General features: G+C 55.5%; 2 protein-coding genes across 6 annotated transcripts in view; one reads left to right on the top strand and one right to left on the bottom strand.

Moving 5' to 3' along the window:
- Positions 1-10,424, top strand: part of Zdhhc7 (zDHHC palmitoyltransferase 7) — a 13,199-nt gene extending 2,775 nt beyond the window's left edge. For all 5 annotated transcript variants that reach the window (XM_090357191.1, XM_090357194.1, XM_090357193.1 and 2 more), the window contains 7 exons: positions 3,649-3,734; positions 5,215-5,547; positions 6,312-6,436; positions 7,713-7,809; positions 7,997-8,078; positions 8,546-8,676; positions 8,994-10,424. In XM_090357191.1, coding sequence (XP_090213317.1) covers positions 5,233-5,547; positions 6,312-6,436; positions 7,713-7,809; positions 7,997-8,078; positions 8,546-8,676; positions 8,994-9,170 — 927 coding nt within the window. In that variant the 5' untranslated portion in view covers positions 3,649-3,734; positions 5,215-5,232 and the 3' untranslated portion in view covers positions 9,171-10,424. The remainder of the gene's footprint in view (positions 1-3,648; positions 3,735-5,214; positions 5,548-6,311; positions 6,437-7,712; positions 7,810-7,996; positions 8,079-8,545; positions 8,677-8,993) is intronic.
- Positions 10,425-25,855: 15,431 nt separating this feature from the next.
- Positions 25,856-60,747, bottom strand: Crispld2 (cysteine rich secretory protein LCCL domain containing 2). Its single transcript, XM_090357196.1, has 15 exons — positions 60,660-60,747; positions 48,672-48,948; positions 47,377-47,495; positions 46,509-46,641; positions 46,202-46,317; positions 44,144-44,244; positions 39,689-39,823; positions 39,022-39,082; positions 37,728-37,794; positions 37,201-37,331; positions 36,124-36,167; positions 35,031-35,103; positions 33,798-33,873; positions 31,659-31,792; positions 25,856-26,516 (listed from the first exon to the last, which is right to left on the bottom strand). The coding sequence occupies exons 2-15, from the start codon at positions 48,900-48,902 to the stop codon at positions 26,462-26,464; spliced, it is 1,476 nt and encodes a 491-aa protein (XP_090213322.1). The 5' UTR covers positions 48,903-48,948; positions 60,660-60,747; the 3' UTR covers positions 25,856-26,461.
- Positions 60,748-60,948: the final 201 nt, after the last annotated feature.

Here is a 60,948-nt window from a genome sequence, read left to right on the forward strand (position 1 = left end):
ACTGTGCCTGCTGATGGGGTATGTATGCAGGTGGAAGAAGTCAGAGACTCTGGCACTTGGCTTTTGATCTCAGCAGCTATGTGGTTTATTGCGATTGGAGTAGGGGCATCATGATTTGGGGTTCTGCTTTGATTCCCACCTCTGGGGTGGCGCTGCTGAGGGACTCTTGGCTAGACCCACTAATAGGCTGTGAGGTTGGTAGTTTTCTGGTTTTAGTTTCCTTTTTGTGATGTGAGGTCATTTCTGGAGAGGATGAGTATGAAGGAGAAGGCAGGACCCCCAGGCCTCCCACGTTCAGAGCTCCTCACCACATGGCCTCCTTGCCCTGTCCTTTCTCTTTACTGCCTTGTGTCTGCACTGTCTTAGTGCTGCTTCACAGTGACCACAAACTTTGGTGTGAAAGCTGTTTCCCTTTCTAGAAAGGGACAACAAGGTGCTGTTGGCAGTACTGGTCATGTGCCTGCTGCTGTTGACACTTGGCTTAGTGTCCTAGTGTGTTTCTTAAACCTTTAAGAAATAGAAATCGTTTGTTCTTGGAGTCATTTAAGAAGAAAACAGTGGTTTCATGTGGCATACATTATTGGTAGAGTTTGGAAGGGCAAGATAAATATTTCATGATTGTGAGTTGATGGAGAGAACATTGAAGAACACATTAGATGATCTGAATTCTGCCAGAAGAATTCAGAAAGAGAGTGTTGGCTTGCTATAACTCTGGTCCTCTTCGTAGCAGTGGTGTCCAGGCACTGACTTGAATCAAAGGTGCTTGACTTTGACCACTCTATGACCACTTGAGTGTGAACAGTAAAGCAGTGAGAAGCTCAGCACGCACAGGAATGCCAGGCTCTGGGTCTTTTGTACTTGTGTCACGGTTTATGTGAAGTATTCTTTCTCTGTGGCCAGGGGGACTGAAGTTACTGATCAGCATAGTCTAACACAGGCCTTGATTGGATTGCAGCCAGGCTGCAGCTTCTGCAGTAACCACAGCTAGCAACTGCCTGCACTCAGCCTTTCATGGCTTGAGAAACAGTGAAATTTTATCTACACACACACACCCTCCTGTGTCTGCATCCGTACTCGTTTTTCTGGAGTAACTGTCTAGCAAGCGCTGTCTCTTGGCTTTCGTGCTCAGGGATAATGCTCTACCACTTGAGCCACAGCTCCACTCCAGGCTTTTTTAGTACTTACTTGGAGATAAGAGTCTTTCGGGCTTTCCTGCCCAGGCTGGCTTTCCACTGTGATCTTAGGAGCTCAGCCTCCTGAGTTGCTAGGATTATAGTCTTGAGACTCTGGCACACGGTTTAGTCTTACTAAGCATCTGTTTGAATCTGGCTACTGTATCTATGGCATGGAGGCCCACACTTGTCAACTCCAGCAGAGGCAGAAGGATTGAGTTTGAGATCAGCCTGGGAGACCTTGGCTTTGGGTTGTGGCGTTAGGTAGCCCTTGGTGCAAGGTGCTTGTTGAATGTCTGTGATCAGAATACCTGAGAACCGAGGAGGCAAGGTCTGAGGACATCACAGTGCATAGGGTGTGTGTGGGGGGAGGAGGTCTGCTGGACTTGGCACCTAAGGCAGGAGACTCGGCAGAATGTGTGGGATGGGAGCCACCATCAAATGTTTCATGTTGGAGGCTAGAGAGCTAGCCCCCCCCCCCCAGCCCCTCCGTGTCCCACTGCAGTCCTGTGTGTATGTGTGTGCATGCACATGTGTGTGTGTGTGTGTGTGTGTGTGTGTGTGTGTGTGTGTGTGTGTGTGTGTGTGTGTGTGTCGGGGCTCCTCGTTTTAGACACAGGCAACAAGAGGGCCTGTGAAATCAGGAAACGACTGGACTGCTGTGTGACTTCACTGCAGGTATCTTGACTTCTGGGTCAGCATCTAATGTTCTGGGTTTTGTTTTTGCTTTTGCTTTTGTTTTTTGGTTTTTTTTGCCGGTCCTGGGCTTGAGCTCAGGGCCTGAGCACTGTCCTTGGACTTTCTCAAGGCTAGAGCTCTACCACTTGAGCCTCAGCACCACTTCTGGCTTTTTTCTATGTATGTGGTACTGAGGAATCGAACCTGGGTCTTCATGCATGCTAGGCAAGCACTTTAACCACTAGGCCAAACTCCTGGCCCCTAATGTTCTGTTTTTATAACTGAACCTTGGATGATATTCACTGTGTGTTTTCTCCCAACCTGCCCTGGTCCTTTACTTCTCTTTCCTGGGATGATTCTCACTCGTGTCCAATTCTACTTCAGAATCTTACATCTACCAGTATTTTTTGGTTTTCAGTAGCTGGGAAGTGCTCATACCTCTTCTTGTCTGCTCCTGTGTCTGAGGATATTTTAGTTTTGCTGTGTTGAAGTGTTCTGCTCCATGCATTGTTCCTTCTCTGAATTCCTCGCCCCTGTCTCTGGGAGTTACTTGGTTTTATGCTCACTAGAAGGTAATCACAAAGCCATGCCTCTTAAGAGGTTGGCAGCTAGCTTCCTGTGAGTACATTAAACATGCATGTTAGGGAACGTCTATCCTGCTCCTAGTCCTGCTATCCCAACTCACAGTAGCTTGGAACAGAGCATTTAGACACTTAAGCCTCTAAAAAGGCGGGCTGGAACGACCATGCCAGCCCAGAGCTAGGAATTTACAGTTTTCTTACTGTGCTGCTAGAGTCAGAGATCTGCTCACTGCACCATTGCTCAGGATTTAGACGAATCGTTTCACTTTCTGCACCCCGCAGTGTGGTCTTACAGCAGTTAGGCTCTGCGGGAAGTCCAGATCTCCGGTGCTCCTGTCTCTGTTGCTGCTGGTCTGTGAAGGAGGAGCAGAGCTCTCAGGTTTCACTGAGCTGTGCTTTGTGAGTTTTTCTGGAACTGCTTGCTTTTTCCTCTTTAACACTGCACCCCCATGGTGCCAGTTGGGAAGCAAGCCCCCGTGGTACTGATGCAGCTTGGCTTCTGCCGTCCAATGGCCTCCGGCTCTTACTTTCCTCCCTAGGCTTTCCTACCAGTATTTGGAAGCTGGTCCTATGGGTAGTGTGGCCTCTGGTGGCCCTGCCTTAGGGAAGGAAACCTGGCTGCCACTGTCATGCTTGTTGGGGACCCCTCATGTCTCAAGGTCTTTGCCACCTCTGCTCTAGTGCTTCTAGAAGATTCCTGTATTGTCCATCTACAAGGGTTGTGTGAACCCCAGGGAGACGGGCTCTGGTGTCCTTGGTCCAGGTAGCCTCACTGGGTTCCAGTTGTTCCTTTTGCTGCCTCGCTCCCTCCTAGCAGCGCTGGCACTTCCAGTTCAGCTGGATTTGACCTGGGTCTTTCTTCAGGGATTGTGGCTTATAGGTTTGTATTGAATGTAGGGCTAAAAGAGTAGAAGGGTACAACAGACATGGCAGGGCTTGCCTGTGACTCAGCTCCAGGGGAGGCTGAAGCAGGAGGGTCGTCAAGTGCAGGAGTCTTAGGCCAGTCTGGGCAACGCAGCAAGAGCCTGTCCCAAATAAAAGCAGAACACCAGAACAAATAAGTGAATTTGTGGGGTTGTCACCCATTTGCGGATGATCAGAACATAGAAGGCAGTGGTGACACCGTGACCTTAGGGTGAGTGCCAGGTTGGCTGCATGCTTCCAGTGTCAAATAACAAAGCACGTCACGTCTCCAGTCAGCTCCTGATGCCTTTCAGGTCCTGTCTCGAAGGCCGGCATGCACCTTAAGATCCTCAAGAAAAGGCACAAAATGTTCAAGTGATGCTCAGTGCTGAACTGTGAGGTAAGAGCGTTGGTTTGTTTGCTGAGATGTGGTGGCCCAGGCGGATCTTGAACTCACGATTCCATGCTGGCATCACAACCCAGTGTATCACCATTCCTGGCCCAAGTGTGACTCCTGATGGATGAGTTTGATCCGTTTCCTTTCCCAGACAGACTAACTAGCAGGGCCCAGGGTAACAGCAGTGAGCGAGCGAGTGAGTGAGCCAGACTTGGCTCCATCTGCTCTGTCTGCCCACATCCACGCCTTGGCGGGCCTCCCTTCCTATTACAGCACTTTTTAAACCCACACCCTGTGCACCAGTGCCCATCTTGGGTCCCGGAGGAGCCCAGACCCCCTCTAGGGGTTTATTGCAGGCAGGGTGGAGCTGTGAAGAGGTAGCTGTCCCGGGGTCTCAGGAGGCGTCTCGGGGGCTGTTGAGCACTGGCTCCAGGAGCCCTGCAGGCTGTCATTTGGAGGCTGCTCCTGAGGAAGGAGGTCTCTGCAGGATGCTCGCTTACAGAGAGAAGATGACTAGAGGACACCTAGAGGTATCCTTCTAGCTGCCAGCTGCACACATGACTGGTGGAGGTCTGCCTGAATGCTCTCCATCCTTGCGGCTTCTCTTATGTTACTTAGAAGTTTGGAGCTATTTCTGCCTGGCCAGGGAGTGAGGCTGTTGCGGCTGTGCTAGTCAGTGCTTCTGTGTTGAGAAGGGGTCTGGAGAAGCACTCAGTGGGCTGCCTCCTCTCCACATCCTCCCTGTGTTGTGATTGCCAGATTTGAGAAACTGCCGCTGGCCATTTGAAGTGCAGGCCTCCATCATCCCTTCACGTGTCTCACGCCCTGCCTGCATCGTCAGGCTCAGCTCCTGGTCTGAAAGTCAGCTTTGTCCGCAACACACCCCTTGGTATTTGCTCTTGTCTTGAGACGCCAAGTCAGAGAGGACTCTGACTCCCCTGGCTTTATTTGCCATCAGTGTTCCCGCCCTGGGTAAACATGATAAGAGAAAGTCACGCCTTTCCACACAGGCAGTCCACACAGTCTGTGGGGGTGGGGGGTGTCCTCTACTGCCTCTGGCAGTCTGATGCCAGCCACGTTAAAGACATGAAGGGCATGTCCAGACACGGGTGTACCTGCGGCTGGAGAGGTGCGGGCAGTGGCAGGCAGCACCCATCACACGCATAGTAAAAGCAGCTCCAGGTGAGACAGGGCTCCCTGCCCCTTCCTGTGTCCAGCCTGCATGAGGTACACCAGCCAGAGCAGAGCGGGTGGGTGGGGGGCTGTGGATGTGCGTGCAGTATCTCTGTAACCGTCTTTGTGTGTGGCAGGATGACCAGATGGCCAGTAAGACAGAGATGGGACCATTTGGCTGTGAGCTAGTTCAGTGTTCTTGTTCTAAAGCCTTCTGCTGACTTTATAAAGTGACCAGCAGTGCTGTGACCGCTGTGGGAGGCGGCTGTGTTCCCGTGTGCCTGAACCCACGCCGCCCTTCCTTCCACAGGGGTTTGCATCCGGCATCATGCAGCCACCGGGACGCCGGCTGCGGGACGTGGAGCACCACCCTCTGCTGACCGATGACAATTATGACTCGGCGTCCTCCTCCTCCTCCTCCGAGGCTGATGTGGTGGACAGGGTGTGGTTTATCCGTGACGGCTGTGGCATGGTCTGTGCCGTCATGACGTGGCTTTTGGTCGTCTATGCAGACTTTGTGGTGACATTTGTCATGCTGCTGCCCTCCAAAGACTTCTGGTACTCGGTGGTGAACGGGGTGGTTTTTAACTGCTTGGCAGTCCTCGCGCTGTCGTCACACCTGAGGACCATGCTCACTGACCCCGTGAGTATTCGAGCCCCCTGTGCCTGCGTCTGTCTGCCGTCCAGCTGTCCAGGCCGGGCTCATAGCTTCTCCATGTCCACTGCAGGAAGACATGGCTTACACAGAGCGGCTCTGTGGCACAGAGCTGCTGTGGTACAGAGGGCAGCCTCGTGCCATGTGGAGACATCCCCACTCAAGAGGCAGGCAGAGACCTCACTCAAGGTCTGGCTTGCTCTCGCCCTCACTCATGCCACTTGGGAGGATGCCTTGGGGCGCTTGAGGTCATTTTTTGGGGCATCTCTGTCCCCTCCTTCCAAAACCTTCCCCCAGGTCCTGCCCCTGCTTCTCCCCTGGCCGCACCCCCAGGTCTTCTTCATTGACCTGCTCTGTCCCCAGCCTCTGCTCCCCCAGTGCTCACGGCAGCCCAGCCCCTCCAGCACGTGGGCCCCTCTGTCAGGCTGGGGTCTGAACCCTGTTGCTGGGCTTGCGAGCACACTGGGTAAGGCTGGCAGAGCCCTGTGTGACATGGCCCTGACATCACGAGATAAAGTGCCTTTAGGTCATGGGGTTTGCTGCTTTCCACCACTGCGACAGGACGTGCCTAGGGTGCCCTTTCCACGGCGGGGAGGGTGGCTGGGGAAGGCCGGCCAAGGGTGTTGAGTGCATGTGGACGTCATTTACTCTGACGCTTCCGGCCCGAGCCTGTCGTGGCTGGCTTTCCATACTGTGCAGTAAGAGATGGCCATGTCACTAGCTGTATTAACCTTCCTTTCTCCCCTGCGCAGGGGGCCGTCCCCAAGGGCAACGCTACCAAGGAGCACATGGAGAGCCTGCGGCTGAAGCCCGGCGAGGTCATCTACAAGTGCCCCAAGTGCTGCTGCATCAAGCCTGAGCGTGCCCACCACTGCAGGTGAGCCCTGCCGCGCGCCCTCCACCACCCACGCGAGGGAAGGGGCGTGGCGCCAGCCCGTGTGTGGCCGACACTGGCTGTTTCAAGGAGAAGCCACGTCCAGTTCAAGTAGATGCTGGCACTCAGAAGACCTCCCTGTGCCCTCCCATGGTTTTTGTGTAGTGTGTCCACTCCCCTACTCTGCTGCCCCTTGCAGGACACTGACCAGCTGACAACCTGTGTGCTCGTTGTGCAGTTAGCTGGCATAAGCCCGTGTCCACCCTCAGTGGGGCTGCCCCAGCAGGGGTGTCCAGCTGAGCCTAGTTAGCTGAGAGCCTATTTGAATCCCGTGTGAGGAGTTTGTGGAACACAGGATCCAGTATAAGAAGGGGCCATTCTTGGCCTGAGCTGCGCGGTACAGAATCTCAGAATCAGGATGAGCTGGGTGGTTGGATTATTTAAAGGTGCCAAACATTTCTTTCCATGAATTCATTTCTTTTTTTTTTTTTTTTTTGGTTGGTTGTGGGACTTGAACTGTGGGCCTGGGCGCTGTCCCTGAGCTCTTCAGCTCAAGGCTACCTCCTTGAGCCACTGCACCACTTTTGGTTTTCTAGTGGTTCATTGGAGAGAAGAGTCTCATGGACTTAGTGCCTGCACTGGCTTTGAACCACGGTCCTCAAATCCCAGTCGTGTGAGTAGCTAGGATGGCAGGCGTGGGCCACTGCTCCTGAATTCATTTCTTACATTTGCAGGCAGGGGCTCCCTGTGGCCAGGCTGGCCTCAGGCTAGAGGTCTTCCTTTTTCTGCCTTCCAAGTGATTACGCCACATGCCACCAGAAGTAGCTCTTTCTGTGCATTTAAAACCTCAGGTTTTGTGTTCCTCAAATGGCAGACGTACTGCGTATCAATGGGTGTGCCCACCCAGTTTGCTGCAAGAGTCTGAAACTTGGGCCCGGAGTTTGGCCTAGTGGTTAAAGTGCTTGCCTAGCATGCACGAAGACCTGGGTTCGATTCCTTGGTACCACATACATACAAAAAAGCCGGAAGTGGTGCTGAGGCTCAAGTGGTAGAGCTCTAGCCTTGAGAAAGTCCAAGGACAGTGCTCAGGCCCTGAGCTCAAGCCCAGGACTGGCAAAAAAAAAAAAAAAAAAAAAAAGAGTCTGAAACTTGTGCCTTGTTAGTCTATGGACTTCCTTGGGGAGGAAGGACGTTTGTCATTGGTGTATGTGTGTGTGTACAAGATGTGTCCTGGCCTTGCCCCAGAGCATCCATGCCCACTGCAGACTCTCCCTTTCAGTATTTGTAAGAGATGTATCCGGAAAATGGACCATCACTGCCCCTGGGTGAACAACTGCGTGGGAGAGAAGAACCAGAGGTTTTTCGTGCTCTTCACTGTGAGTAGAGCGCGTCTGCAGGATTAGAGTGGAGCATCCACTAGAGCCTGGCTGGAGTGGCGCCCTGGGTCCTGAGGCCAAGGCTGCGGCCCATTTGCCCACAGCGCATTGTCCAGCAGCCTCCACTGTGGAGCAGAGGGCGGGGCAGCGGGAAGGGGGGCATGTGCTGACCCCCTCTGCCCCGCAGATGTACATCGCCCTGTCCTCAGTCCACGCGCTCATCCTCTGTGGGCTCCAGTTCATCTCCTGCGTCCGTGGGCAGTGGACTGGTAAGTGCGTGCTGCACGGGTGGGGGCTTCAGGGAGAGTTGGGGGTCTCGTCTTTTAAAGAAACATGTGTGGTTCAGCGGCACCCCGCCATTGTGCTTCTGCACAGAAGCTGTACAGTTGCTCTTCACACAGTGTGACGAAGCGTAGTGTACAGGCTTCGGAAACTAGAGGGAAATTACTGTCGCCCCTGCCAGCCATGTCTGTCTCCTGCCTCGCTGACCTGACCTGACCCTGGGCTGCTGAAATTCAGTGACCCGGGCGGGGCTGGGGGCTGCCATGTAGGGCCCTGACTCTGGGGTGGGTGTGGCGAGTGTGGCAGTGTCAGACTGTGGGGAAGAGGGAGCGGCGGCCTCGCCACCCGTCACTCACTGAGAGCGAGGAGCCCACCTACCAGGAGCGTCTTCTGTGACGCTGCCTGTGGGCTCTCAGGGCTGACCCACAGTCACCCCAACCTGCTCTGTCCACAGAGTGCAGTGACTTCTCACCTCCCATCACGGTGGTCCTGTTGGTCTTCCTGTGCCTCGAGGGTCTCCTGTTCTTCACGTTCACGGCAGTCATGCTCGGCACCCAGATCCACTCCATATGCAACGACGAGACGGTAGGGCTGGCTTGCGCCGTCGGGGGTCCAGGGGAGGGCCCCGGGCCCACAACCCCCACCTGCCGCTCCCTCCCTCCCTCAGCGCCTGTTCCGGGTCTTGCTGGACTGAGGGTCGGCCTGCCCACCCCCAGGCAGCTCGGTGAGCTGGGGGCCAGCCCTTCCCCAGGCTGCAGCTGGAGCAGGCATTCGCCTATGAAATGCCGGGGTCCTGGCAGTCCCACCAGGCCCACCCACCAGGCCAGCTCTGACGCTGGGGGCCTGAGCCGCAGCCAGGGCCTCCTGGAACTGCTGCCCACTCGGTCCTTTCTTGTGTCCAGGAGATCGAGAGGCTGAAGAGTGAGAAGCCCACGTGGGAGCGGAGGCTGCGATGGGAGGGGATGAAGTCCGTTTTTGGGGGTCCTCCCTCTCTCCTCTGGATGAATCCCTTCGTCGGCTTCCGCTTCAGGCGACTGCACCTCAGGCCCAGGAGAGGAGGCCCTGAGTTCTCAGTGTGAATCTCTGGCTGTCAGGACTCAATCGCGGACATTTGTGGTCACTAGTCTGCAGCAGTGGTGGTGGCCTTGCCCATGTCGGGACCCGCACCAGGTAGAGCTGCCCAGCTGCTGTGGGCTGCAGACGGTTCCACGGACCAGGACCTGTCCCTAGGGCAGGCTGTCCCCTTCCTGCACAGCTGGGTTGTCAGGGGGCTGTAGGGAGCTGCACGGGCCAGGAAACCCCTGTACCATGCTGCTCTTCTCGATCCAAGACGGCAGGCGGTGTGGCGGATCTGACCCTGTCACCAGCACGCCCTGACCGGAGGGGGCATTTCCACAGAGACCTGGCGGGCTCTGGCTCTGCACTGAACAGCAAGTTTGTGTGTGCGCCCATCTGTGTGTGTCTGTGTGTGTATGCATGTGTGTCAAAATCGGCAGTGTTGACGCGATGTGACACTTACTGGCTGTGTACAGCAAACAAGCTATTTTTCAGACACCGCCGTTTCAGGGAAGAGGGGCGGGCTGGTGGCCCCGGGGGCTTCTGTGAATGTATTGCGTATGGAGAGCCGGATCCAAAGAGCAGTCATTCCCGCGAGGCCTCTGCAGCCTCGTGTTTTCGTTTTACTTTCAGATCCAGAGCACGCAAGGGCCTGAGCTTGTGCTTGCTCCGCCCACATTAGCAGCGTAAGCAGTGTGTAAGCTGCAGCCCCTCTAGGCACATGCACTGCACTGGTGGCTTTGGTTTTTGTGTTTGTTTTTCTACTCACAGCACAGGCGATACAACTGGACCCTTGGTGCGAGCTTGACATCATGCCAGGAAGCGAACAGCTCCCTCTGTGGGGCTTGCCTTAATGTGCCACTGTCCCTTTGCTGCTGACCGCGGGGAGGCGCTGTACCGCCCCCGAGTGCAGCTGCGTTCCCGCCTGGGGACCAGCTGCCTTTCTGTCCACTGTGTGTCAGCCTTGGTCATGCTGAGCTGACCACCTGCGTGGCAAGCCTGCGGGAAGGGAGTCCCTGCAGAGGGGACAGCCACAGGTCAGCGCAGGCTCACCAGGCCTGCGGGCTGCCGAGATTGGGTCCAGTAGTCGCTGCTCACCGTGTCTGGCTCGGACACTCGTGGGAGGCTTTTCGTATGTACAACATGTTCAATCAAAGTCACTATCAAAGCGGTTGACACCGCGAGACTTGGCGAATCAAGTATACTTGACTTTCAACCTCTCCTTTCAATGTAACTTTTATATGAAATAAAATAACCAATGGACAGTTCTCAAACCATTTCTCACTGTGGAGTTCAGTGTGGGGTCTTCCTGGATGGCCTTGGGGTTCAGTGTAGGGTCTCCAGGTGTCCCAGCCCCTCTGGTCAGATCTCCAGGACCACTTCTGCCCTGACAAGTAACGTCAGCGTTCAAGTGCCATTTGTGATTTCCCCACAGTCTGTCTTGGCTTTCCCCTAAGTGGCTCAGACTTTTTTTGGGGGTGGGGGTGTCTTGGGGCTTGAACTCAGCCTGGGCGCTGTCCCTGAGCTCCTCAGCTCAAGGCTACTGCCCTACTCTTGAGCAAGCCCCACTTCCTGTTTTCTAGAGGTTAATTGGAGGTAAGATTCTCAGGTCCTTTCTACCCAGGCTGGCTTTGAACCTCGATCCTTAGATCTCAGCCTCCTGAGTAGCTAGGAGTACAGGCGTGAGCCACTGCGCCTGCCCAGACTCATTTTTAAGTAGATATGAATCATTTAGACCTCTCCCTCAATGGCTTGAGGTGAGGTTCCAGTAGCGGACAAATGTCTAGCAAGTGCAGGTCCTCAGCTGTCACTGGGCCCATCCCCATTCTGGCACAGCATCCTTCACTCCCAGAAAGGTATGCAGCTCCACCGGTGGAGGCAGCAAGAGCCACTGGCTCAGAGCTGGACTTGGGGCCCCTGAGCTGTGAGGGGCAGGGCGCTGAGCTGTGAGGGGCGGGGCTCCTGTGGAGCCTGTGTGCACCAGTGCCCTCCTCCTGCAGTGGCCGTTGTTCAGGTAGCACCCTGAAGCATTGGTAGCATCCATCCTCATGTTTCCTCAGCTGGCTCACTCCTGGGCACTGCCAGCTGTCCCCAGATGCTTGGTTCAACTCCTGGTTCCTGAGTCCTCTGGCCCCGGGTGGTGTGGAGAAGAGCATGTCACCTGACTTGACATGGCTGTCTGCAAGGCTACCCAAGGACACTTCCTCCGATTGGCTGTGTGAACCGGATTCCAGGTGGGGTGTAGCTGTGGAGAATGTTCTGGACCACACCTGTGGTCTCAGCCTCCCCACTTCCTTCCTCACTGATTGTACCCAGGGAGTGGCAGGCAAGCCAGGCCAGGCCTCGCTTCATCTCCTTGTTGGACCTGCCTTTCTCACGGCAGACCCCTGGGCCCCGACCCCCAGAAGCTGCTCTGGGCCAGATTTTGTCCCTGGTTTTCCTTTGACCCCTGGGCTTTCTGCTCCCCACTCCCCCAGTTGAGTGTTCTCGGGCTGTCTTGTTAGTGTCCTGGAGTGTGACACTGGCAGAACCATGGGAGGGAGGGACACCCTGAAGATTCCAGAACCTTCCAGAGTAAACTGCTCTCATTTGTGGCCTTGCCTCCTCATCCAGGAACCTTGTCAAGGTGTAGTGGATATGGGGATGCAGCCACAAACATTTCCCATTATGCCCTGCAGTTTGGTAACAGAAGTGTGCCTCCCCCCGCCCCCCCCCCCCACTATAACCTGTCCTCAGGTGAGAACTTCACACACCACAGCTGCTGCACATTGAAAACCTCCATCCTGGTCTACTATGGAACACAAAAAGGGTTCTGCTACGTCGTAGATGGGGAAACTGAGGCTCGGTGCCACTCAGGGCCCATGGGGAGCTAACCACAATCGTGTGCAGCATGATCAGCCATGCAGGCAGCTGGCGGTGTGATGCCCCTGCCCACCATCTTACCTGATTCTGTGCAGGTAGCGCGGTGAGGACTGGGAGCTGATGGGCTCACACACCTTGATGGCCACCTTCCTGGGCAGGCTGGGTTCAGGGCCCAGGAACCCTAGGAGATAACGAGGTGCAGTGTCAACAGTGACCACCGGAGGGCTCCTGGAGCCCACAAATGCCACAGGCTCTCAGGATGCTATGTGTCCATTTGGACCAGAGTTCCGGGTGGGTTTTGTTTCCGTTTTTGTCTTTATGCCAGTCCTGGGGCTTGAACTCAGGGCCTGGGCAATGTCTCAGCACTTCTTTTGCTTAAGACTAGCACTCTCCCTCTTGAGCCACTGATCCACTTGGTTTGTTTGGGTGTTTCATTCGAGATAAGACTCTCAGGGACTTTCCTGCCCAGGCTGGATGCCCAGATTCTTGCCTCCTGAGTGGCTAGGATTATAGGCATGAGCCAGCAGCGCCCAGCCAAACTGAAGATTTATTAATCACTGGTCACAGGAAGGGCTGTGACCTCAGTTGACAGCAGCGTCTGCCATCACAGATACATCATGGCAGAGCTGCAGCAGTAGAGGACACATCTAGTGGGCAGCCTGGGAGGAGAAGGAAAGAGCCCTTGGGAGTCCATCCAGGCCCCAGCTGTGGTGCTTGCAAGGCCCTGGGGCAGCATAGGGCCAGTGGTGAGTGGCCAAGGGGGCTGGTCAGCCTGTCTGGTCTGTGCCCAGGTGAGGGTCAGCATCGACCGCACGGGACCAGCGCTCTGGGAGTGGCCTGGGAGGCCAGCCTGGCCCATGGCGAAGGTGTGGTAGATGCTGAGCTCTGTGTGGACTATGGGGTCCCCGTCCCTCCCTAGGGCGGGGCTGGGACTGCAGAGATGTCCCCAGACAAAGCAGCTCTACTGTCATACATGCGCTGAGCTCAGCAGGCTAGAGAGGACCCTGGGCCCGCTCTCCAGGGGTGGGTTGTTGTTGTTGTTGTTGTTTTCTCCTGCCAGGAGCAGTCTGGATACTGATGATGTCATTCAAATACACACAAAATTGTCAACAGACATGTGCCCCCGTCTCACACCAAGCTGTTTTGAGGGCCTGAGGCCTACCCCTGCTACAGCACTGTACCCACACTTGAGCCTTTCAACTTGGGCTTCTTATCACAAGTGGCATGGGTAACCCAGAATTTGTGAGGAAGAAAGGAGGTTCTGGTTCCCCAACCCTTCAGAACCAGAGGTTGCTGGCTTAGCAAAGCCACACCTGAAGCCACACCCTGGTGGTCACGTTTCTAATCCCAGCCACTCAGGAGTCTGAGATCTGAGGATCACAGTTTGAGGCTGACCCAAGCAGAAAAGTCCATAAAATGTATCACCAGTCACCATCTAAAATCTGGAAATGGAGCCATGGCTCAGGTGATAGAGCACCGGGCCGCCCTGAGTTGAAGCCCTCTAAGGTCCAGGACCAGCATGCACAGATGGGCACTCACAGTCTGGGGTCAACATTCACCACTGAGTCACCAGCAGGGCCTGGGCCCCTCTGTGCTGAGGCCCACAGTTGGCCCTCATGACGCCGGCCTGCAGCTGCAGTGGGAGGAGCCTCCAACCTGCCCCTCTCGTCTCAGCTGGGCTCTTCCTCTCTAAAAGTGGCCCCTCTCATGGAGGAGGGGCTGGATTTCAGGTTTTAAAAAGTCCAGTCCATCTATGACAAATCCCATCAGGGTGAACACTTAGGGCTCCCCCGGTGAGGGCTCCTGTGGGAGCAGGGGCTGCAGCCTGACCCTCTGCCCTCTGGGTGGGGACCAGTCTGCTCTGGGCCGTGTGCAGTGCCCAGCCTGAGGCACATAGCAATCAAGGTGACATGAGACCAACCAGGGGCCCTGCTGCCAGGACCCTACATGGAAACCCCAGCCAGTACTCATCAAGATGGCACTGAGCAGGAGAGTTGTCCCTCCATCCGAGGAAGATTTGACAATAATAGATAATAAAGATCATACTGGTTCTGGGGCTTGGACTCAGAGCTTCATGTCTTGCTTGTTTGTTTTTGCTCAAGGCTAACCCTCTACTTCTTGAGCCACATCTGCAGCTTTCCTCTGGTTAATTGGAGATAAAGAATCTTACAGCCTGGGCTGGCTGGCTTCGAACCTCAGTCCTCAGATCTCAGCCTCTTTAAATTTTTTTTCCCTGGGGCCGGGAGTTTGGCCTAGTGGTAAAGTGCTTGCCTAGCATGCATGAAGACCGGGGTTCAATTCCTCGGTACCACATGCATAGAAAAAAGCCAGAAGTGGTGCTGAGGCTCAAGTGGTAGAGCTCTAGCCTTGAGAAAGTCCAAGGACAGTGGTCAGGCCCTGAGCTCAAGCCCAGGACTGGCAAAAAAAAAAAAAAAAATTTCCCTTTTCTTTCTTTTTCTCTTTTTTGTGGGTCATGGGGCTTGAATCTGGGCCTGGACACTGAGCTCTTCAGCTCAAGGCTACTGCCCTACCCCTGGAGCCACATCACCACTTCCACTTCTGGTTTTCTGGTAGTTACTTGGAGATACGAGCCTCATGGGCTTTTGTGCCCAGGCTGGCTTTGAGGATCTGAGGATTGTGGAATCTTCAGATCTCAGCCTCCTGAGTGGCTAGGATTACAGGCGGGAGCCACCACACCCGACCAGGTCTCAACCTCCTGAGTAGCTGGATTACAGGCGTGAGCCACTGGTGTCCCCAAAATTTACTTATTTTTTGAGACAAGACCTTGCTGTGTAGCCGGCTGTGTGCGACTCTCCTCCCGCCCCAGCTCCCGGCGCTGGGACGCCCCGTTGCTGTGCCCATGGCAGCCGCAGGCCCCTCATCTGTAAGCAGGTGAGGCTCAGGTGGCGTCCGTCTGGGTCCCACCCTCATGTTGGTTCATGTCCAGGAAACTCGGCTTCCTTCCTGTCTATTTATGGGGCCCCCATCACCGGGAGAGCGGGGTACCCGGAGCATGCTCATGAGTGAGCTTTCTGTGGGTGCCTGGGTCTTCAGACTGCGGCCTTTATCCTCTTCTCCTCCTAGCCCGCGCTCTCTGAGCACAGCTGGGACAGGCCCGCATGCTCACAGACTCCATGAGGCCCACGTGGGCTGTGGACGTGGGAAGGCCTGGCTGGGGGGAGGCCGTCTGGCTACAGGTGCATGGGATTGAGGTCCCAGAAGGCGGCTGGCAGACTGGCCTTTGGCAGCCCAACACGGTCGCGTCCATGTCATTTTTCATCTTCCTGCTCTTTCTGACTCCTCAAAGGGGCCTTGTCGAACCAAGGAAGCCGGGCTTCCCTGAACTCCCTCCTAGGACATTTCCACAGCCCCTGCGCCCTCTGCTTTCCCCACCAGCCTGCCTGAAACGCCCAGCTTCTAGAGCTCTGGCCCTCCCAGGGGTCTGTTGTTGCCGGGGCTGGAGTATTTTCATTCCCTTCTGTTATGTCCTATGGTACCGGTGGCGGAGCCTCAGGCAGGACGACCAGCTTAGGAACCTTTGAGTGAGCCGGGGGGCCTGGGGGGGGGCAGTGAATCCACCCAGCACACCACTCCAGCCCGATTCTTAGGGCCTCCTCTGCTGCCTTCGAGGACCTTCACCAGCCCGGGAAGCACCCTGGGTGTGAACACAGCCACGCATGGCTCACCTGACCTCACTCATCCACGCTCCAACTCTTCTTCCCTCGTGCCCAGGGCAGTTGCTGGTGCCGGGAGAAGCGTGTGCTGCATGCTTCAAAACCAGGTGTGGGCAGCTGGCATCCTCTCAGCCTCTTCACACGGGTGGGAGGAGGAGCCGGGGAGGAGCGGGCCTGGCCACGCCCACCCGGCCAGTCAGTGCCAGGCTGGGGTTGGGTCTAGATCCAAGTCCTCTCCTGCTGCTGGTGAGGTGGGCGAGAGAGAGAGAAGTGTTGAGGGAGGTGTTTGCTTGGAAGCTGCTTTGAAGAAAAGCCCAGAGACTGGCGGTGGCGCCATGTGTGGTGTCTACAGCTTCGAGTAAAGCCCGATCTGCATGGAAGAGGAGGAGGAGGAGGAGGAGGAGGAGGAGGAGGCGGCTGCCGCCGGGCTCCTGGTGTCCCTGTGGTGACTGGCTTATCTCCTTCTGGAAGGTTAGGAGTAGCCAGCATGCCTCTGTTTCCAGGCCATCTGTCTGTCTGAAGTGAACCACATACGTGTGTGGGTAGGGTGTGAGAGCTGCGTCCTCCAGGAAGGTGGGGCCGGTGGCAGCACCGGAGAAAGCCCGTGGGGTAGACCTGTAGCTGCCTGGAGGAAGGGCCCAGCACAGGCCATCATGGAGACTGGGCTCCAGTACCGGCCTTGCTGGGAGTCTGGCCCTGTGTCTGTGTCTGTCCAGCATCCACAGAAGATGTTTCCAGGCCTTGGAAAGGAAGCTGGGGCCAGATGCAGGCCTACTCTGACTTTGACTCATGGCTGCCTGTGTGTAAGCAACTGTGCTCTCCACCCATAGCTGTCAGACAGCAGCCACCTCCCGCCATGGCCGCCAGAGGGCGCTGTCCAAACCGCAGCCACCTCCCCCCATGGCCACCAGCAACCCCACTGCCCTCTGGAATCCCTTAGGGTAAACTCGGATAAAAGGCAAGACCTGTCTGCAGGAAATGGCTAGCCTAGGAACAGGCTCCACCACCCTCAGGCTCCGTCACCCCCAGCTTCCTCCAGCCCCAGCCCCAGCCCCAGCTTGGGTCCAGGTGGGCACATGGATGGCATAGGACAGATGTGGCCTTGAGGAGTCACGCTGAGGGGTCTGGATGGTGGCTGCAGGGGTCTCCACTGAAGCCCAGGTGACCCCACTGGAGGACATTGTGGCCCAGAGTCACCTCCTCTGGCCTCCTGGAGTCAACCACTGGGCAGGCTCCGCAGAAGCCAGACAGCAGCTGATGCCTCCAGGCCAGGCCCCCAGGTCCGGGACCCTGAGTGACTGGCAGGGTCCTGAGTGCTGTCACCGAGGACCCAGGGTGCCCCAGGACCCCGCACCCCCGCCACCAGGAGGGGACCCAGGCCCCTGAACATCAGGAAAGGATCCATCCTGCAGTTTGTTCCCGTCACGAAGCCAACATCTGTTTTCAAGCTGGCCTGAACCTAGGGCACATCTGGATCCAGTCACCAGTTTCTCAATCTCCGCTGTGTTCTGGGGGGGGGGGGGCCGGTCGGCCCAGCCAGGCTGAGCCGGGGAAACCCATGCCTGCACCACGGCCAGGCCCAGGCGGGGCTGTGTGAAATGTCACGTGGACGGCCAGCCCAGGGGTCACGGGAGACTGAGGCTGGACCTGAGGAGAACTCGGGAGACTGTCATGGGCAGGGTGCTTGGCAGTTCCCCGGGGCCCAGTCTCCCTAGACCTGGACCTGCCCCTTCTCCTGCCAGGCCCTCCCTGTGTATCACCTCTTTCCAGGTCCCCTGCCGGCTCCCCTGCCCCAGGACGCCTCTGTCCCCCGCATGCCCTGAAACCTTCCTGTCTCCACCAACCGGGTCAGAGCCTCCCGACCCGGATTCCCCCTGTAGGAGCTCATGTGACCCGGGGCCTCCTCCTCCAGGCCCTCCAGGGCCAGCCGTCCATCCTGGCCACCACAGCAGGTCCCCACGTGCCCTGTCAGGCGCACCCCCACCCAGCCTGTGTCTCTGGGCACGTCCCAGGAGGGGCCCGCGCTGTCTCTCTGCTCTGGCCCTGCATGGCCCTACCTGCCAGGTTGACAGGGCCCGTGGCCTCTCCGCAGTGGGGTCCCGACAGCCCCGAGCCAGCCCAGCATGGTGATGGTGCTTGGCTCGGTGGTGAGTCAGGCAGAGCTTGGCAGGCACTGAGTCGGCATCTCGGGAAACTAGGCCTGGAAAATGTGTGCAAGAAAAAAAGAATCCTGAAACAAACAAGTATGCGAAAGTGAAGAAAGAGGGTTTCAAGAGCCTGGAACCAATTTGGGGGCCGACCCAGCTGCCCACATGGATTCATTTCAGCTTCCCAAGCGTTATTCTATATGATGTCTTTCCTGCTAGAGCGTGGAGAGCTGTGTGTGAGCCTCGTTACTCAGCAAAGGCTCTGGGGATACCCCCCAGCCCCCCGCAAAAACAACAACAAAAAAACCCAGCATAGGCTGAGACATCAACAACTGGTTTTGATTTGGAAAAACAAAAGCCACCAGAACACAGAAGAGTAAAGTCCAGCAGATTCCAGAAGCTGCCCCAGACATTCCTGGATGGCTCTGCCCTCTGAGAGATCTAGGTTTGAGGTGTGCGGCGTCTCCTCTGCTCAGTTGCTCAACCTCTCTGGGCCGTGTTTCCACTGCTGAGCTTACCTCCCAGGGACGTCATGAGCCTTGGCTGGGTTGAAAACCCTTACAAATGGCGGCATGGATTTGTCCTGGGAAACGGAGACAGCTGCAAGTCAGGATCCGCTCCTTCACCTGACAAGTCAGGTCAGACTGCCAACACACTGCGAGAGAATCGTGACTCGGCCAACCTTCGGATGCGAGCATGGCTGATTGGACAGGGCCCAGAGGAAGAGGCCGGGACACAGAGGACAGGGCATGAGTATGGAGGAGGAAGAGGCCAGGGCACGGAGGAGGACAGGGCACAGAAGAGGAGGGCTCCATGCACTCAAGGGCTTGGCCAGTTAAAGGTAAGAAATGAAGATGAGGAAATGGAGCTGTGGCTCAAGTGGTAGCACCAGCTGTGAAAAAAAAAGCCAAGCAGGCCGAGCAAGGTGGCTCACGCCTGTCATCCTAGCTACTCAGGAGGCTGAGATCTGAGGATCGTGGTTCAAAGCCAGGCCGGGCACTAAAGTCTGTGAGACTCTTTATCACCAATTAACCACTTGAAAACCAGAAGTGGCGCTGTGGCTCAAAGGGTAAGGTGGTAGCCTTGAGCTACAGCTCGGGGACAGCACCCAGGCCCAGAGTTCAAGCCCCACAACCAACAAAGAAAGAAAGAAAGAAAAAAAGAAAGAAAGAAAGAAAGAAAGAAAGAAAGAAAGAAAGAAAAGAAGGAAGGAAGGAAGGAAGGAAGGAAGGAAAGAAAGAAAGAAAGAAAGAAAGAAAGAAAGAAAAGAAGGAAGGAAGGAAGGAAAGAAAGAAAGAAAGAAAGAAAGAGTGAGCCAAGCAGGAGGGCGAGGCCTGAGTTCAAGCCCCAAGGCTGCCAAATAAATAAATGATTTGATTAAAGAAATAAGAGTCAGGAGCACAGGGGTGGAGGACAAGGCCCCAAGTTCAAATCCCAGTACTGCTAAAGAAATAATGAAGGAAGGAAGGAGAGAAAATGACATTCTACGTTAGCGGGAAGAAAAACAGATTGCAAATCTCACAGCTAATCTTCCTGTGTGGTCGGAGCAGAAGAAAGTTTCCATCCGGTTTATGAAGTTAGAGGAAAAGCACTCTGCATCAAAGACGGTTTCTGGAAGTCGTGCTTGCCCGTCGGGCGGAGCAGAGGCCGCTGGCCCGGGCTGCGCTGGGGCGCATGGGGGCTGTGAGTGTAGGGGTGGGGAGGGCGTGCACACTCAGGGCCGGACCCCCATCCAGAGGCCTTCTCCACAGGCCCTGGCACGAGAGGCTGGGGAAGCCAGGCACTGGCCCACACCAGGCCGGTGGCACATGACCTCTGCCCCGGCCAGGTCTGAGCTCAGAGTCGGCACTGCACAGCCTGCAGTGTCCAGACACAGGCTGGGCGTCCGGGGGTCAGGGGCTGAGGTCAGCATGGACAGAGCCACGCCAGGCCAATGTCAGCAACCCGGCCAGGCTAGAAGTCAGGCCCACAGGGTTCCCCAGATGCCAGGCTGGCCGCCTGGCCCAGAGCCCTGAGCAGTCACCGGGGTGGGAGGGGGCAGGGAAGCTGGGGTGACCCCCAGCGGGGACTGAGCTGGGTCAGGCTGGGCACACAGGCCTCCTTGGCACGGGGGCAGCTTGGCAGGCTGTGCTTCACACTCTGCCCCCAGACTCAGGGGTTTGGGGGGATGTGGTGGTGGATGACCGAGGCTTCTGTGTCTCTTCTGAAGCCCCGGCAGAGGTTGTGGGAAACACACCTGTTTCGTGGCTTTGAGCACTTGGGACAGAGTCCTTTCCTGAGGGATGCGCTGAGGATCTGCCAGCAATTTGCCGCTGGAAGGGAGGCAGAGGCCGTCAGAGGTCATGGATTCTGGCAAATAGCATAAGTCTGAGAGTTGCAGTTAGGGTAGAGTGAGCGGCAGGCACCCCTCCTTTGGGGACTTCACCTCCAGCGCAGAGTGGCTGTCTGGGCTCCTAATGTTATGCCTGCACCCTGGGTAGGGAGGAGGGCAGGGCTAAGGGGCCAGGCTTTCCCTCTTTCCTACCCTCCATTTCTTCTTTCATCCTTTTCTGCTTCTCCCATTCTCTCTCCCTCTCTCTCTCTCCCTCCCTCTCTTTCCCTCTCTCTTCCTCTCCCTCCCTCCCTCCCTTCTTCCTTCCTTTCTTCCTCCCTTCCTTCCTTCTTCCCCTTACTTTTAGGTCCAGGGAGAAGGCCAGCCCTGGCTCAGGGCTTGGTGCCTGTCTCACCTGGCATGAGGAAGCTGCTGCCAGATCCCAGGTCAGAGAGGACCCCAGGCCAGACCAGAGGGAGGAGGGGAGAATGCAGGAGCGGGCCCAGTGGGCCTGGGGGCTCTGACTGCACAGTGGTTCCTGAGTCTGCTGTGATATGCCAGGCCTGGAGCCGGTCTGAAGTCCCAGGCAAGGCTGCTGTTGACCCTGGGCCCACTTTGAGCCCAGGGTCAACACAGAGGTGCCCACAGGTGGGGTCTGTCAGAAGTCTTCATGCATAGAGGCAGAACTTTTGTCTCTATGTGGGCAGAACAGTCTGCAATAACGACGGTGGCTGCTCTCCCGGATGCCATGGGCCTGGGGAGGGGGCAGGGACGAGGAGGAGCAAGAGGAGGGGGAAGAGGAGGAGGAGGAGGAAGAGGGGGGGGAGGGGAAGAGGAGGAAGAAAAGGAGGATGGGGAGGAAGAGAGGAGGAGGAGGAATAAGAGCAAGAGGAGAAGGAAGAGAAGGAGGAGGGAGAGGAGGTTAAGGAGGTCACACAGGATGGCACACTGCCGTGCTTCCCCTGCCCACTCCCCTGGCATCTGGCTCCCTGGCACTCTGTGCCCCCCGCGGGGGCGGGGCCTGTACTGTCTTGCAGGGCGGAGCCTCAGGTGTGGACTCAACCCCAGGTCAGGGCGCTCAGACTTCTCTCTTGAACATTCGACCTTATTCAGTAAGTTCAAGTCCTCGATTGTCATTTATTAGGAGACTAGCACTTGGGGCCTGCGTCCCTGAAGGACAGAGGCTCTGCACTGGCCGTGCAGGAGCAGAGCAGCAGGCAGAGCAGCGGTTTGCTGGCCCGGGCCTGGCCTTGCCCCCTGCTGCGCAGTGCCCCTCTGCCTACCTGGAGGGCGTTATGCCTCTGCACTGTCTGCCAGACACGAACTGCTGACTGCAGCTTGTGCCACACCCCGAGCCCATCGCAGCCCCCCAGAGCACACAGAGCCCCGCCATTCCACACCATTCACCCGTGACAGAGGCACAGGGCATCTGCCTTCAAAACTGGGTGTCAGGTATAGGGCACGAGTGGCCAGCTGGCTCCAAGACCTGGACCCTCGGTGAGATGGTGTGTCTACCAGGTCTGGGGCCCCTGGCTCCCTGCATGAGCCTGTCAGGCTGGCCTGGCCACCAGGACTGTGTCCAAGCCAGGAGGGCAGGACAGGCTGACGGTCCTGGCACTGGGGCCACCCACACGCTGGCCCCCAGGCCGATGTACAGCTGTGTGCACGATGGCCCCGCTGTCCTGGGTCACACAGACCCCGCTGTGCCCTCTGCCCTCTGCTGGAAGGTGCTGGGCTGGGGGAGGGCTTGCCCCCAGCTGCTGTGACTCTTCCACGTCCAGGCACACGGCCAGGACTGACATCTCCGGAGCAGCTGGTGGGGTCGGCCGCAGGACCATCTGGAACTTTCCAGGCCTAAGGGAACACTTACATAACTGGTTCCTAGGCGTGCTGGGATGATGGCTTCCTTGAGGGGCCAAGGACCGGTGGAGTGTGCCACGCTGGCATGGTGGCCAGTCCACGCAGCAATACGTGGCTGGCTCAGTCCTTAGGATCATGGGGCGGTGCCACCCATGTATTGTTGAGGGACTATGAGCACGGGTGTTAGGATTCTGAACTCACACACAGGTGGAGATAAAGTCAGAAGTCTGTCCGAGAGGCCCCGGGGAGGGCCAGATGGGAAGTGGGTGCATTCTCCGGGCTCCCCAAGGTCCCGGGCTCTGCAGTGACCAGTTGACACTCTGGAAAATTCCCCGGGATCCAATCTCTAAAGGAAGACACACGGTTTTCTTGGCTGTGAGTAAAGACGCCTGGCTTTCCAGTGTGGTCTCTCATTAGGGTTTTCACAATGGAGCGGGAATGTGGGAGGGGCCTGGGGGAAGCGGTGAGCCGGTTCTGGGATGGGGAGGGGGGGCCCTTTGGTCTTTTTCCTGCGTGCTGTTAAGCACGGATGTGAGTGCACTGCAAACATGGAGAGGTGCCCACAGCCACCCTCCCCACAGCAAAGGAACTGGTGCCGCTCCAACTCAGAGGCCACCCAGCGGGGCTCAGTCCTCCTCCTGGCGCAAGTTCTGAGGATGAGAGGTTCCCAGAGGTGCACACAGCCCGCGCACGGGCTGGAGCCCCCGCAGCCAGGCACCTTCAGCGAGGCTGGATGCAAACGAGAAGGCCTCCTCAAGGTCAACTTAGTCCCAGGTTGACATAGCCAGATGTCAGGTGTCTGTGTATGCACATGTGTGTGCTGGGGCTTGAACTCAGCACTCTCCACTCTCACTTGACTTTTCACTCCAAGTTGGCACTCTACCCCTTGAACCACAGCTTCACTTCTGGCTGTTTGCTGGTTCACTGGAGAGAAGTCTCATGGACCTTTCTGGCCTGGGCCGGCTCTGAATCTTGATCCTCAGCTCTCAGCCTCCGGAATAGCTAGTATTATACGCGCAAGCATCTAGCACCTAGCACTTTCTCTCTTTCTCTCCTTTTCTATTTTTTTTTCTTTTTTTGAGACAAAGTCTTGTTGTGTAGCCAAGCTCGTCTCAAACTTGCAATCCTCCTGCCTCAGATTCTGGAGTGCTAGGATTACAGGCATGTGCCAACACACCTGGCTCTCAGTGCTTTGGCAAATATACAAATTAGTCTCAGGGAAGCCGCAAGTCCTGAAACCAGGTATGTGCTTATTACAAGAGCTGCCACGTGCCCATGCCGACGATGCCTGGCACAGGTGAACCCCCATGCTACCTGGCTGTGTCGTGACCGAGGCTGGTGACAGGCAGTGGAACTGTGCCCACGGCCAGCATGAGGGAGACTGCACCCATCCACGTGGCAGCAGCTGGCCCTCACAGAGGGTGCTGCCCATCAGAGCCAGGCCAGGGTTGGCAGAGGGGGCTGGCTTCTGTATTCCTGGCTCCTGGCTGGAGGCCACCAGCAGTTCACTGGGCCAAGATGAGAGAGGAATGGGCAAACGTTTCCAAACCCTGGCTTTGCAACACACATTTTTTTTTAAAGGACCTGAAAGATTTTTCCAGAAACACCATAGCAGTCTATGGCCGGTTTGGGTTTGTCATGAATAACTGGAGGGTCAACACAGAAAACAAACCCAACCTCGCAAAAGGGGCCAGTCCCAAAGGATTTGAATTCAGGGCCTTGTACCTGTTAAGTAGGTGCTCTATCACCTGAGCCACCTCACTTCTGATTTCTTTGGTAATTGATCAGAAATACTCTCATGGGCTTTTCTGTCTGGGTTGGCTTCCAACTGCAGTCCTCAGATCTCAGCCTCCTCAGTAGCTGGGATTACAGGTGTGAGTCACCTGGTACCCAGCTGAGAATTTCTAACATGGCCGATTCAGAGACCATAGCCACCCTGTGAGCACGTCTGGGAGACAAGGTACTGGAAGCCTATGTGGTTTTGTTGAGTCCTGGCTGGTTTGGGCAGTGAACGAAGCTCTCACAGGGTGACATGGGCCCTGGGGCTCTTCCCTGCACCTTGGCAGAGCACATCCATGGAACTTGTGCTTATCTGATAAGGTCCCTCCTGCCGGTCATTATTGCGACCTGCTGCACCCACAGCCTCCCAGGAACAGAGATGGTGCCAAACGGCTGAGATCCCACGAGAAGGTTTAAAATGTTTATTTTACAGATTGTGCGGGCTTGCCCATAGAGATATATTATAGAGACATTTTAGCAATCAAATCAGTGTGATTGAAACAACAGCCAGCAGCGTGGCCCCTGTTCACGCCAGGCACAAAGAACATTTACAACAAACTTTTGTACATCGGAAACAGTAAAACACATCATTTTTCATAGAAAAAAGCAAACACACAAACCACAGGCCAAGTGGGCCTACAGCTAATCAAAAAACCAGATCACCATTGGGCAAAAACCTGAAGCAAACCCAAAACTTTGTATGTGGCTGACTTAGGTGTCACCTTTTGAAACACAGGTTACATTCTGACAACACTGGAGAGGTGGCAGACAGAGTTAGATGTCCTCCCTGGGTAAGAAGGGCTAGAATTAGTAGCTTTCTAAAGACAAATGGTTCCAGTTCCAAACGGTTCATGAGGACGGGGTGAGGCCACTGGTCCCATTAGAGGGGCCAGCTGGAGTCCACTGTGGAACTTGAAATACTGAAAAGGATAGCTCTCACTCACTCTGGAGGCTTCCATTTGACCGTGGCCACGCTTCCAGAAGCCAGAGCACTGCATGTGCCTGGCTCAAGGCTCACTTGCTAGAACCCCAGGAAAGGGGCATTCACACTGCTATCCCCACCGTGCCCCTGCGTGCTGCAGCCTTCTCCCAGATGTTCACCGCTAGCTAGGTGCCCAGGAACAGGCTGCTGTGGCAAGGGTGACGAGCCACGGCAGGAGTGACAGCAGCCCGCAAGGCACAAAGCAGAAAAAACCCTGTTGGTTTTGACAGTGGAGCTAAGACCTAAATTTTTACACCCTCCCTAAAAACGTTGTGTTAACCTTGGGATCCTGCATGCATTAAAGAGGTTGTCCAAGTAGACCTGGCCCCAGAGTTCCAGGGCCCCGGGTTGAGGTCTTGGCCCAGCCCAGCTGGGTTTTCTTCCTTTCTTCTAAGTATTTTCCTCAGAAATGTTCTGTTGGAGAGCGGGCTGCCACCTGAAAGTGGGGTTCATGGAGTGGTGTCTCGGCTGGCCTGCAGGGAGGCAGAATTCCACATCTGGGGAGAAATGCTGTTTGCCAAGGGTGTTTACACCAGTGACAGAAGCCTGAGCTAGCTGCTCGCCTGGAAGCCTGGCAAGCGCTGGCAAGGGCAGAGTCCCCAAAACACAACAAGGGAAGCTCCCAGTGTGTTGCTGTCCCTCATAGCCAGCACGGCCCGGGTTTGTGGTTTCATAGCCACCCAGGGAGCCTCTAACCTCCATGAGGAATGTACCCAGAAATCCAGCTACAATCTAGGTCACTCAAGGCAGGGGCTGTGTGCCCTGAACCTTCACTTCCCCACAGCAGCAGCCAAGCGGCTGTTCTGGCGTTGCTTCCTGACCCCTCAGCGGAGCCATCAGAAACCAGGGGCCCCAGAAAAGATGGGATAGGAGACACACACTTGCAAAACCAAGTCTGGAGGCCAATGCATGACGTTGGAGCCAGCGGGGACAGGCAGGAGACACAAGAGGGAAGGGCTTGAGACCAAAAGTCACTGCAGAAAAGGATAGGCCACAAGAATGAAGCGGGGACAGAGACAAGATAACCCAGCACTGCTGTGTAAGAACTTGCTGCACACGGCCGCTGCCAGGCGGTCGCAACTTGGCTCCAGGGCGGAGCCTGAGGCCTCAACCCCGATCAGACCCATTTGTCTGACCAGCAAACATTAAACCTATGCTTCTCCATTGGAAGGGACGGACTGTGACTCTTTATTATTTTTTAAATAACGACCTTCTCTTCCACTTCTGTGCCTGTTCCCTGCACCTCTCCCACCCCTACACTACTCACACCCTGTCTTCTTAGGGCTTAGAGTCCTTCCCCTCCCCCACAAGAGAACACATAAGATCCTCACCATAACGGTCCTGGGCCAGGCCTGGGGTGTGGCTGGAGTGGTAGTGAGACAACTTAGCAAGCTCGAGGCCCCAGGTTCGAATCCCAATTGTCACCAAAGTAAAAGAACTGGGCCAGATCCCTAAAGGATAGGGGCACCGGAAGGGGACCCAGTCCTGGCAGGCCTGGCCCTGCGTTGACCATCCAGCAAAGACCCCATGGGCGCCGTTTCACAGGCCAAGGGTGTGACATCAGACACCATTGAAAGGAAGTTTCCTGGCCCTCCATGTTCCCGCCCTACCCCCAATGACAAAGTGAAGAGAGAAAGCAAAACCCTGAAGCCCCATCCGGCACATGGATGGCGCCCTTGTCCCGACGCCGAGCCTCTGCTCACTGCCTGACTGCAAAGATCCGAAAGGCCTTTCCATCCCCAGGTTCACTCAAGCTGCAAGAGAAAGGAAAGCAGTTACCAGGGGCTGCGGGCAGGGTATCACCTGGTGCCCACGGTCCCTGGCTGGCCGGGAAGGAGCCTGGCTGGCCGTGAGTCACACAGCCCAGCTGCCAACACTCACAGCCCCAGCCCGTCAGCCTCGTTCTGAATCTGGGTCAGGACCATTAAGTTGTTTTCTTTGAACTCCAGGTTTGCTGACTCTGGTCTGTCCACCTGGACTCAGGCTCTAAGACGGGGGCTTGCTAGCGGCCACTGCCTGGGCAGCAGTCATAGATGGTCACAGGACAGTGAGCAATGAGCCTTAGGCCATGCTTTGAATGTATCCTGTCATCTCCCTGCCGTGTGGCCCAGGAAATTGAGGCACTGAACTAGGGTCACACGGTCAAAACCACCCTCTCAGGCTAGGAATGGATTCCTGCATCTACCCAGGCTTTTCAAACAGCTTTATGAGCTGAGTAAGGCAGCCTATGCCTGCAATCCAAGCTACTAAAGGCAGAGATCAGGAGCCTCCATTTGACACACGCACACACATGCACACATATGCACACACATGCACACACATCCTCTGTCAGACACACAGTTTGCAAATGCTTTCCCAGGGTCGCCTGGCTCTTTGATTTTTTTTTTTTTTTTTGGTTGGTTCTGGGGCTTGAACTCTGTGCCTGGGTGCTATCCCTTAGCTCTTCAGCTCAAGGCTATTGCTCTACGCTTGGAGCCACAGTATCACTTCCAGGTTTTTAGTAGTTAATCGGAGATAAGAATCTCATGGACTTCAGTGCCCTGGCTGGCTTTGAACTGTGATCCTCAGATCTCAGCCTCCTGAGTAGCTAGGATTACAGGCGTGAGCCACCACCTGGTTGGCTTCTTGTTTTCTTAATACTGTCTTTTCAAGTTCAAAAGTCTTAAGCCATGATGAAATCTGCCCCATCCATTTTTCTCAGTTGTAGATGATACTTTGGGCATTATAGTTAAGAAACTGTTGAATTCAAGGATTATAACTCAAGATCACAGAGGCTTTGTTTCCCTCAAAGTATATTACAATTTTTATCCCTGACATGCTGACCTTTGTGTGTGTGTGTGTGGCAGAAGACCAGCTCCAGAGTTTGGGAGGTAAAGGTACAGACAGGTTCAGGTCTGCCTAAAATTCAAACGAGCCCCCTTTATCCACTGTGGGGCATCGGCATATTTCCACAACATAGCTCTTGTGAACTGTGCTGTAAAGCAGGTGCTCTGCTGCCTCCTGGCCTGCAGACTCTTGGCTAACTCCTGTGTGTGGTGTGCTGGATCCAAGAGGGTAGGTAGTAGCTCTGTGTTCCGCTTTGGTCTTTTTGAGGGCTCTCCACACTGACTTCCATAGCGGTTACATTAGGGTTGATTCAAGGGTGTCCATCCTTTGGCCCTGTCTGTCCAACACAGGGGCTGCACGCACTCCACTGTGCTTTCTGCTTATTACTGTGTTAGAACTTGTTCCATCTCCATATATAGAGAACGCCCTGTGAGGGAAGGGGCGACATCACCCGAAAAGGAGCATACTCGTTACCTGACATAGTAACTGTAATTCCTCTGTATGTCACCTTCATAATAGCAAAACAAAATGAAGAAGAAGAAGAAGAAGAAGAAGAAGAAGAAGAAGAAGAAGAAGAAGAAGAGGAGGAGGAGGAGGAAGAGGAAGAGGAAGAGAAGAAGAGGAAGAAGAAGAGGAAGAAGAAGAGGAAGAAGAGGCAAGGGCCGGGAGTTTGGCCTGGTGGTAGAGCACTTGCCTAGCATACATGAAGAGCCAGGTTTGATTCCTTGGTACCACGTACATAGAAAAAAAGCTGGAAGTGGTGCTGTGGCTCAAGTGGTAGATCTTTAACCGTGAGAAAGTCTAAGGACAAGGCTCAGGCCCTGAGTTCAAGCCCAGGACTGGCAAAAAAACAAAAAAACTAAGAGACAGCACTCAGGATCTAAGTTCAAGCCACTAACCAGTGTGCATATGCATATGCACACACACACGCACACATATGCACACACATGGAAAGTGGCAACATCAGTGGGGGTGGGGAAAGGGAAATGGGGACCAAGACATGAGAAAGGGTATCAATGTATATGAAGTAATGTACCTTCTATCTGGTGAATATAACGTAACCCTTCTATTAATTACAATAAAAATATATGAAAAAAAGAAAGTGGCAACATTAAAAAAAAGAAAAAGCAACCTAATGCATACAGATGTATTCCTGATGTTGATTGGCAGTTGCCAAAATGTGCCCCCCACCAAGTAAGGTTTAAAGTAAGTGACAGCTCCAGGAACATGAACAAGGCCCCGTTTGACCCATGTGCAAGCCACAGAGTGTGCCCAGCTCTCTGCTCCCGCCGGCCAGTGCAGCAGCTTGCGCTTTGCTTACTTTGAGTGAGTTCAAGTGCAGATAGACAGCCCGGCCATAATTTATCAGCACGATTTCCCTCAGAATGAGACTCCAGGCTGAATGGTCCTCAGGACGGGGCTCGGTTGATCCCCAGCCTGCTGGGAGCAGCTGCTCAGACTCTTGCTTGCTCCCCACACCAGCCTGGAGCTCCTGGCTACCCTGGGATTGAACCCTGGAAACCAGCATTGGATGGGGCTCTGGGAGAGGAAGCTGTGGCTGAGAAGCCAAGAGCTACACACAGCAGAACCCCGGCCACCTGTGGCCAGAGACTCTGCCTGGCCAAGAGATGGAAGGAAACCGAGGGCCTGGATCGCTTGGCTCCTATTGGCTTCTGGAAAGCTCTCCTTTGGCCCTTCCTTGGGTTCTATAGCTGTGAGATCTCCCTGGGTTCTCTGCCTAGACAATCAGCCCAGGAGCAGCACAGGGTCGCAGCTACACTGGGGAAATGATGCGGAGGGGATATACATGCAAGGGCAGCCGTCCTCACATCCAGCACCACTGGCCCAGACCAGGCAGCCACTCTCCCATCTGGACTGTGTGATGCTTTTAATTTAGTACAATGTTTTCCTTTTTACTATCTCTTAAAGTTCACAGGAAAAGGAAAGACGTGGAGGAGGGGATAAGGAAATGAGGAGGAGGATGGGGAGAAGGGAGGAGCCCCAGGCCAGGACAGGGGGCCAGCTGGGGCTCTGCCAGGCCCTGGGAAGCACCACCCTCTGGGGCTGGAGGGCCAGGCTGGCCTCGCTCCCTCCTTCTCGGGGAGGAAGAGTTTGCTGCCATCTGGCTCCTGCTAACAGTGTGGGCAGGGAGAGGACAGCTGGCTCCGGAGCAGCATCCTGTCCATCCCCAAAGGCCATGTGATGAGGGTGACCTGGTCATCCTGGGAGGCCACATGCTGGCAGCTGGCCACGGGAGCCCAGAGTTAAGTACACAGCAGCGAACCAGCCCTCACCACCCTGGCTTTGTCAAGTGTGAGTCCATCCTATTGTTAGAAAACACTGCTACAGGGGCTGAGAGCGTGGCCTAGTGGTAGAGTGCTTGCCTAGCATGCACGAAGACCCGGGTTCGATTCCTCTGTACCACATACATAGAAAAAAAAGCTCGAAGTGGTGCTGAGGCTCAAGTGGTAGAGCGCTGGCCTCGAGAAAACCCAAGGACAGTGCTCAGGCCCTGAGCTCAAGCCCAGGACTGGCAAACAATGACAACAAAGCATTGCTCCATCTGTGTTATGTATCTCTCCACAGGACCTCTGGGTGATGTAGGGGGGAGTTCTCTGTGTCTCTGTGCTCTGGGTGTGTGTACACACACACACACACACACACACACACACACAAAGTCTGCCTTATCTTAAAGGGACACAGAGCTCAGCCTGACCAGCCGTCTTGTCTCCTGCCCATGAAACCAGTGAGATTTTCCTTCATTAAGCTTTTCCCAAGCAGTGCACACAGCCCTAGGTGGCCCTGGTACTCGAGGGCCTCACACATGGGGCGTGGGGGGGCGGGGGGGAGGTGCTGGGCTCCCAGCCACTGGAGGTGGCCAGGGCAGGCCCAGGGAGCCAGAAAGTGGCAGCCTTCTGGGACCTGGCCACATGAGATTCTAAAAAAGAGACTTCAAGTATATAATCCTGTGCTATGGAGGGGGCCATAGTGTCCCCCAATTCCTCTGCCAAATCCTGCCTGCCTCCCCCAGTCCCAAGCCATCTGTGTTTGCGATAGGTCAGTGGAGGAGGAGGCTGGGGTCGGGGAAGTTATCTATGACCATGTGAGCACACAGGGAGAAACGCTCTGCAGAGAAAGGGAGGGGGAGAGAGGGAAAGAGAGACAGAAATAGAGAGAGACAGACAGAGAGACAGAGATGAGGAAAGAGAGGGACAGAGGGAGAGGGAGAGAGAGACTGAGGAGGGGAAGAGGAAAGGGGGAGGAGGGGAGGGAGAGGGGTTGTGGAAGAGGGGCCTGCTTTACACCAACCTTGGGTCAGAGCCCCAGAGCCATGGGTCACTCAGTCTGTGGCACCTGGTCACAGCAGTCTGAGCTGACTAGCACAGTCCAGCCCCAGCAGGATCCTCGGGGTGGGGGGCGGGGGTGTGACCACCCTCCCCCTTTATGTCTGTGAGGCTGCACTGAGGGCCAACCAGGAGTCTCAGGGGAAGCCCTGGGCAGAGACACAGGCCTCTGACTCTGACCTCACTGCCTTCTGCCATCAGTGGGCGCGAGAAGGAGGGTATGTAAAGAAAGCAGCCTGACCCTGAGCTAGGGTGGCCCTTGCTGAGGAACATTCTGGAAAGGCATGCCAAGGCCTCAGAGGCCAGCCGGGGACCAGAAGCATCACTCGGGAGAAAACAGAGTGCTTGTGCCGCCATACTCGTCATGGTGAGGTTAGTTCCCCACGGGTGGAGCGGTTCCACTAGCTTTATGGGAAAAATGCATCTGCATGCACATTCACACACACACACCCATGCAGAGGACAGAGCAGAAAAAAGGACCAGGAGGCTACACACTAAAAAACAAAAACAACAAAATAATAATAAATCGGGGCTCCTTCCCTGGCAGTGGGCAGCCATGGTTACTCTTGCTCTTTGGGCTTATGTAATGTCCCTACACGTTCTAAATTATCTACGGAAACATGCACTGGTAATAAGGAAGACAAGGAGACAGAACTCAGTCGGCTCCTGGCGAGAGTGACAGCAGGACTTCCCCAGGCCCCGTGGCCCGTGTGCAGTGTGGCCTACCTTTCTGACTGCAGGCCGTTCCGGAGTGAGCCGGTATAGCTGGCCTTGCCGTCCACTGGCATCACGTCCACATAGCCGCCCTGCTCGTCACGGATCACGCCTGCATGCACGGCCGCCTTGCAGATGCTGGAGCTCTGAAACCCAGGGGGCACAGTCAGCGTCCATCCCCACGGAGCTCTGCCCAGCTCCACCGTGACACCGCGTCACTTAACAGATCACTTCGGAGTCCTGCCATGTGCCAGACATGCTGTCTCCCCACGGAGTGAGTGCAGGAGAGGAGCCATCAGTCCCTCGTCCGCTGCCCGGTCTCCCGAGGGCAGCCTGGAACCAGCCCTGGGTCCTCCAATCTGAGGAGAAGCTAGGGCTCGAAGCAGCTGGCACCCAGCCACAGCTAGGTCAATTAGCCAGAAAGCCCACTGACAAAGGACAAATGCCAGTCAACACAGGGGTCTGTCACCTCCAACCCACAGTGCTCAAATGCTGTCCCCAACCCCAGCATCCTCCTCACCTGGGGACATCCTCTCCCCAGCACAGTGGGACAGCTTATTGAAATACCAGGTGAGGCAAGGGGAAACAGGTGAGGACACTGAGAGTCATGGGGGAAGGGGAGGCTACCCAGCATTCCACACTGGAAAATGTGCCGGCCAGCAAGGTCAGGCTTCCTGACCCAGCTCTGTTCTCTGGGCCATGCCCAAATGCTGCAAGGCCAGAGGCTGCAGTGCCAGGACAGCACCTCTGCGAGCCAGCATCTGTGGTACTCTGAGGCCCTTCTCTCCCAAAATAAACCTCTTAGCTAAACAGACATTTTCCAAAAAGCATCACCATTTCCCAGAATCAAGAGTGACCTAGAAACTGAGGCCAGTGAAGAGAGCTGTCTTCCTTCTCCCCACTGCTCGCTCTTTCTCTCTGCTCTTTCACCTTCATCTTTGTGTTTCTTTCCTTGGTTTTCTTCCCTTTTGAAGAGACGTTAGCATTGACTGTATGGTGTCTTGTGTATTCATTCAACAAACAATTGGACTAAGCAAGTATCATGTGTCAAATTATGTCCAAAAACTCAGAACCCTAGTGAATGCACTGCAAACCACTTGCAGGTTCTCAGCTACTCACCTGCCCCTGGCGGTGTAACTGTAAGGTGAGCTTGTGCAAGGCTGTCTGACTTTGCTGTGTGGTTTGAGGCAGGCGATTCTAAGCCTTGTTTCCCTCCTAAGAGAAAGCACCCTAGAGAGGGTATTTTCTTAACTATAAACTTAGGATAAAAAGTAACTTTGTATTATTATTTTTTTTTTGGCCAGTCCTGGGGCTTGAACGCAGGACCTGGGTACTGTCCTTGGACACTTTTTGCTCAAGGCTAACACTCTACCACTTGAGCCGCAGCACCACTTCTGTCTTTTTCTTAGTATGTGGTACCAAGGAATCGAACCCAGGGCCTAAGGCATACTAGCTGAGCACTCTACCACTAGGCTATGCTCCCGGCCACTTGATATTATTTCTACCAAGCTCTTGTGTTTCTCTTTTTGCTTTCTATGTTTAGCAGCTATGTTGTTTGTTGCTCACAGACATAACTTCTAGATCTTCTTCATGTGTGTTCTTGAATAAGGAATTGCTTTGTCCCTCCCAATATGCTTCAATTCTACTTAATTAGCAAGTACTCTTGCCCATCCTTTCTCTCTCTCTCTCTCTCTCTCTCTCTCTCTTTTTTTGCATTTGACTGGAATCACTTTACCCATCCTTTTATTTTCAAATCACTTTAAAACTCACAATCTCTGCCTTTTAATTGTAATATCTGGGGCAAACATTTCATGTAACAACTAATAGCCGTCCTTTCACGCCCTCATAAAAGTCTAAACACCGAGAGCTCACTTGCTATTGCATAGCTTTCAAGAAGGAGAAAAAAAAAAGCCTCATAAAGAAAAAAGATGAGGGGGGAAAAAAGCTTAGTCACAAAGGCGGTCCTGGCCTCTCAGCCCCATGTGACTGCTGGTCTGGGGAGTCTGGGGAAATGGGAGGCAGGTGGAGGTGTGGTGGTAGGGACCAGGAGTCCACATCCCTGCACGGGCAGACCCAGGGCCACAGAGACCCCGGTGAGAGCCTGGGGTCAGGCCTCATGGGACCCGAGGGGCACCCGGGCTCTGTACTCACGTCTGCGTAGATGTTGGTTCCAAACACAGAGGCCCACTGGGGTGGCTGGTCCCGACAGCCGGCAGGACAGTGAATTCTGGAAAGAAAGCAGTATTTATGCGATGGGAATGAAGCAACAAAAGATGACTGGACATCCTGAGCTGATTCTTTCCATTTGAATTTTGTGCTGTAATTTTTGTCATTTCTAGATGAAAGACAAATGTATCCTTTAAGAAAGATCACACACACACACACACACACACACACACACACACACACACACACACACACACACACTAGAAGACATGCCAATGCGAGGGGGGAAAAAAGGTAATAAAATACCTAAGAGAGACAAGTGTACATCATGGCAGGGTGTTGGTAGTGTAAACACACTGGGGTACGGTATGCAGATTGTAATCCGCACACTTTGTGAAGGTCCCTCAGCGGAGGGATGGGGGGCTTCACTTCAGTGACTCATGGAATACTCCCAGAAAGGGGTGCTGATAACCTGGGGTGGGGAGAGCTGGGTCACTGCTGCCTGGAGTGTCTGGAACTGGGTGGAACCTGGGGTGGCTGGCAAGCTTCTAACCAGGAAAAAGCCAAGCGTTACTTAAGAAAAGGGCTTTTGTGTTTATCTAGAGCACTCGACCACAGGCTGGGGTCCAGGGACCAAGAAACCAAAATGGCACCCGGAAGCCATCTGGCCCGGACACAGGCAGGGAAAGGAGGTGTGTTTGTATAGACCTCTCTTGAAAAAAAAAAAAAAAAACCCTCAAATTTTCCTACTTCTGCTAGAGTAACAGGTCAGAAACTTACATTTTGGGCCCTTGTACTCTGTCAAGTTTTTCTTTGTATTTTTCCAAAATCATTTTCTTCTACTAAAATCCAAGGGGACAAATGACAAGTAGCTCCCAGAGATCTAGAAGGGTCTCTGGAGGAGAAGGACACAGGTGGGGTTGGGTGGGCAGGCTCATCCTATGATTCAGGGACCTGACAGGGGTGCTGCCATGCTCTTGGTACATTCACAGGGTTGGGGGCTTAGGACGCCATACCCACCAAGGTGCCAAGGGAATTTGTTTTTAATGCCTCTAACCAACTTTCTTGGGGGAAGGCCAGAGGGTCCCTGACTTTGAGTTCAACGTGACAGACCTCCAGGTATAACCCTCATACCAGATGCCAAGGAGCTCTGAGATAAGGTGACACCCCTGGCCCATAAGACAAGAGACCCCGTGGCCAGCCGTCCCTCCACCTTACCGTGGGCAGTGGGTGGTTGGCTTCTCAAATGGGCAGAGCTGAGCGACTGTGGTATGGCAGTCCAGGGCCTGCTCTGGGAACAGGAGCACAGAGGGACATGTCAGGCCACAGCCAGCCTGTAAAGTGCTGTGGCCCGGGCATGGCCACCTTGTTTCTCAGGGACCCACAGTGCTGTCTGTGTCTGCTGTGCTTCTGGTTTTGCAGCCAGGCCCCAGCCCATGGCGGGTGGCTGTGACTCAGCAGGCAGATAGGCAGCTAAGGGGTCCCCTAGTCCAGTCGAGAACCCTCCAGCTCCTCCCTCCTGCCCTATTACTCCCACTGGGACAGCATCAACACTCTTGTCCCCAGAGCCTGGCCTTGTCTGGTCCAGGGCTAGACTTTTTCTTTTTCTACAAATTTTTCTTTGAGAGAGCACCTGACTGTGTGGCCCAGGCTGCAGAGAACTCTCCATTCTTCTGCTCTGCTCTCCTAAGTTGCTAGGATGACAGGCCTGAACTCATTTCTTGTGCACCTGGCAAGTTTTCCTTACTTCCAGGTGGGCCCTAGAGTCTATATCAAGACAGCCAACCCTGCTGGGTGGCAGAGGACAGCCACAGGGGATGTGTAAAACAATGGGCGTGGCTATATCCCAATAAAAACAGGTGTTGGGCAGATCTGGGTCCGCAGGCTCCGATCTGTCACGAGGGCAGCGGGGGAATTCTCTAGCTACCCGACAAAGGGACCGGCTTTCGTAGCCCTAGTACAGTTTAGGTTAAGTGAACGCTTTTAAAACATTTTTGAAGATGTTTCTCTGTATTTTTAAGTTAACTTAAAAAATATTTTTAATTAAAGGGGGGGAGTCATTACTCTGCATGTTGATGAGGGCACACTCTCTCCTGTGCACCAACCCCACCCTGCCACAGGACTGGAAAAGGCTGAGAGGCCAGGCCAGAGGCCAGGCACAGTGGCTCACACCTGTAACCTCAGCTACTCAGAAAGACTGCGGTTTCAGGTCAGCCTGGGATCGGATTTACAAGATCCCATTTCAACAGAAGAAAAGCGCTCATCTGGTGGGAAGTGTAAATTCAATGGACGCAAGGGCCCGCCGGCTCACCTTTCACCTTTGAGACGGTGAATGAACTGGAAGGCTTGTATTTGCTGGAAGGGAAGACATGAGGTCAGTGCATCAGGATTTCCCCTACAGAAGCACACATCCAGACTCCCACCTCCCTTCTCCAGCAAAGGAGCCTGACAGTTCTTAGAATATTCTAGAACAAGGATCCTTAACTTCTTCAACCAAGGTCTCCCCCACAGCCCAGTGAAGTCCACAGACCCCTCTTAGAACTAGAGCTTCAGATACATCAAGTGTCTGCCAAGGAAAGCAGTGGTTATTGGTGTCATTTCAGAAGGAGTTTGGACTCTGGCTAGAGCTGGGCTGCTTGATGTATGCCTGGAATGCTGGAATCCGGAGCTGGCTCTTGTAGCTTCCTTCGTTTCAGGTTATGGCAGCAGGGACCCGTTCCCAAATGTCTGTGGCAGTCAGTCCCAGGTCTCAGGACAAGGAGTTGCTGCTCACAGGGACAGGGCTCCCTGGCACAAAGGACATGTCCTGCCCGCAAACCTGGGCCTTTGGCACCAAGGTCCACACACTCCACCAAGCACGCCACTGCCTGGCTGCCTCTGCAGCCTGGGGCTGGTACCCCTGGAAAGGCCTTGCCTCCACGTCAACTGCCCTTCTGTGTTTCGGTTACCCTTGCGGCTCACGAAGACAAGATGGAGGAGGGTCAGGCCATCACTTGTGGCCAGCTAAGACCTTCCCACGGGGGATTAGTCATTGTTTTGCAATTTCCAAGTGACTCATGCTATCTCGTAATCACTGCTGAGTTGGTCCTGAGCCTTCCTGGATGCAGACCCAGGACGGGGGACCCCCTGGAATTTCCCTGGATGCCTGTACCAAGGGGAAGCCCACCAGCCCTCAACTGTGGTGACCGGGGGCCCCCTCCCCTGTGCAGAGATCCTGGCCACGGGGGCAACATTCCAATGCCCAGCGATGGTCACTGGGTTCCGTGGCCAGCCTGCTGTCCTGGAGTGGACAGGCTGGGGGTCAGCCCAGAGTCTGGCCTCCTTCCCCATGCTTCAGTGACATGGTTTTAAACAGGAAGGGGCACTGGAGGAACCCCAGAACCGCTACCTCAGGGAGTCCACGCCGTTCTTCTGGGACTTCACGAAGAAGGGGACCATCCCGTTCCTGGTGATATCTACCAGGCCCCCTCGGTCGTCCAGGATACCGTGGTGGAGGGCGGCCCGGCAGATGCTGGAGGCCTGCGGGTGGGACAGGGGGCAACTTTGCTCTGAACGAATCCTCATCAGAGACACCCAGATTCCTGTGCTCAACCACTGACCGCCAACCGAAGCCCGCCCTGCCTCCAGCTGTCACCTCCCTGTCTAGCCACCTCCTGGTTCCCAGCTGCTTATCTTTCTGGACTACTAAGAAGAGCCACAAACAGCCCTTTCTCCCCACCCGCTGGAGCGTGTAACCCACACCCAGGAGGTCGGCACCAGGATGGCTCCGGTTCCTGCCAGTGACTCTCCTGCTGGAAGCCCCAGGCTCTGGTCAGGGCCACACGCCAGCTCTGGCCTCGTGCGAGAGCCATCAACCTCCTTTGAAAATACACCCACGCTCCACGGGAGCCACGGAAAGAAACACAGCACACGTACGCTTTCGTAAAACAGGGATCCAAACACCTTCGCCTTGTTCCTGAGACAGCCTGCTGGGCACTGGTACCTGCAAGGAGAAATCAAAGCTGCTCAGACATAAGCACCTTGCTCACATCTCACAACGATTTGACCCTTGCTTTCTTTGTTCCTTCAGTTGCACCATGACTCGGGTTAGAAGCGCTTCTGTCTGCAATGGAGAGTCCAGCCCTATCGATTCACCCGGGCACTGACTTCCATTCACATTCCCACACACGTGATCGGTGGAGTCGGTCTGCGTGTTCTCAAGTCTGGTGTAGAACAATCCACAGGAAAGAGGGGGGTAACCTCCAGCCCCACAGACAAGACACACTCTCCCTCCACGAGTCCACACTGCATGCCTTTCCAGAGCAGAACCTGGCCCAGTGAAAGCTGACCTTCAGGAAAGGCGTTGGACTCTCAGTGGACCGTGCTACAACCCAGGCAAAAAAAAGCCATAGTCACCCTGCACGCAGGGGCCAGGGCGTAACTGCGGAAATCGAAGGAGCCCGCAGCTGACAGACATAGCCAGCTTGTGGTTCTTGCACATCAGCCACTAAAATGAAGGGCTTGTGTGGCTGGCACCTGCGGCTCATGCCTGTAATGCCAGCTACCCAGGAGATAAGATCTGGGGATTACAGTTTGATGCCAGCCTGGATAAGAAAGTCTGTGAGACTCTTATCTCTAAAATAACCAGCAAAAAGCTGTTAGTGGAGGTGTGGCTCAAGTGAAAAAGCCTTGAATGACAAGGCTAAGGGGTGTGACCCTGTCTCTACCAGGCAGGGGACACTTAGCTGGCAAGTGTGCCCCGTGCAGAGCTGGGCCGACCCTGCGGGGTGCAGCTCTCAACTTGCCAGGTGGTCTAATCCCTGAGGCACGCTGTTCAGTGTCTGGAGGCATTTCTGATTGTCCTACTGAGTGCTCACTGCAGGGACATAGTAGTGGCACAGAAGTGGCACTGGTCAGCACCCCCAGGTCACAAGACTTGTCTGGGCTGTGTGGCGGCAATGGCAGCCAGCCGAGAAGGCCTGCCCTGGGTCCACAGCAGTGGACTGTCTTGGGGTGGCTGTCAGAGGGACCCAGGGTGCCAGGTCAGCCTAAGTTGTGACCTAGAGCCCGCTCTGGTGGCTTTGGGCCCACCCTGGCACCCCTTGGCACTAGAAGTCTGGCGTGTTCCCTCCCGGCTCCATGCAGCTTGGTTTGGGTGGGGTTACGCTAAGTCAGGCGTGGCCAGCACTGCGGCAGGTGCCCTGCGGGTGCAGAAAAGGTGACCCCTCACCTGTTGCACGTGGACCCTCTGCACTTATCCTTCATCTTGGTGTCACAGCGGATGGCCTGGGCTAGGGGAGAGATGAGGCAATAAATGTCTGTCACAGTAAGAAACCAGGAGGCTGCCCCACTCCCAGGGGGCATTCTGGAATGTTCTGGAACTCATGCCGTGACCAGAACAAAGACCTTCAGGACTATCCTGAGGTGGATGAGATCACCCTCACTGCCTGCGCAGTGCGTAGTGGTGGACAGGCTTGTGGCCTGTCCTGGAGGTGGATGGGATGCAATGCATGTGTGTCTTCTCCCCAAGAGGCCAGTGAGCCCTGCCTGGAGGTGCCCAACTTCTGCCTAGGACCCCTTTGAAAGGACACAGAAAACGTCTAACTTTAAAATACCTGCCTGGGGAAAATGCCACCAAAAAGCCACAAGTAGATCTGTGGCTCAAGTGGTAGAGAACCAGCCTTTAGTGCCCGGGTGCTGAGTTCAAGTCCCAGGACTGACACAACTGCATGCACACACATGCTCACACACACAGACACACACACTAGATCATTTTCAGGTAACAACCTATGGATTGAACCTGGCCGGTACCACTGTCAACCTGAAGGCTTTCAGCCCCAGCTCCCTGCTTTCCCGGGTGGCTCAGGGGCGCGGGGGGGCAGGGGACACTGACTCACTCATGTAGCTGATAGTGGGGGTCTTCTTTGGTTTTGTGGGCCTCATCACTCTGGGCTGGATCCGGTCTGGTTTGGGCGCGGGAGCCGTCTCCACCTCGTTCATCTCGTCTGTCTCAGGTTTTTGCTTGGCAGGCTCTTCAGTGACAGGAGAGGATGACGGGGGGGGGGGGGGGGGAAGGGCGGGGTTCAACCAAAATGCGCTTTAGAGAAAGCAATCTGAACACCAAACTTGGTTGAGGTTTGGTTTCTCATAGAGCTGCCACATTGGCGAGGAGGTGGAGCGCTCTGGCACCATAGAGCGAGCCAGGCAGATGCAGCACCTGAGTTAGGAAGGCGTTGCTCTCTCGCCTCCATCTCCCCCCATCCAAGCACGCACTGTAGCTACAACCGAGGCCCCATACTTTAAGGCATCTAAAGTAAGGGAATAAATTATACCAAGGAAGCATCCATCCACACATGTTCAACATGAAAGAAACCATAGGGCTGGGGTGTGGCTTGGATGGGAGACTGCCTGCCTAGCAAGCATGACGCCCTGAGTTCAAATCCCAGTACCACCAAAAGAGAAGAAAAAGAAGAGGACAGAGAGGAGGAGGAGAAGGGAGCGGAAAGGGTAAAGGAAGGGGAGAAGACGAAGGAGGAAGGGAAGGGTAACCATGAATTCCAGTCTAAGCTGAGAGCCTGAGAGCTGTCTCTGTGCGCTCTGTGGCCTCATTACATAGGAGCTGAAGGGAGCCCCAGCTGGGCCCTGCCTTACTGTAGCTGCACCTCACCCTCCACAGAGCTCTGTACAAATCTAAAATGTTCCAAACCTGTAAGGGTGCATCACTACATCACCACCCTCTTCCCCCAGCCCTCCCGCTACCACAAGAGAAAAGCCAAATTTAAAAAAAACCCCTAAGCACAGCCTCAACACTGACTCACACCTGGAATCCTAGCTACTCAAGATGCTGAGATCTGAGGGTCATGGTGCAAAGCCAGCCTGGGCAGGAAGCCCCTGAGACTCATATCTCCAATTAACCATTAAAATCCGGTAGCTGGGAGTTTGGCCTAGTGGTAGAGTGCTTGCCTAGCACGCACGAAGACCTGGGTTCGATTCCTCGGTACTGCATACCTACAAAAAAGCCAGCAGTGGTGCTGAGGCTCAAGTGGTAGAACTCTAGCCTTGAGAAAGTCCAGCTCAGGCCCTAAGCTCATGCCCAGGACTGGCAAAACAACAACAACAACAAAATCAGAAGTAGAGTTGTGGCTTAAGTGGTAGAGTGCTAGCCTTGAGCAAAGAAGTTTAGGAACAGTGCCTAGACCCTAAGTTCAAGCCCTAGGACTGGCTGGTGCATGCATACACACACACACACACACACACACACACACACACACACACACACACACACACACACACACACACACACACACACACACACACACACACACACACACACACACACACACACACACACATCCAAGCATGGTTTGACTGAATGTGTTCTGACTTCATACCATTGTAAAATCAAAGACTGATAAGATTGAAAGGGGGTGGGGTATCAGCCTCAACCTCTCACTCTTCTTCCTCTGTCTTCTGCGTGGCTGGTACCACAAGAGTGCATCACCATGCCAGCCTGTTAAGATGGAGTCTCCATAACTTTTTGCCTGGTCTGGTCTTGAACTACATTCCTTTCAATCTCTGCCTTCTGAGTAAACTGGGATTGAAGACCTGAGCACTGAGCTGGCCTGTGTAGGTCTCTCTGTGTTTGAGAGTTAAGCCCCATGTTTTATTAGGTTCCATTGACCTTCATCCACTTGCTAAACAATGTGCTCTTGTCACTTAGGGGCAGCTGGGCGTCCGTGTGTGCACAGCAAAAGGTGCAGGAATGGAGGCTATCCAGGCTGGGATTCTGCTTTTTTCCCACCACCCCACCCCAGGCTAGCCCTGTGCCAAGAGGAGAAAGGACAGGGGAGCTCAGGTGAAAGAGGAGGCCCTGTCCTCAGAGCCAGGGCAGTTCCTGCTGCCAGCCAGCCCACACCAATGCCCAGTCGCCTGCCACAGAGAATTCTGTCACCTAAAGCAAACAAGCAGATAAATAAAAACCCACCTAGCAAAAAGCTTCCAAGGGAAACCTAAAAGCCCTATTTGTAGCAAGATCAAGAAATAAAAACAGCTGGTGGACCCTCCAGGAAGACAGAGCTGTCTGGCCCTGGACCTCCCGCACCCGCTCTATCATCAAGCCCAGCTCGCAGAGAAGCTGCCCACCGTCCCCGCTGGCCTAGGGCTCTCCCATGGCCTCATCACAGCCGTATATAGCCCTGAAAGTGTCTGAGGGCTGCATTTCAGAGCAGGCAGATAGTTCCAGCCCTGGCCGGGGTGTGTCGGGTGTGGGGGGAAGCAGGCCTGGCACCTCCTAGTTTCCATCCTCTGCCCCAGCCAGTTCACCTCAAGGTTGTAGGAGCAGCACTGCTCCGTGCTGGGGGGTCCTAGGGTCCAGAGCATTCTTTATGTCACTGTGAAGAGATCCCCGGCTGTGTAACTGGTGACAAGGCTCAGATGTCATGTTTACAACCTCTCCAGCTTGGTCTTCCCTAGCATCCTCTCAGGGAACATGATTGGCCCATGTCACAGGCAAGGAGACTGAGGCTCGGAGACCACAGTGGCTAGCTGGACCTCGCTGGACAGGGAGCAGTCCCTCAGTCCTGTGTGTCACCCATACAGAGGTGACAGAGGTGACAGAGGCAGGAGGAGCCTCTCTCTTCCCCTTAAATCCCTCAGCCTCCTGATGGGTCACAGCCTTCCAGCCCCACCACAGCGCACTCACTCAGCAGCTTGGCTTGGGGGTGGCTTTCTGCATGATTGGCTAAAAAAAACCCCACACCTGCCAAGGGAGAGTGGACGTCTTCCACTCAAGAGAAAGAAAGAAAAGGGGTGTCGCTGGCCATATAAACCAGCCTCTAAGGTTCCTGGGTGTGTGCTCTTGGAAAGGGGTCCTCTGTGGAAACTGGGGTGTGTTTATTCTCAAATATGCAGAACGCACCTGCCACGTGCCCTGAAGGCCCGGGAGCCAGGCCACAGTTGTAGCAAGAGCATAAGGCTTGTGAGGAGTTTGGGGGGGTCATGAGAATGTGGGGGCCGATTTCTGTCTGCTATGGAGTCAGGCAGGCCTTGGGGGAGGGGTGACAGCTGAGCGGCACCCCAGGAAGAGCTGCTGCAGAAGACATATGGCCTGGGAACTGGGCAAGTCATCAGAGCAGACAGACCCATTCCCCTGGGTATGTGGGTTGTCCCCGCCTGGACCCCAAGCCCCTCAGCAAGCCCCCCACCATGGGCAGTCAGCCATGAACCACTAAAGACTGGTGGTACTATACCTGGCTCACCCAGAACAAAAATGTTTAAATTTTAAGCCCACGTGTGGCCATTTCATCCACGGAGACATCAAAACATCAAGTCAGGCCTCTGCACAGCCTCACGCCTGTAATGCCAACTACTCAGGAGACTGAGATCTCAGGATCCCGGTTCAAAGTCAGCCTGGACAGGAATGTCTGTGAGAATCACTTCTAAGCAACCACCACGAAGTTGGAAGTGGAACTGTGCCTCAAGTGGTGGAGCACTAACCTTCAGTGAAAAAGCTTCAAGACACACCCAGGCCCCGAGTTCAAGACCCGGGGCTGACTCAAAAACAAATACCAAGCCATGCCAATAGATGTCTTTTCCTTAGTGCTTCACCCAGGGCTGTCCAGGTGACCCCCTGGAGGAGGATACTAGAGGAAGGTGCCCTCTACCCACTGCCCTGCAAGCTGCATCGGTCAGCTCTGGGCTGCCAATGGAACCACGAGGAGCACAAATCCCAAGCTCAGACTCGGCAGCTCCAGCTGCTTCTGTCCTGTCCGGGTCACGACCTGCAGGCCACGGAGGAGGATATCGACTCCCAGCATAAGAATGGCTGTAGGCACGGGGAACACGTGCTAGCTACCAGAGCAGAAAACATGGAAGCTGCCTGAACAGCCAAGAATGGTGAAGTAGGCAGGATGTGGGGTACACCCTGCCCTCCACCACAGAATGTACCTCGGCTTCACACCTGCTCACATCCGCTGGGAGAGCCACAGCCAGAGCTGCAGCAGGGTTGGGAGGGCAGCAAGGTGCACACAGAGGCGAGGGCAGAGGATGGGGGACAAGACAAGTTCTGGGAAGGACTGAGTCCCTGTGGTCAGTGTGTGTGTGTGTGTGTGTGCATGCGTGCACATGCACACAGCCTCCTGCTGTCATTTGCTGTGAATTTCTTGTTCTGTCTTCTGTGTTAGGCATGGTCTGTGTTCAAGGCCATGAGTCTGGCCAGAGCACTGATTGGGGCGTCCCTGGGCACCAGAGCCTCCAGGGACCAGGGTGAGCACTTGGCGGGGACAGGATCTGTTTCCAGATCCCCCATGATGGTGGCTCAGCGAGGGCCCACCTGGGCGGGAGGCCTGACCTACCTCCGTAGCACAGGTTGTTCCTGCAGCCTCCACCAAAGCTGGGCGGACACTCCGAGCAGGGCCGACCGGTCTTGTAGGGTGCTTCTCCGATCCAGTTCCCCCTGAGAACAGACCGGACAGGCAGTCAGCACAGCCACCCCCAGGACCCAAACCCAGTCCCAGCTGGCAGGGGAAGAAGGCATGCACAGGGCTCAGTGATGACACAGCTGTCCCAGATACTGGATGTACAGCGCCAGGGCATCCAGTGATCTTGTGCTGAGATGTCACCTGGTGCCTCATCCTGGCCTGTCAGCCCTGAGACAGGAGCAGACACCAGACCAGGGCCCCATCCTCTACCCAGAGAAGCTGTGCAGCAGGCAGCAGCCAGGCCTGCCTGAGCCGTGGGTTCAATCACCTGTCCTGAACAGACTTTGCATACAAAGGAGATAAGAACCTCAGTATTCAAGGCCTTACTCTGTGTCTGCTGGAGTCTGGACAGCCAGGCAGCAGTCTCCAGGAGGACCCCACATGCAGCAGGACAAGGTCAGAGGTCATGAGAGTGAAGTCCTGGTCCCTTAAGATGAGCCTCAAGAAGACCACACTAGAGAAGGCAGCCATCTGCAAGCCAGTCCCCCCCACCCCGGGCCTGACCCTGGCTGGCCATGGGACGGTCAGCCAGGTCATCCCTGAGCACACAGGCCTGCCAACCACAGGTCATGCCATTTCCAACAAGTGAGAGGGGGACTGTGCTAAGGAAGGTCAGGCTTGGTTTCTGGCAGGTCTGCTTGTCTTTGTTCCCCAAGCCAGGCACCAGTGTCTCACGCTGCAATCCTAGCTACTTGAGAAGCTGAGACTGGAAGAATCATGGTTGCAAACCAGCCTGGGCAGGAAATTTGCAAGACCCCTTCTCAAAGGAGAGCTGGACCTGGTGGGGTATGCCTGCGATGCCAAGCTACAAGGGGGTGCCTCGTGGGGTGTGCTGTGCCCAGGCACTCAGCTGGGCAGTGAAAGGCTATCTCAAAATAGTCAGCAGAGCACAGGGCTGGAGGTGTGCGGCCTAGCCATTGGAGGCCCCGAGTTCAAACCCCAGTACCTCACAAAGCCAATAATATGCCCCACTCCCCACTCAGCACTCGCCCCAAATTCCCATGAGTCAGGCCCTGCACAGCCCAGGGTCTCCCCCAGCGATGACAGCGAGGCACATTGTCCCTCTGAGGGCTGACAGTGACTGTCCCCAGTCCCCCCATCAGCCACACCTGACAGTTCCTGCAGAGCGTCTCCCTCTTCCTGCCCCAGAGCCTCCCTGCAGCCCACCTCCCACCACTCCTGACTCAGGCCAAACTGATGAGCTCATCCCTGCCTCCCTCTGTCACCAGGCCCTCTGGGCAGCGCCCTGGGCTGGGCTGGCAGCCAGGCCTGTGGCCAGCACGAAAGCCACAGGCTGCAAGCAGGGCAAGCAGCCTGCCAAGGGCCAGCACACATGCATGCAACATGCCATCAGGGGCTGAGTGGTAGGACAGACGGTGCACGGATGGCACAGGGGTCTGGAGGCTCTGCAGGCCCCCCTTAACGGGGCACAGAGAGACACTGAGACACAGGGTCCAGTCCGAGTACGTGGTCCCTGGGGTGCTGTCTGTAGAATGTTTTCAGGGAAAATATCAACATGCCACCAAGGCAGACCCTGCTGGCTGCCCACACAACAGGATGACTAAGAACCAATCTCACTGGGGAAGCCAGCCTATGATCCGTCGCCATCTGGCCCATGACAAGGAGAAAAGTACACTGGGCTTGAACCTGCTAAGTAGGCAGCCCGTTCCTCCCATGCTGTTTCTTCCTACTTGGGAAGACAGGATGGTGGTGCTCTGCAGCCACTTTGGATCCATGAGGAAAGAATGGGACAGTGGAAAGCAAGAAAAGGCCTAGGCAAGAAAAGGCTTGAGGGCTGTGGACACTGAAGAGCTACCCACTGCTTAGAGGCGTCATGGCCCCTTGTCATGTGAGATAACCTACAGGTTTCCTCTTGAGGCCTGTTTTAGTCCTATGGCACATCTCCACACAGCCATGGCAACTTGGTCTTACTTTGGAGAGTAATTGCAGACGAGGTAGACGGCGTTCTCCCACACGTCGCCCCAGACGTTGATGGTCCGGCAGGTGTTCACAGCGCAGCCAATCTTGTTGGTGGTGGCCCAGACTATCTGAAAAAACAGGATGGTCCACGCCAGGCTGAAGGGCGAGGGCTCCATCTCCTTGGCGCCCCCTGACAGAGCACACACAAGCATGCCATGCACAAGGGCAAAAGCACCAGACGTGTGAGATCCCACATAAGCCTCTGGGCCTACAGCAGCAAGGTGGTGAGAGGGTTGCGGGGGGTGGTGGCCCCAGGTACCTGTGTATAGTGGGTGCACATGGCGCCCGAGCAGCGTTCCGGGCACCAGGGGTTGCACTCGTGTGGGTAGGGGTAGGTGTAGTCCTTCACCTCGTCATACCAGGACTGCACGTGGAAGCTAGGAGAGCGGTACCTGAGAGACAAACCTCAGTCACAGCCTGCCGGGCAGCTGGTGGAGGCGGGCCTGCTGCCAACCCCGGGGCAGGCTGGGCTGCCACGGCGCCCAGGAGGCGGGACACCTGAGCTGGCCTCGGAGGTCCCTTGACTGCTCCTGATGAGTTTCCTCTCCTGGGCGCCAGGGACACACAGCCCAGACCGGGAAGCATGGACCTCAGACACCCACCGATACCCTGTGTGCACAGTGCTGGGCTCCACATCTTGGCCCACCAGTGGGACTGGTCGAGTGACCGTGGAGGGACCAGGTGATCCGCAACGCCATTAGAGGTGTCACAACTGCTGCTGGACCCAGAGCTGTGGTTGGCGGGACGGGGCCCTGGCCTCTCATCCTGGGCCAGCTGGGGGCACAGGGTCCATCAGGACTGCCTGCCCATGCCATAATGTCCACTCCTGAAGACTGAGGACGACACCTACCCAATGGCAGCGGGGTCCCCAGGGGCTGAGGGGCGGGGAAAGCAGAGCCCAGTCCATGCTCAGCAGAGAAGCCGAGCCAGAAGGGACGGGCAGGCCCCACACCAAGTACCCAGAAGAAACCAACCCGAGCCCAGCTCGGCCCTTCTCACATGGTTCCTTTCTTGATTTCTTTTGGACTCCCTCTCCTCCCCCTCCCCCAGCCCCACCGTGGCTTCACCCCAGCAACCCCCGGGCCCACCCCACGCGGGCAGGGCCTGCCCTCATGCAGGGCACGCACCTGCCCCAGTGCACAGCCAGGTTCTGTCCAATGGACACGAGCAGGCTGGACGGCCCGTGCTCCCAGATGCACTCCTGGGCCCAGGCCGCCGCCGATCTCTCCAACTCTTCATCCCAGGTCTGCAGGGGAGGAGAACGGGCAGCAGGGTCAGGACAAGGGAGGCCAGGCCCAGGGGCACCTGGGGAAAGCCACCACCTCCACCCTGCTGGGTTGCTCCAGCAGCGGCCAGGCCCAGCGTGGGGTCGGGGCTCCTGCTCTGGGCCTGGGTGTGTGAGCGGGGGAGGGCAGGGAAGAGCCTTCATCCTAATCCTTTGCTGACACACTTATGCCCATTTTACAGAAGTGAACATCAAGGCTCAGAGAAGCAAGGCCATGTCAATGGGGTCGCGGACACCCCAGCTCCCTCCGCACCTGCCAGGGCTGCGGAGCCAGGCTCCCTGGAGGTGCACCTGCGGCACACAGGCCATTCTCCAGCTGTCCTGGGAGCATGCATCCCATTCTCAGTTCCCTCAACAAACCCCGGACGTGTGGCTTTTCCAGTGTCGGAGATGAAAACCAAACCAGACCCTGGGGCTCGGGAAGGGTTAGCAACTCACCCGAGGCTGCCAGCTAAGACGTTAGACCTGCAATGACCCAGCCCTGCCAGGCTTCCTGCCACCACGGTGTCCCACCCGAGAAGTCAATAAGCCACAGTACAGGAAGCGGAGTGTCTCACGGGGAAAGCCCCAGCTCTGAGCAAAAAAGCTAAGCTAGAGTGCAAGGCCCTGGGGGCTGGCAGTGTGGCCTAGTGGTAGAGTGCTCGCCTGGCCTGCACGAAGACCCAGGCTTGATTCCTCGGTACCACACATATAGATAAAGACAGAAGTGGTGCTGTGGCCCAAGTGGTAGAGCTCTAGCCTTGAGAAAGTCCAAGGACAGTGCTCAGGCCCTGAGTTCAAGGTCCAGGACTGGCAAGAAAAAAATAGTGCAAGGCCCTAAGATTAATCCCAGAACCAACACACACACACACACACACACACACACACACACACACACCCTGATGGGGCTCCTCCTCAGAGACCTCAGCTCCAGGAAAGGACTGGTCAGCTGAGGGACCCGAGCACCGGGTCCACCCACAGTCCACAGTCACTCCCCCACTGCCTCCACAGTTGATAAGACATGGGGCTGGTTTCTGGCACAGGTGTGGCCCAGGAGGCAGCCTTGGCACCGTGAAGCCAGGCGTGTTTGGCAGAGGCTGGGGATGGGCCCGGGGCTGCTGTGCTGTCCTGGCCGGGCGGCCCCTGCTGGGCCCTCACCATGTGCTCCATGTTGGAGGCGGGAGGGTACACCTGGCCCCGCAGCTTGTTGTGTAGCATGAGGATCTCCTCGCGGTCCTCCCTCGGGATGGCCCTCCTCACACGTGAGAGAGGCTCGGCCTGCTGGTATTTGCTGAGCAGCCTCTCCAGGTGGGTGGCATTGGGCAGGAAGAAGCCTTGGGCCCCGCACAACAGCAGGGCCAGTGCCAGGGAGACAGCGTTGCAGCTCATGGCTCCACAGCCTGGGGGCGGGGCAGCCTGGACTCCTCACACAGGGCTGTGAAAGGAAGAGGGAAGCAGGAGAGAAGCTGCGTTATTACAGGACCAGGGACAGCATCCGCCTGAGCTTGGAGCAAACCAGCACCAGGGCATCCGGGATGGAGGGAGGTCGTGACCAGACCTCCTGGCATGCCGGGTCCTGCCTTCAAGCTGCTGTGCCCAGGATCCTGCTCCTGGCCCAGGCTGGGCTGGGGGACTGTGGGGCCTGGTCCGGGGTCACTTGAGGAGGGAATCGTCTGTCTTGGAGGTGCAGGGGACCTGCTGCTTCGTTAAGGACATTGAGTGTGTCTGCAAAAGGATGGAGCCCTTGCTCTCAACGCATGCTTCCACGGTCTCACTTCTGCACAAGCTCACCATCCAGACCCTGTCTTGGCATCTGACAAACACTTGATACAGGTCCTGCCTCGCCCCTGCTTCACGCCGAAAGCCCCACAGGCTATGGCACCTGACATGCAGGGCAATGTGATAGCAGATGCTGCCCCTGGTCTGGAGGAGCCCTCCCTCCGCCCCTGCCCAGCTCCCATGCAGCACAGGAAAACATGGCTGACTACCGCCAGTGATACCTTGAGGCTAGGACTCCAGAATTCAGCTCCTGTGAGCTGGGACTTCAGAGGGCAGCCACAGAGCAAACGAGATGGAGGCAGGAAGGAGACAAGGCTGAGACAGGCATCCCAGAAAGCAAACTGCTGGCACCAGAGGACAGGCGGAGGTCAAGAGCCATGAGAATTCTGCTTCTCCAGTCCTCACCCTGGAAACGCTCCAGTCCTGACGGAGCTGCGCACACAGAAATAGCCCGCTCGCAGAGAATGACGCTCAGCTTCCCTGTTTCAGGCTGGACGCACTGCCATCTCCACAGGGAGGTGGCCTCGTGGGCCAGAGCTCAGGGACAGGCAGGGAGGGCATCTGCGTGCTAGCCAGGCCATCTGGCAGTGAAACCAAGAAAATGTAAGTTCTCAGAGTCCTGAGCTCTCTCTCCAGGGTCATGCCACCATACATGGTGACATTTCTAGCTGCCACCAAAGGCCAGGACAGAAAAGAGATGCAAAAATACGCAGAAGCTGAGTTAGGACGTGGGAGCCAACTATAGAGACACAAGCATAATGTCATGTGGCCACTGTGGGCCTGATTAACATGCGTCCCCTAGAGGGTAATCAGCAGGGGGTGTGGTAAATCCAAGATATGAGAGAGGATAGCGTGGTGGAATGTCACACAGCAGGTAAAAGACCCCAGCGTGGGGTTTATGTTGATAAGGACAAATACCAAATACAACGATAAGTTTAAAAAATAAGATGCAGAATATTTTGCTAATGGCACTACATATATAAATATAAAAAATATAAAAAAACAAATAAAGAGGAGTTCTGATGTCTCAGGTGCTGAGAGCCTCCAGGAGGAAGAGGACCAAAGAAAGAAGAAGCCGCTATGGCTTCTCCAAGGCTTTCCTGTATCTCTTGTGTGCTAAGACTTTGGTCAAGCGTTTTGGAGCATGGCATTACCGCAGGGTCCGAAAGTAGCCAGGCCTGACTAGAGTCCAAAGGGGTGTGGCTGGGAGCTGGGAGGGCCACAGCCCAGCCTGGGGCTCCAGGCCAGGCGGCTCTTACGGACTTTAATAGGAGACGAGGGCAGTAGGGCAGACATCCCCACGGCTGTGTTCCAGGGTGCAGCACAGCACCTGGTACCCAGCAAGCCTGCACCTGCTGCGGGCTTGGCATTGGCCCCCCAAGTATGTTTGTTGAGAACCCAGAACATGGCTGTTTTTGGTCACCAGGCTTCTAAGGAGAGGATTCAGTTGAAGTGTCCTCTGGGAGGATCTCATCCAACCCGAGGCCGGGAGGCAGACACGGGCAGAGGGACAGCCATCAGCTGGGGGCCAGCACGGGGGCCTGGGCTCCATCTTGGGCTCTTGGCCTGAGGCACTGTGGGGCATAAACGGTTGCTGGGATCATCATTGCCCAGGCCATGGTCTTGGTTACAATAACCCTGGCAAGTGAATGCCAAAGAAACGCACAGGGTCTTTCCTTGGGAAGGCAGCTGGGCAGAGGGAGCCTGGCACTGGCCTCCAGGGAACAGGGTGACCCCTGGGTGATAGCACACTTGTATCATCCAGAGGGGCACAAAACCCTCACACCCCTCTGGGTGGCACCCATCACCCCATCTGTGACAAAGCTGATCTCTGGCCCTGGCACTTGGACTGCAGGTGCCCGGTCCTTTCTCAGCAGCCTGCAGTTGCTCAAGTGTGGGTGGCTGCACCCCAGCATTCCCTCTGTATTAGGAGCAAGGTCACTTCCACCCTGACTCTCCTGCCACAGTGCTGCAGAAGTGCCTGCTGCCCTCCCACCTGCCCACTCACCAACAGAGCAGCTGTCGGCCCAGGCTGAGCAGAGCCAGAAGCATCTCTGGCAAACTTCATCTGTGTTGTTGCAAAATGAAGCCCAGGGGACCACAGAGAAGCTAACAGCTCCGAGCTCGCCCAAGAACACATGAGGTCATGTGAAGAACCAACAAAGCTCGCCCAGCTCAGGCCCAATGTGGAGCCAGGCTGTCAACTCAGCAGGGTATTCTTGTGCGGGGGCTTGAACTCAGGGCCCGAGCACCCCTTAGCTTTGTCACTCAATTCTGCTACTCTTCCACTTGAGCCATGGGTCAATATCCAGAGTTCTGCTGGTTCATTAGAAATGAGAGTCTCGGCTGGGAGTTTGGCCTAGTGGTTAAAGTGCTTGCCTAGAATGCATGAAGACCCGGGTTCGATTCCTCGGTACCACATACGTAGAAACACCCGGAAGTGGTGCTAAAGCTCAAGTGATAGAGCTCTAGCCTTGAGAAAGTCCAAGGACAGTGCTCAGGCCCTGAGCTCAAGCCCAGGACTGGCAAAAAATAAAAAAAGAGTCTCTCATGTTTTCCTGCCCAGGCCAGCTTTGCACTGTGATTCTCAGATCTCAGCCTCCTGAGTAGCTAGGGATGCCTGGCTGTGCCAGCTTGAATGGGCTCTGCCATGGAGGGGCTGACTACATCCTCATTTTGCAGCCCATAAAACCTTGTCCTAGCCTAGCCGGTGGCTCACACCTGTAATTTTAGCTACTCAGGAGGTTGAAATCCGAGGATTGTGGTTTGAAGCCAGATGGGCCAGGAGAGTTCCCTTATCTTATCATCCATCAACCACCAGAAAAACCACCAGAAAAATGGGAAGTGGCACTGTGACCCAAAGTGGCAGCCTTGAGCAAAAGAGCTCAGGGACAGCTCCCAGGCCCAGAGGTCAAGCCCCACTACCAACAAAGCAAAACAAAACAAAGCAATGAGTCCCCAAGACATTAACCAGATTGTGAAGCTGGGGCCATTAGAGGTGGAAGCAGGACTTGAAGCTCCGCACAGCCTGGGGATGCTTGGCCCAGTCCAGCAAAGGCTCTGGGGACAAGTGGGGCACAGAGGATCAGGATGCCTCAGAGCTCACAAGGCACCCGTGCAGCTCAGGAGCGGGAGAGGAGCGCAGCCCATTGCATCATGCCCCCCCCGCCTCCCCCTCTCCCCTTCTCCCCCCCCAAGCTGATCCGTGAATGTTGGGGAAGTTTGCCAGGAGGGAGAATCGTAAGAGCCGTCATCTCTGCACATGCTGTTCCCACAGCCCATCCCTCGGCCCTTGCCTGCCCTCCCGCCCAGCCAACAGCCGTCAGCCTGCTTCCTGGAAGCTTATTCACTGCAGACCTGAGGTCTGTTCACTGCTCTCTGCTGCTGTCTGAACTGACTGCTCAAGACATACCTATGGGGTGAATGCAAGACTCCTCCACCCCCAGCTCTGAGGAGCCACACAAGGACTGGGCAGCGCCAAACCTTGTGCTTGCCTGCAGCCTCGCAGCCTTGGAAGCCGGAGGAAGGAGATCTGGGTTTGATTCCTGACACTGCTCGCGCCAGTTGTGTGGCCTTGGACAGAACAACAGCTTCTCTGGGTGCCACTGTGCACATCTGTAAGGCGGAGACACCCGGGCTCCACAGCCTGCATCTGCGATCGGGACATAGGCACAAGTTCTAAAGGAAATGTGATGCCAGGCACCCAAGTCTCCTGCCTGTCATCCCGGCTACTCGGGAGGCTGAGGACTGGGTTTGAAGCCAGCCCAGGCAGCAAAGTCCAGAAGTGGAACTGTGGCTCAGGTGGTAGAGTGCCAGCCTTGAGCAAAAAAGCTAAGCAAGAAAGCAAGGCCCTGATTTCAAGCCCCAGTGCCAGCACAGGAAAACAAACTTAGTAAACTGCAAGATTATATAATTTAATGCTAACAGCAGTTGGGTTTAACTGAGAGGAGCTCACCCAGCCCTTGCAGGCCCCAGGCTAGTCCTCAGTACAGTTTAGCACATGCTGTGTGCCAGTAGCCACCTCAGCTCTGCACTGTTTCTCCATCTTACAGATGAGAAGACAGAGGTTCACACACGACAAGCAGCTTGTGGTCACACGGAGGCCCGAGGAGCCCTTCTGTCCGCTACCCTTCCGCCAGCCCTGGCAGGGAGGCCCTGTCAGGGCCCTCTACCCCCACTGCCCCACATCCAGGCTGCACGTTCAGCTAAGGCAGGCTGCCCACGGGACAACGGCTGACCCTAGAAGTCTGTAGACATCCCCAGACTCTGCTTTTCCTCAAAGCTAGCAAGGAGAACACAGACTGTGAGCAGAGGCCAACGACAGATCCGAGTCAGACCCACAAACCACCCAGAAATTCCAGGAATGAAGTGGTGGCTGGAAGAAGGGGACCCCCTCCCCCCGGCGATTCTCGGTGGAGCCCAGGGCTGGGCAGAACGTCCCGTTACAGACGCCTGCCAGGGTGAGTCCCAGACGGCAGGCTGGCCCCATCTCCCCTCCCCCTGATCCTGTCGGTTTTCCTAAAACCCTTTGACAAGAAGGAGGCCAGACCCAGGGGAGGCAACAGGCTGGCTCCTTCCTTTGCTAGCCACTTGGAGTCCCCCAGCCCCCCTCCAGGCCCTCCACAGCCACCCTAGGCCCTGACAACCAAGTGCCCTGGGCCTAGCAGCAGCCACCGCCTGCACCTTATTTCCTGCCCCTTCACCAGGAGGTCTGAGCAATTCTAATGGGATTTGCGGAGCCTGTCGGGGCACTTAACACACCTAGAAACCCTGTTCTGTCTTCAAGTACTATGCTGAGAAAATAGAAAACTGTGGACAAAATGAGAAAAACCATCATTCAACAAACACTAAATCTACTTGGTGCAAAACACAGAACTGAAAACCCAGCATGGTCCATACAAGCCAAGATAAGACATACGAACAATTGTACTGGACTGACCAGAGAGTAAATTAATACACCCTTAAAATATCCAGTGTCCAGCTCCTGGGGTCTCCTTCTTGCCAGTGTGTGGTTGTTTCCATGGAAACAGTGTCCAGCCACGCTGCGGATACAGGGCAGGAGCCCCCACCTCCCGAGGAACACAGAGCAGCGAGAGAGGGAAGCTGTAGATTCCAGTTCAAATCCAGCCAGAGGCCTGTCACCCCTGCAAGCTTCCAGTTTCTACTTGGGGATAGACCAGGGCAGAGTGGGGCACAGGCCCATGAAAGAGGGCCTTCAAGGCCCGTCCCCCACTTCCCGGGTCAATCAGGGACGCAGAAGGTCCATGCTGCAGGTGTCTGGGCAGCAGCCCAGACCAATGGGTCCTGAGGATCTGCGCATGGGGATCCCACCATGGCGATGGAAGGGATGGACAGACAGACAGACAGACAGTACACGCGATGCATCAGGAAGGGGGACTCCAACTGCTCTGGCTGGGGAGATGGGCAGGTGTGGCTGGATCTTAGGGAAAATGAACTCCAGGCAGCAGGGACAACAAGAACACAGGCCTGGAGATGGTGACAGGCTGTGACCAAGCAAAGCCCAAAGCGGGTGGGACCAGAGAGGAGTGCATCCCCAGGGATGTCAGAGCCAGCTAGCAAGGAGTCTAGAAGGGCACGATGAAGGGGCATCTTTGTAAGTGAGCTGGGGGGGGGCAGTCAGCTGGAAGAGGAGAAGCCAGAGGAGGAGCAAGGAGAATAGGAGGAGGAGGAGGAGGAGGAGGAGGAGGAGGAGGAGGAGGAGGAGGAGGGAGAACAGGAGACGGGAGTCAGGAGCTGAGGGAGTATGTGAGGAAGTCTGATTTATGCTTTGAAAGCCTGCAAAAACCCAGCCTCACACGCATACTGCCGAACAAAGAAAGCCAGACTCCCATGATTCAACATGCAAAGTTCAAAACCAGGCAAAACAGCGTAAGTCAGTAGAAAGGGGTTCAGAAATAATGTCCCTGAGGAGAGGGGCGGCAGGCACCAGTGTGACAGACGGGGTTCTGGGGACTGACTCTTCTTCCAGAAAATTCACCTGACAACCGTGATTGATTAAGGAAGGAATCTCTTCTTTTGCATGTTGACCTTGAGAACATTTTAAAGAAGTAAATGCTTTTTTTTTTTTTAACTTTGTACTTGCTTAGGCAGTTTGGGGGAGCTACATGAAGCATGAGGCCTCACAGAGTGCAGGATAAGACAGAACCCCACTGCTTGCCCTCTGGAGCCTCCTAGCCGAGACAGGTCCCAGGCCTGGGCCCAGACGACCCTTCAAAGTGGACTTAACTGGGTAGGAGCCCAGATAAGGCCCTGCCAGCCCGCCTCCTGGCCTCCCACTTGGCCCAGCACGCTGCTCCCAGACAGGGCCTGGTTCATCCCGTCTGAGAGAGCACTTTGTCCCAGGCTGCCAAGGCCTCGCTGAAAATATCTGCTGCTCCCAGGAGCCAGGCCTTGAAGGTCCCAGCTATGAAGGGCGTGCTCAGAGGCCCGACCGCCCTCAGAAGAGAACAGACGGGCTGTGTAGGGAGCTGTCTAGGGCTGTGGTGAAGGGTGCAGAGATGTCACTGCTTCTCCGTCCTGGGGGCCTCGGCGTCTCGGGTGTGTATAGGAGCCACACAGGTGCACTGAACTGGATACCTGGCACACACAGTAATACACATGCTCTGGAGCAAAGCCTGGGTCCTGGAGACGTGGCTCAGGACCAGAACATCGGGACCAGTGCTGTGCCAGCAGTGCCCCATGCCAGGCAAGCTGCCATGGAGAAGCTGAGAACCACTAGGACCCTCTTGCTTTGTGTTCCTGGTGCCTGGGACCAGAGAGCCTCTCACAGGCTGTGCTACACCCCAGATCCATGGCTCACTCTGCAGGGGCCTTGAGGCTCTGCAGGATGGAGGTCTTTACACACACACATGAGCATGCACCCCCAGCCCAGGGTGGCTTCCCCGAGCCATGTGAGTCCTGCATGCCTGCGTACAGCTCCCTGCTGGCTCCAGCCCCATCCCACGTGCTCTGACTCAGCAGGTCCAAGGTGGGGCTGTACATCTGGGACCCTACTTTGAGAATACTACGGGGAGGGGAGGATGAAAGCAGAGAGGGTGAACACAGAGGAACGCCCCTGCCCCCAGCAGACCACCAAAGCTTCTTCACCCAACCCATGAGGACGAGGGGACCCTGGATACCACAGATGATGCTGCTGGAATGAAAACTCGCATGGACACTGGCGACCAGTAAGACTGCTCTTTAGAAAACTTCTGAGAGGGCCAGGAGTTTGGCCTAGTGGTAGAGTGCTTGCCTAGCATGCACGAAGACCTGGGTTCAATTCCTTGGTACCATACTTAGAAAAAGCCAGAAGTGGGGCTAAGGCTCAAATGGTAGAGCTCTAGCCTTGAGAAAAAAAATCCAAGGACAGTGCTCAGACCCTGAGCTTACGCCCAGGACTGGCAAAAAAAAAAAAAAGAAAAGAAAAGAAAAGAAAACTTCTGAGAGCTGCATTCCTCCTGTACCTCTCCTGAGCACGTCTGAAGGAATGCAGGTCAGCACGCAAGAGACACACACATACCCACGTTTCTTGCTACTCTGTTCCCAATCGCCAAGCTGTGGGATCAGCCAGCGTCCATCAGTGGAAGAGTGGGTAAAGAAACTGTATGTGTATAACGGGAGTACTATTTGGACATGGAAAAGAATGAAATTATGTTATTTTCAGGAAAAATGGGTGGAACTGAAATCATGTTATGAAAATAACCCAGACTAAGAAAGTAAAAAATAGCACATGTTTCCTTTCCTAAGCAGAATCTGGTTCTAACACAGACAGACAGACAGACAGGACAAGAGCATAGAAGGGAACCCTGAGGGACAAAATGGGGAAGGGGCAACAGGAGGGAATGGGATTGAGGTACCGTGTATACATGAATGAGAATCTCATGACAAAACCTGGTTTTCGTAAACTTAATAAAGTCTCTATGTAGAGACGCACCCTTGGCAGTGAAGATCAACTTGAAAGGGGCAGAAACCTCCCCCGACTTTCACCTCCCTGTGAGCAGAGGGCCCAACAGCTCTCAGTCTAGGGAATTGCTGCAGGCCTGTGCACCTGCCCGGACCCCTTGAAGCTACCTGAGGTGAGTACCCTATTCTCAGGGGACAAGTTCATTTCAGAGTGAGCTGCCATCAACCATTCACGTCACCATGTTGCCACCTCAACCTCAACCTAAACCTTCACTTGGGCTGTGGGGTCACCTGCAGCCAGCTCCCCTCGTTCCCTGGCTGGGCATCAGGCTGGCTTTACTTGGGCACCAGCTCACCCATCCTAGAGCGTAACGAGTCTTCCCACCACCATCACACAGGGGCAGGGCAGGTTCTGGGGTTCTGGCATCACTTGACAGGAACAAATTAGAAGTGTGATTATTTTCCTTCGGGAACACTGCCTCCCGGCACTCCAAGTGGACTGGAAATGTGGCATTTTGTAAGTTCTAGTGTTTTTTTTTAAACAATGGGTCAGAAATTGCAAAATCCTTCCTTAGTCCTTTTTCCCCCGCTGACCCTGTGGTTCTGACTAGTCTGCCACAGCCCTGCAGACAGAGGCCTCCCCTGGCTGGACCATCTGTCCCCACTGCCTAGAAAGGAGGGCGTCTGCCCCAGAGCACCCCCAGGGCACTGCTGGAAACAAAGCAGGGCTCTCCCAAGACAGTGCCCCAGACAGGACTCTGCTAGTTGTGGGGTGACTCAGGTGGGGTGTCACCACTCCCCACAGCACACCCAGATGCCAGGGCTCCCTGTGCCACACGGAGTCACACCCTCTCCGGACCACCAGCACTTGAGAGGATACTTCTCAACCAGCAAGTCAGGAAAGAGGACATGGGTCCTGAGCAAGGCAAATAGAGCTGGCCAGCCCGGCCAGGTATATGCTCAAGAGAGAGGAGGACACATGGCCACACCTGCATGCAGTTCTCAGAGCACCCAGAGCTGCAGGCAGAGGCACTGTAGAAAAAGAATTGAGGGTCAACGCTGGGGAGAAAGCAAGACCCTGAGTTTCAAGCCTCAGTACTGACATGGAGGAGGAGGGGAAATTGAAGGAGAAGGAGGAGGAGGAGGAGGAGGAGGAGGAGGAGGAGGAGGGAGGAAGAAAGGCAGGAAGGAAGGGGCATGGTAGTTACCTGTAATTGCACAGCAGACAGGAGGCCCATAAGTTGGAAGCTGGCCTTGGCTACATAGTGAGATCTTGTCTCAGAAAAGCAGAAATAGGCATGGTAGCTCATTCCTGTAATCCTAACTCATTTGGGATGTAAAGATTGGGGGTTCGCCATTGGAGGGTACCTGAGGCAAACTTCAAGACTCCCTCTCAGCCAATGGCTGGGTGCAGTGGCATATGCCTGCCACCCAACTACGTGCAGCTTAGGTTGGCCTGGGCATCAGGTGAGGCCCTACCTCACAAATCACCAAGGCAAAAAGGGCTGGCAGAGTGGCTCAGGTGTAGAGTGCGCCAAGTTAGTCTGGGATGCTGAGTTTAAACCCCAGTACTGAATGAAATTGTTAGACAACCAAATGGATGAGCCTTAAAACCAAGATCTGAGGGGAAAACATCCAGATATAAGACAACACACTGCACGGTTCCACTGTGTGCAAGGTCCAGAATAAGCAAATCCACAGACAGAAAACAGACAAGGCCCTGGGGCTGGAGGTGGGGAGTGGTGGGGAGCAGGCGGGGAGGGGACAGGGAGAGGGCTCACGGGCATGGTGTTTCCTGAGGGGATGACAACATGCCCTGGAATTAGGCAGTGACCACAGCTTTGCCAGGCTGCCAATGTCCTGTCATGTGGAACAGCACATTGTTAAATGCTAAAGTGGCAAATTTGGTACTTATGTGTATTTTGCCACAATAAATTTTTTCTAGAGAAAAACAAAACAGATCCTCGCTGGTCCCAGGAATGCCCTGGGTGTGCTGGCTCTGCGATGAAGTATGCTCCTCTTGGGACTTCACAGAGCCCAGGTCCCCAACCCATGTGAAGTTGATCATCTGTCACTGGAGACAAAGTGACAAATTTCGCCTGCTGTGGTTTCCCCGTCTTGACAGCCACCAGCCCCTTTGAGCGAGGTTGGTGTTACACATCTGGGACTGATCAAAAACCAGCAAGTTTGCAAAAAAAAAAAAGAAAGAAAAAAGAACAGTAGACACAGAGGCACCTCCCAGATGCAGCAAATTACACTGGTGACAGATAAGAGCCATGTTCTAGCTCCTGCTGTTCAGGGTCCGCACTGGGGGCCCTGACTTTAACATATATCAAATGCAACCGACAAAGCCCCAGACATCCAGCCTGGGGGCTTTGAGATGGCTCAGACAGCTCCTCCCCTGCTCCAGTCCTTCCCAGGCAAGTCTGGAGACAGAACTCCAAGAACCAGCACTGATATGGGTCCCCAGGATAGCCCTTGAGTGCACAGAACTGCTAGCCGAGCCCAAGCCCTGTGTCTACCCATCCCCTTCCTGCTCACGAAAACTTGAGCATGAACGCCTGGCCCAGGTGAAATGTCTAGTGTCTGGTATCAGAGTCTTAGAGGACTCTGCACAGTTAAATCTCTCTTTTCATTTCTCCAGCCCAGGGCTGGAATTCAGCTGCTTTCCCTGGGACCCTGGCTTATGCAGGTCAAATCTTAAACCAGGCAGGATCAGAGAGCCAGAGCTCAGGGTCTGGACCACAGTCACACACCAGCTGTGGAGTCTCAGACAAGCTTTGTTCCACCGGCCCTGGCTCGGATCTGAGGATCAGGCGTTGGGACTACTGGCAGGTGTGTTGAAGAGATGACTAAAGCAGGTGAGGGGTCCACCCAGGCCTCATAGCTCCTGATTCCATCATTCACTACACACACCTGCAGCTTCTCCCCCAGCCCGCCACCCCCTCCCAGTGGCATAGCTGCCAGCTCTGGGCAGAAGGGGACAACTAGGTGAACACAACTCGGAGAGCCCTGGCACACGACCCTCAGTGTGTTTGGGGTTGGTAGGCATGTCCCGTCCCAGCCAAATTCTGCAGGACCCAAGACCCTAGAAGGAGAATGCAGGCTCGCCCAACGCTACCAGGGCACTGGTTTCTACAACCCAAAGAGGAGATCTGTGTGGGGCTCTTGGCAGAACAGAGCAGGGCATTTGCACATCTGCCAGCTGTTTCCCTGGCCAGACCAGCACCCCAGCTGCCCCGCAGCTGACCTGCGATGCGGGCTTCTGCAGCAAGAGAGGCCGGGTCTGCACCACGGGGCCCCGGTCTGCTCCTTCCCTCCGGGACCCTCGGGGGCGCCCTCTGTTCCCAGCCAGGTCTCCACGGAGGCGCCGTGCAGAGGTGCATCCCGGCTGGGGAGACCCAGGGTCTGTCCCCAGTGTAGTCCCTGACTCCGACGTGCCCCACGCCCCGAGGGACGACTCACCTCGGCGGGCTCCGCTCTCCGCGTCAGGCCCCGACGTGGGCACGGCGGGCGGGGGCTCGCGGGCGTGGGCTCGGGAGCGGATGGCCGAGGTCGGGAGGTGCGAGTGGCGTCCAGGCCCGCGCGCCGCCTCTTGTAGGCTGCTCCCAGCCCTGAAACCACGCCCTCAGGCAGCGCGCTGCGCTGATTGGACCTCGCAGCCCGGTCCCCGCCCCGGCCACGCCTACGGGGCGGGGCCGGGGCGGGGCCGGGGCAAGGCTCTCCAGAGCCCCCAGGGGGAGGAAGATGCCCC

This window comes from Megascapheus bottae, chromosome 24 (genome assembly GCF_031878675.1).
Source record: "Megascapheus bottae isolate mThoBot1 chromosome 24, mThoBot2.hap1, whole genome shotgun sequence".
Lineage (NCBI taxonomy): Eukaryota > Metazoa > Chordata > Mammalia > Rodentia > Geomyidae > Megascapheus > Megascapheus bottae.

Excerpts from the sequence above, each read along its gene's own strand:
- Crispld2 (XM_090357196.1), bottom strand. The coding sequence starts at position 48,902 with ATGAGCTGCAACGCTGTCTCCCTGGCACTGGCCCTGCTGTTGTGCGGG. Across the intron at positions 37,332-37,727 it reads GATCCCTGTTTTACGAAAGC|GCCTCCAGCATCTGCCGGGC; the intron begins GTACGTGTGCTG and ends TCCCACCCGCAG. Across the intron at positions 36,168-37,200 it reads AACGGCGTGGACTCCCTGAG|CAAATACAAGCCTTCCAGTT; the intron begins GTAGCGGTTCTG and ends CTTCCCTTCCAG.